Source organism: Miniopterus schreibersii, assembly GCF_964146895.1.
Source record: "Miniopterus schreibersii genome assembly, chromosome: 14".
NCBI classification, from domain to species: Eukaryota; Metazoa; Chordata; class Mammalia; order Chiroptera; family Miniopteridae; genus Miniopterus; species Miniopterus schreibersii.
In genome coordinates this window covers 50,073,438-50,145,222 of record NC_138114.1, presented here as the reverse complement: position 1 = coordinate 50,145,222, position 71,785 = coordinate 50,073,438, and the positions used below count along the sequence as shown (strand labels likewise).

At 42.8% G+C, this 71,785-nt stretch overlaps 1 protein-coding gene across 2 annotated transcripts; it reads left to right on the top strand.

Moving 5' to 3' along the window:
* Positions 1-26,334: 26,334 nt before the first annotated feature.
* CACUL1 (CDK2 associated cullin domain 1) lies at positions 26,335-66,155 on the top strand. 2 transcript variants are annotated; one of them, XM_081158441.1, is made up of 10 exons: positions 26,511-26,956; positions 32,267-32,326; positions 38,248-38,374; positions 39,273-39,375; positions 47,078-47,173; positions 49,241-49,343; positions 52,469-52,558; positions 55,501-55,639; positions 61,271-61,314; positions 61,715-66,155. In XM_081158441.1, exons 1-10 carry the CDS (start codon positions 26,599-26,601, stop codon positions 61,753-61,755), a joined length of 1,161 nt encoding a protein of 386 aa, XP_081014567.1. In that variant the 5' UTR covers positions 26,511-26,598; the 3' UTR covers positions 61,756-66,155. The 2 variants fall into 2 exon arrangements, with proteins under 2 accessions (XP_081014568.1, XP_081014567.1); XM_081158442.1 differs by lacking the exon at positions 32,267-32,326 and having other exon boundaries at positions 26,335-26,956.
* The last annotated feature ends 5,630 nt before the right edge of the window (positions 66,156-71,785 follow it).

Sequence of the window (71,785 nt, the reverse complement as noted above, 5' to 3'; positions counted from 1 at the left end):
CCTGGCCTGTTGTTCCCATGGCTTTTTGAACCATTACAGTGACTAGGAGGGGCCAGGAGATGGCTCTCCTCCCTGTTGGAACTGCCCATGAAGTTTTGGACAATTCACATTGTTTTTCCCCTTAATATTCTATGGACTGTTTCACTCATGTATTAGCTGAGTTGCTGTCACATAGTGAATGAATAGAAGCTATAAATGACCCAATCCTTCCCCATGGGTTTGCAGCCTCGCCCCTCTGTGGCCCAGCCCCTGGTGTGAGGACATCAAATGCTTCCAAGGGCAGCTTAACATTTCCTTGCCTTTTCCCATCCAGGCATCTGTGTCTCCCCGGGAGTTTGGATGGAAGTCCTCACAATCCGCCAGGCTTCTGTCAGAAGGGCATGGTGACTCACTTGCTTTGACAGTGTAATATTTCTAGTTAAAAATATTGCAGAAGCTAAAAAAACACAAAAATCCCAGCAAGGCCTGGCAACTTGGTGCGTCTCCAAATGAACATTCACTCCCACTATCTTCCTTCCACCAGAACCCCAGCTGCTCAGGTGCGGGGTGCAACGTGCTCATGGGAGGTCTCCCGGAGCCCAGATCTCTCCCCTTTGCCAACAGCTACTTCAGGGCTGGGCACATGAGCCACAACTGCCAGGGCTTTTTTTTTTTTTTTTTACATTTTCAAGTGGTTAAATTTTAAATATTTATACAAGTACCTACAATATCCTCAATCTTGCTTCTTGGCCTGCAAAGCCTAAACTGTTTGCTCTCTGGGTTTTTACAAAGTTCGCTGGCCCCTGGTGTGGTCTGTTTTCAGAGCTGAGTCGTGGGGTTATCTGGCTGCCAGTGGAGAGGCCTGGCTTTGGCCTTGGCCCTGGGGAGCATGGGATGCTGGGCTTCTAGGCCTCGGGTTTAGTGTGCTGACACATCCTCTGGGTTTTCACAGAGGGGGCCTTCGAGGTCTGAGAGAGGATGTCAAGCTCCAAGAACAAGCCCCCCTACCCCCCGCCCACAATATTCCCAGGGCCATTGGTGGCCGCTCCTGCTGGGGGCAGGTGTGTTCCTTCGAGCCAAGAAGCATCTTACTGATAAAAACTAATGAGCTGCATTTAACAACAACAGGACCCTGCCATGCGGCTTCCTCCTGGGGCTGCCCATCTGTGGGCCCGGGAGGCCACTGGAACCCTCCCCCATCATTGAATCAGGAGTGAGTCGAGGTCCCTGGAGCCAAGGCCAGCACACAGGCCAGCAAATCTCTGTGCTTAGCCTGTGCCAGCTCCTGGCCACCCTCCAGGCTCTCAGCGACACCACCAGATGGTGGCTAACGAAGGGGGAAAAGCTCCCGGGAAGGCCTGGGCATGGAGCAGTGGGGGGAGGCCAGCCAAACACAAGGCACCCTGACCATGGCCTGGGGAGGGCTCCAGGTGTGGCCAGTCTTTGCTTGGGCCAATCAGCTTTCATTCCTAACCCCTTGCAGGCTTTCTTTCCTCTCCTTGTCGCTGTCCCCAGGGACTTGCCAGCTGGATGCTTTTCCATTGCAAAGACAAACAAAGGCAAGGTGTTGGTAGGTATGGACAGCCCACAGGCCTGGGCCAGGGTGTCCAGGAGTGCAGCCGCTCTGTGGCCTCTTACTCGCAGATGCCCCAGCAGACCCTGCTCTGCCGTTTTCCTGGGGTGAAGGATTGAGGGGTGTCACATGTCTGGGAGCTCTGCGGTTCATCCTGTACTCCCTGGGCCACAGGCTGGGCTGTTCCGGTGAAACGGTTGACCTAACTTGTCAAGGCTGTGACTGTCATCCTCTGACTGTTCCAGAGCGGCCAGTTCACAAACAAGTCCAGTCCCCTCCTAGGCTACCCCCAGCCCTGTGTGGCGAGAGGAGCAGTTGGATGAGGCCAGATGAGAGATCTGGGCTGCTCAGGGCAGACCCAGCTCCACATAAAGGAAAAAAGTCCTGTTATAAAAAAATCCCAGCCGACTCCAGGATGCCTGCCGTCCTGGGGAGCGCGTGGCTTTCTTCCCACTGTGAGAGGAAGCGAGTGTGTCCATTCCCGTGGGAGGAGAGGGGAGGGAAGCCGTGTGCATGGTGTCTGTTCTGAGCACCTGGGCATGCAAAGGGGTTCTAGCTGTTGGGGACAGCCGAGGTACTCTGCACAGTAAAGCCTGGGTCTTTTAGAAGTTTCAAAGGAGCCAGTAATGAGGGAGAAGCCTGAGTAGTCGGGTAGGAGGTGGCACCCAGGCTGTTGACATGGTTGCGTTTTTTTGAGAGCAGGCACATCAGGGATTTAATTTTAAACCAGTTTTGTGGATCCATCTGTCCTCTGTGTTTCCAAATCTCCAGTGCAAAGTCAGGGTCAGGGTCGGGCGGGTGCCCTGTGGTTGGGCAAAGACCACGTGAGCACAGAGGACCAGCCACAGAGGGCAGAGCAGGAAACAGGAATTCAGGGGAGGGATCAAGCAGGGGTGGCCGCTGCAACCTAACGTCATGGGGAGGACTGGGGCTGGGATGTGCCAGGAGCTGTGAAGAAATGTGGAGGTGGATCTGTTATCACCCTGCTGTACAGATGGGGAAACTGAGGCACCAAGAGATTATTGCATTTGCCCAAAGTTCTAGGCTGGTGAAGGCTGGAACTGGGATGTGAACCACATCAGTTTGGTGGAAGAATCCCATGTGGAGGGGACATTAAAGCAGCGTCAGAGGTCTGATACCTGTCAGGATGATCGATCCACACCTGCAGGAGGGGGGAGGGGAGGAAGCAGGGGTCAGCCAGAGGGGGAAGCTAAGCGGTGGTGCAGGCTCAGCCCAGCCCAGCCCCCGGAGAGTTCTGAGATGGGATGACCCTTGAGGGCTGTTCCATTTGGGGTGAGAAGGCCAGGCCTTCACGCCCCTGTGTTTTCTGTAGGGGAGAAGGTGTGACCTTGGGTGAGGCAGCTGAGCCGGCTGTCCCTGGAGGATGCTGACAGCTGAGGTCTCTCCTTTGTTCTTACAGAAGGTAGCATGACTGGGGCAGGTTGGGTGAGGGGCCAGTGGTGGCACAAGTCTGAGAGGTCGCAGGGACCGGGTCACGCAGGGCCTCAGAGGCCAAGAAGGTCGCTTTTCTCGAGTGAGAGGGAAGCCCTGGTGAGTTTGGAGCAGAGGAAGACACAGTTTGACTTTAAACAGGGACTTGTTCTCGCTGCTCCATGGAGAACAGCAGTGAGGGGTCCAGGGAGGCCGGCCAAGAGGCTCGGGAGCAGTACAGATGGTTGGAAGAGGTAGGAGGTGATTATATGTTGAAGGTTGGGGTCCAGAGGAATTACTGACAGGTTGGCTATGACGTGTGAGAGGAAGGGTGGGGTCTAGGTCCAAGGTTTGGCCTGAAGCATCAGAAGGATGGACTTGGCCATTACGAGATGGAGCGAACCGTGGAGAAGGGAGCTTGGGTGGGGGTGGAACCTTCAGAAGATTCCTTAACTTCCCAGGACTCCATGTCTCCGTGTGGGATCTTTGGGGCCATGCTCAGCTGCACTGCCACAGCCCTGGCCTCCAGGGGCTCTGGGAGCTCCTGGGGGGCAGGACTGAGTCTGCTTTTATATTTGTAGTAACTGCTGGTGGGAGGGGTTTGGGAAAAGACCCTTTGTGGCAGGTGAACTCTCAGGCTACTCAGTGCTTTCTTTTCTCTACACATCAATCCTCCCTTGCTCCACACCTTCTGGGGAAAGAAAACAGGGAGATATAGGCTCCTACTAAGAAGGGAAAATGGAGAGTTCAGGGCTTCCCTCCCCCCACCCCCCACCATGCATTCTGGGAGTAGCCTGCACACACCCCCCCCCCCCACAGTGAGGGACAGAAGCCCGAAATGCCCCTGGAGAGCAGATTCCCATCTGAGCAAGCTGAATATCTGAAGTGCCTGTTGCCATGGCAAAGAGCCATTTGTGGAGAGCCAAGCAGATCACTGCAGAACCCCACCCCACCGGTTACCTTGTGACCCAGCACAGTGAATGGGCTGCGTTTTGAAGATGAAGATGCTGAGCCTCTAACCCGAACCTGAGCTCAGTGTTTGGCCTCCCCTTTGATGGGCACCAGCCCGTGTTTCTGCTTCACCCCTGGAAATGGCTCCCCTTCGCCCCTGTGTTCTGGAGGAAGAAAGCGCAGTGTCCTTCGGATGTTCACAACCGCTGGCCTTAGAAAAGAGCCGTTACTCTCCTTGCCCATGAGCCTGGGCCCTTGTGTTCGAGCCGCCACTGAATGCCAATCCTGATCTAGTTTTCCTTCTGGGCCTTGCATGTCCCTACATCAAATACTTAGAACACCTCAAGGGCCGGGGACTGAGGCTGGGTTGTAGTTTTGTTGGGTCAACCAGCAGGCCTCCCTTTATGGGCTGCTGGGTGGATAGAGTGAGGTATGGTGGGTAATCAAGGGGCCAGCACAGGGCCTGGCCTGGGGGGGGGGCACAATGCACGCTTACTCCTGTTCCTATCTTTACTCCCCCAGCATACCCTTCTCTGCCCTCTCTTTCCCCCAAAAGTACTTTAGATGCTTGAAAGAAAGCGCAGGGGGCTTCCTGGCGGTGGTGTTCCTAATCCCCAAAAGGATGGATCTATTTTCCAATAAAATAAATGCCCCTGTTTCTAGAGTATCTGCTGCATGCTGCACAATCTGTACGTTGTCTCGCTTGGTTCTTATTGCGGCCCTTTGAGGGGTCATTGATGAGGCGATTCAGATGACACTCAGAGAAATCAAGTAACTTACCCGAGATCCCACAGGCTGTTTGAACCCGGGCAGCCTGACCCCAGAGCTTGGGCACGTCAGCCAGTGCTGTGCCTTGCTTCCCGCCTGTGTCGTGTTGCACTGGCCCCCTCCGGGTCTCCCGGGCGCCCCCCCCTCCTGCCCCGGCCCCCTGAGCCTCGGCTCCTTTCCCGCCTGTGTCCTGTTGCACTGGCCCCCTCGGGGCCCTCCCGGGCGCCCCCCCTCCTGCCCGGGCCCCCCCCCCAAGCCTCGGCTCGCTTCCCGCTCCTCTGCCCTCTCTAAGGCCCTGACCGCCCTGCCCAGCCCGCTGAGTGAATATGGAAAGAGAAGGGGAGGAAGGGGACCAGCCAAGTGTGAGGCTGACCGGGGGCCAGAACCCTGCTGGTTGCCAGGCCCGTGGGAAGGGGGCCGGGCCAGGTCCCGGGAAGGGGCTGCGGTGAGCGCCCCGGGGCCGGGCCTGTAGCCCTGGCCCGTGTGAACTCATGTACCGTGACCGGCTCTCCCCACAAACAGCCACGGGAGAGACGGAGGGACGAGGGAGGCCACTCTCGGTGGCTCTGCTGTCTGGCTCCCTCCTGTGATGCCACAGTGCCAGGGGAAGCTGGGGCGCCTGTCCCCCATCCAGCGGCTTCATTCCACCCAGTGCCTGCCTGCTGGCCGCCCGCACAGCGAGGTGACTGCCATCACCCGGGCAGGTGTGTGACGCAGAGGCACAGGCCAGGGCTGACAAGGCACGGTGGCAGTGCTGACAGGCTGGGAGCTGGTTAGGGACTCTGGGAGGGTGGACGCCCTGGCCCGGGCCCCCTGGCGGGATGCAGTTGCCACCAGGCCTCCTGGCCTTGCCCTCTGCGTGTCATCCCTGGGAGTGAGCCCCCTCTGCCCCTCAGGTCTGCCGGGCTGCTGGTGCAGGGGCACCGTGGGCTGTCCTGCAGGCCCCCATGGACGTGGGGGGAGGCTCCCCAGTCCTGGGTGATACTGTGCTGGCTCTTGCCTTCTGTCTTTAACCTGATGCTATCATTGTGGCTTCCACCCTGGGTGTTATGGGGGGGAGAGGAGGGGAAGAGGGGTCATTGATTCCTGTGGGAACTAGAGTGATCAACTGTTTCAGTTTGCCTGGGACCAAGGGGGCTCCCAGGAGGTGGGACTTTGGGTTTTAGAACTGAGGAAGTCCCTGGCAAGCTGAGATGGCTGGTTGCCCTGTGTGGAAGGCTGGGCTGGCTGTCCTGGAAGAGCAGTGCCTGCCTCCACAGCTCCCCTGAGCTCTCTGGAAATGCGGCTTTGCTGTCACCCTGTCATGTGAACCTGGTGCAGCCCCTGGGGGATAAGGGCTCCTCTTCATTTACTCGGCACCCAGAGGCCCTCTGGTGAATTCTATGTTCCAAGAACTGGTGCACTGGGAACCTTGGCAATGCCCTGAGAACGAGGTGGCCCCATTTCACTGGCACCAGCCCATCCCCAGGGTGGGGGCCCAGAGCCTGCTCCTGAAGGCTGAAGGTCCAAACCAGAGCAGCAGGTGCATTGTCAAGTCCAAGGGTGGGGGCGGGGGTGAAAAGTGAGGGGCTCAGGGACTCATGAGAGCACGAGACAAAGCCAGACCAGCAGGTGGGAAAATTCAGAAGCAAAGCTGTGATCTTGGCCCTGTGGACCATGGGAGGGTGAGCTTTGTCAGACACAGAGATGGACAGGCAGACAACCCTGGCCAGACATCACAAGTCACACCGCACACGGAGTAGTGGCTGGGCCTTACAGAATGCACACAGACGATGGCGAATGTCAGCTGAGCCAGTGCTGCGCTAGGCGGTGAGCTGGGTGCGGAGGGAATTCTGTGACTACGAGCTTCATGATGCAGAGAATCTGCTCGTCTCCTTTATTCCTACTGTCCCAGCACCGAATAATACTGGGCATTGTTCTAAGACATTTTAAAAACAGCTTTATTGAGATATAATTCACGTACCATATAATTTGCTGATTCGCTGACTTTTAGCATATTCAGAGTTGTGCAACCACCATCACAATTGGTTTTAGAACATTTTCATTACTCCCAAAGAAAACCCTGGACCTATTACAGTCACCCTTCTTCCCCTCAATCCCCCAAAGGCCCAGACAACTGCTAATCTACCTTCTTTCTCTATAGATTTCCCTTTCCAGATATTTCATATAAATGAAAGTGCAGTACGTGGTCTTTTCATGACTGGCTCCTGAGCATAATGTTCTCAAGGCTCATCCTTATTGTAGCGTTTGTCAGTACCTCACTCCCTTTGATTGCTGAATAATCTGTTGTATGGATGGACCACATTTTATTTATCCATTCATCAGGTGATGGACATTTGGGCTGTTTCTACTTTTGGGCTGTTATGAACATTTGTGTGCAAGTGTTGTGGGGATATTTGTTCTCAGAAATTTATATATATCATTTAATCTTCAAATGATGAGGTAAGTAATATTATCCCTAAGGCTCAGAGATGCTAATTAACTTGCCCAAGATCACACAACTTGAAGCAGTGGAGCTGAGAGAGGAACCCAGGCAGCCTTGCCCTGGAGCCCATGCCATAACCACTCTGCTATATTACCTGGAAGAATGCCTGGCACATTCCATGAGTATTAATGGAACCAGTGGCTGAATTAGACAGCGGCCCTGCTTGCAAGACATTCATAATGTGGCTGCCTTCTCGCAGACTTCTGCTCTCTAATTAATCTCTGCGGTCCTCCTGGGGTTGGAAACGGAAGGGAGCCCTCCCTAGAACCTGATCATGCTGGCACTCTGATCTCAGACTTCCAGCCTCCAGAGCTGTGAGAAATAAATTTCTGTTGTTTAAGCCCCCCAGTCTGTGGTATTCTATTATGGCAGCCCGAGCTAACTTACACAAAGACATGTGATCAAAGACATTTGGGGACCACTGAAGTACATAATACGTGGTTCCCATATATTCCTTCTCTAATTCTTTATTATCAAATTATTTTTCCTATAGAAAGTTTCTATGGCTCAATAGGGTTGATTGTGGCAGTGATGGCCCCTCACCCCTTGTTCTTGTGTCTCTTGTTCCATGCCCTTGGGTAGTCTACACCCATACAGACTCTGGCTTTGGCCTTGTGACTTGCTTTGGCCAATGGAATGATAGCTAATGTGTTATGGGCAGAGGCTCGGAAAGTGCTTGTGAGCTGGAGCTTGCTTTCTCTTCCTGTGGGGCCTTCTGGCACTTAGTGAACCAGCCCATCATAGCTCGTGGGTTTGAGAGACCATGGGGAGAGTAGCTGCAGAGATCCTGGCTGAGGCCCAGGACCTGTGCATGGGGCTGTCCTGGCCCACCCAGCGCTGACCTAGCTGGCTCAGATAACCCACAGAGTCAGGAGAAAGGAGAAACATTTATCACTGGAAGTCACTAAGTTTTGGGGTGGTTTGTTACATGGCAAAAGCTAACTGCTGCAATGGAGTGGGGAGGTCATACGGTCTTTCACCCAGTTTAGACATGTTGCATCTAATGGGTGGTCACTTTCAACAGACGAGATGACTTTCAACAGTCCTTCCAGCTTTGTGTATGTCTTTGTATTTCTAGAGTCTAGACCAGGACCTCACACATATTAGATGCTCAAAGACTTCTGTTGCGTGAAGAAGATGGGTCATAGCAACACACATGGAACATGTCCTAACTGTGTTTACAGGATTCTTTTACTTGCTCTTTCCCCAAAACTTGAGGTAGGTACTATGATTACCAACCATGTCCATCAAAGACTTAGGTAACCAAGGCTTAGGGAGGTTAAGTGACCTGCCCAAGACCAGGCAGTTGGAAACAGCTAAGGAGTATATCTCCCATATGCCTGCCTTGGTACCCACTTAGATATATTCAGTACACCAATTCTAGATGGCGTATTTTTTTATACTGAATGAAATTCTAAGGACACAAGCTAGAAACAGACTTTGCAGAGTCCCTCGGTAGCTTACCTTGTCCTCAGTGCGCACATCTGGCCCCTCCAGGCACACAGTGGTGGATGGGGTCTGATCACTTAACTCCGAGAACCCAGTCTCTTGTGTTGGTGGCAGCTGTGGGCCCTGCCTGATTGTGAAGAGGTCACCAATGGAGGTCCTCGGGAGTAAAAGATACACAGCTCAGGAGCTGGTGGCTTCCAGCACCACTACCTGGGAGGGGAGCCAGGGTCCCCCTCCAGCTCGGGCTCAGTGGGAACCAACTGATGCCAATTGCCTTCTCTGGGACCCAGGTGGTGCCCATTATGTAAAGGGACAATGCCAGCTCAGTGGAGGGTCTGTGCCAGGCAGGGTCTGCAGCGATAGCTTTCCCTGCTGGCAGTCTGTGTGAGGCTTTCTGTCTGTCCGTCCTTCCTTCCTTGGTCCTTAGATGGACAGAAGCAATACAGATTGGATTGCCCTGGTAGGCGCTGTACACCAGCTGCGTGGGGAGGGGTCGTTTGGGCTTGGTTAAGAGCATGCTCCCCTATGACAGGAGCAGTTCTGGCAGCTTCCAGGAGGGGCGTGTGCTCAGATATTCACATGAGTTATTCTTTTAGTCTCTAGAGGGGATGATTTCCCAGTTTCCAGTGCTCCCACACTCTGTTATTCCCTGGTACAGTAACTGCTCACTGTGATTATTTGGTTTGCTTATTTACTAGCTTTTCTTATCACCTCTCCATCACTGGACTTCAAGCCCTGTGAAGGTCAAGGCCTTTCTGTCTTTATCTCTGTGGCATCTCCAGCATAATGTCATGTAGGTCGTAGGTGTACAATAAAAATCCATTTGGTGAACCCCTCCAGACAGACATTATTATTCCTCTTCAAGCAAACAGGAACCTGAAGTTCAGAAATGTTGGATGACCTGCTCAAGGCTACACAGCTAGTGAATTTTAGAAACCAAATTCTTACCCAGGTTCAACTGACTTTGAAGCCTCTGAGGCTTCTCTAAAGCATGAGGCAGGTACCACCTGTGGCAGGAGAGAGAATTTTAGGAGTGCACAAACACATTGAAAGAATATCACATTGTAAAGCAAAGGTTATTTCCTTTCCACTCATCTTTCAATCCTGATTATTGCAAGAAAATAATTTTTCCAAACAGGAGCAGGCCTCAAGCCTAGCGCTCAACTATGAGCATGAGGTTTGGCTCCAAGAGGCAGAAGGCTTGACAAGATTGGTTGAACAAAATAAGGCATGTCCCCCTCTCTCTCTCATGTAATGAACCAGAGGCAAATACCCTGGGGTTAGAAAGGCAGTTCTATGATTGTCAGGAACCCAGACTCCTTCTAACTTGTTGCTCTAGCACCAATATCATGTAGAGTCTACTTTATAACCCAAGATGGTTACTGCAGCTCCAGCCGCCAACTCCATCATGTTCGTCCCCCCAGTCATCGGAAGGGAAGATCCTGCCTCTTTCTTTATGGGCTGCTTCCTGGAGGTCAGTTGATATTCCCTCAGCCACTACAGAAGTAAAGAAGGAAGGTGGCGATGGAGGAACTAGTGATTTTATCTTTATTGTTCTGATAGGAGCCTGGTGTTCCCAAGGTCCATGGGCTTGGGCTCGTTGCCCTTTGGCAGAGCCTCCAAGCCTGGACGCTTTGATCTGAAGATCAAGAAGTGGTTGATTGTTGGACAGGCTGTAAAGTGGGACTTGCCCTCTGGCCCCAGGCTGCCTGGGACAAGGAGTCCCTCTGTACTGCGTGAGGGAGGTCTGCGAGGGCAATTTCTCTTCTTCCCCAAGGTGTGTGTGGGGGAAGGAGGAGTAGCTCCTTTGTGCTGTTCCTCTCATTGTGCCACGGAGCCCAGTGACAGGAAAGATTGCAAGACTGGAGGGAGGGGTTAGGTGGCCACAGGAGGGAAGCGTGGCTCTCATCCGCAACAGACAGTGCTCAGGCCCTAGACGTGCTGATCTCCAGATGAGCCTCAGGGAGCCAGAGAGAAGAGGGCTAGAGAGAAATGGCAGGGCTAGGCAGGCACCTGTCTACCCACGTGTGCATTGAACACCCACGTGTGTGACTTTCTCAGGCCTCCAGGGGACATGGTAGGAGGTGGCTGCCTCCAGGCAAAAGGACCTGTAAATGTGGCTGCCAGTGGGGACAGCTTAGGTGTGCAGAGAGTGAAACCGGTTCATTCACTCAGAGTACTGGCGAGTGGAGGCCCCTGTGGGACCAGGGAACTCATGCCTGCACCCACAAGGCACCAGCTTCTAGAAGCCTCCCCCAGTAAGGATTAGCCAGGCAAGCGGCACCTACCAACCCAGAGAGGACTGCCATGTGGCAGCTACCCTGGGAGACCTCTGCCCTCTCCTTGGAATTGCTGACTCCCAGCCCCCAACCCCAGACAAGCTGGAGAAGGGGAGGGTTTTCTCAAAGGCAGACCAAGCTCCCCTTCACTCCCAGGTGCAGGTGGGGTAGGAGGTGGAAAGCAGGCTTCCTGTCCCCTCTTAAGTCCTCAGAGCCCCAAGCCCCGCTGTGATGGGGAGGGGAGACCTTGGAATCAGATACGAGATTAGAGCTCCAAAGCAGGCCGGGCTGTTTTAATAAGGAGAGGGACCCCAGAGCCCTGGAACCCACCCAGGACCTTGCTAAGGGATGGGAAAGGGAGACTGGACAGAGGCCGGTTCCTTCTTTTACTCACCACACGCACTTACCATCTCCTGGGTGCTGGGCACTGCCAGGGGCATCCAGGAGCCGGGGAGACAGGCGAGGAAAATGAACACACTCCAGAGGCGGGTACTAGAAAGTGCTACGAGGGACCAGGAAGCAGAGGGAGGGAGACAGACGCCAATACTCCGAGGGGGTCTTGAGCAAGGGCTTAAATGAGCAAGAGGGGGACTCTTGTGACTGCAGGAGGATGCTTGCTTTAGGCCAAGGTTGGCATTTTCTCCTGAATTCCTCCTGGAGGTGGCCTAGGCAGGCTGGTGGGGTCTTCTTGAGGGTGTGAAAGCCAGCCGATTATTAGAACTCAGATTCCCAAGCCCAACCCTGGGATTCTGATCCGGCTGCATGGGGGAGAGGCCAGGGACCTCTCCCAAAGCTCCTCATCTGATCCTGCTCCCCCGAAGGTCTGAGAACCAGACTTCCTCACTGCTCACATCTGCTACTCCCCAAGCCCTGGTGCGCCAAGGAGGGAGCTAGACCCATAAGAATTGAGAGCTCTCACTGTGTATCAGGAACCCTACTAAGAGCTTTGCTTGCATTATTTTTAAGAATATATGTAATATTTGCAAGGACACTGAGGTAGATACTATTATTCTACCCATTTTGTAGATGAGGATACTGAGGCTCCGAGATATTAAATCACTTGCTTGAGATCACAAAATGACGTGGGGGAGCCAGGTTCTGTCCCGGGCACGAAACCGTGGCCCTGCCTTGTCTCTGCAGAGATGAGATCAACACTTACTCAAAAGGGAGCCAGCAGCACAAGGCAATAATTCCAAGTGGCAGACGGGGGTGGACCATGCACAACCTTAGATTTCAGAGGCGACAAAGAAGCTGGTGAGGATGGATATTCAGGAATAAGGCTGGGCTGTCTCCCGTGGGGATGCAAGCCTGGGACAGAAGCAGCAAGCAGAAGACGGCAGTCTGCGGTGCAGAGCACCGCACAGTTGTCCAGAGAGAAGCAGAGAGCAGAGACCATGTGGGCCCTGGATGGGGAGGTGGCGATAGTACTTGCTGTGGCTCCTTATGGTGATCTGGACCTTCATCCCAGCACAGAGGGAGATAAATGGAGGCAGGGGGCCAGAGTTGGCCTGGAAACAAATGTCAAAAACAGCAACACTAGAGGTTTCGTGTTCAACACGCCAAAAATAGTAACTCAGAGCAAAATTGAAATAGAAAAGTTCTCCACCTGCATCTTTGCCCCCATTGACTGGCACTCAGGGACCTGTGTCCCCTCTGCCCCTCCCCCCTTGCTATACCTCTGATCTTTTGCGCGAGCTTGGATGTACTTTTTTTCTGTCTCCAATGTCCACGAACTCTCAGTAGCATTATAAGAGACGCTCCTTTTGCTTAAGCTGTATGAGTGGTTTCTGATCCCTGCAGTGAACATATCCCTGTCTAGAATAGAAACAATGAATCTGGCTTCTGATATAGGCCAGCTGAGATGTGAGGTGCATTATACGGGTTGAACTCTGCTAGGAAGCTGGAAATGAAAAGATGGAACTTGAGCGATGTATTAGTTAAGATAATGCCAGCTGCTGTGACAGATACACCCTGAAACTTGAGTGGCTTAACACAATAGAAGTTTATTTCTTATTTATACCATGGTGTGTGGGTGTGCCTGGTCGGGCAGCCTTCATCCAGGGACCCAGATCCTTCCATCCTGTGGCTCCTCCCTCCCGTACAACCTCGGAGTCCCTCATGCTCAGCCACAAGTGGGCTGACACTGTGGGAAAGCCCTCCTGCCCAGACGTGACAAAGATTTCTTCCACTTACTTGCCATTGGCGAGAACAAGTTTGTCACCCAAATGCAAGGGGGATGATGCTGTGGAAAACAATATGATGGTTCCTCAAAAAATTAAACACAGAATTACCAGCAGTTTCGCTCTCATGTGTATACCCAAAAGAACTGAAATGTTCAAACAAATATTTGTACACAAATGTTCATAGCAGCATTATTTCCATTAGCCAAAAAGTGGAAACAGCCCAAATGTCCATCAACAGATGAATGGATAAAAATTGTGGTATATCCATACAATGGAATATTATGTGGTCATAAAAAGGAATGAAGTACTGCCCTGGCTGGTATGGCTCAGTTGGTTGGGCATCACCCTATGCACCCTATGCTGGGTTCGATTCCCAGGCAGGGCACCTGCCCAGGTTGGGGGTTTGATCCCCCGAAGGGGGTGTGCAGGAGGCAGCTGATGGATGTTTCTCTCTCTTTCTTACTCTCTTCCCCTTCTTCTCTCTCTAAAAACAAATAATATAGAAAAAACGGAATGAAGTGCTGGTATATGTTACAACGCAGATAAACCTGGAAAACATTATACAAAGTGAAAGAAGCCAAGCACAAAAGGCCACATATGGAATGATTCCTTTTATAAGAAATATCCAGAATAGGTAAATTTCTAGAGACAGGAAGCAGGTTGGTGGTTGCCAGAGGCTAAGGAGTGGAATGGGTAGTAATTGCTTAATAGGTACAGCGTTTTCTTTTGGGTAATGAAAATGTTTTGGAACTTGATACAGAGGATGGCTGGTTGTGAATGTATGAAATGCCACTGAGTGGTATACTTTAAAATGTGAATTTTATCTCAATTTAAAAAAATGCAAGTAGGCCGAGAAATGTGGTCTTAGCTAGTGACAACCTCACACTCCAGCAGGGGGTCATAAATCCCTAGTGACAACCTCACACTCCAGCAGGGGGTCATAAATCCCTGGTGACAAGCTAAATAGCTGTGTGCACCTTTCCTCCATCCCTCGAAGAATACACTCATCTCCTCCACACCGGAGATGCTCCAAAGACCTCTCAGGTCACTGTACCCAGCTCAAAGCTGAGGAGATGCGGTCTCCTCTTGAGTTTGGGTGTGGCTTCTCTTGCTTCGGTGGCATATAAACCAAAAGGACAAGTTATCTAAATTCCCCCACCTCCAAACTCAAAACGCAGAGGCCGAGCAGAAACAGCGTGAGTACGATGCCTGCTTGTATTCAGAAAGAGGAAGGACAGCTGAGCCTCTGCCGGGCGGCACTGAGGGGGCCGGACCATGGGTGGGGAGTTCCTTCATTAGACCCCACTCTAATTTCCAGAAGGAGGTCCCTGTCCATTGCTCTTTATGGCCCTGGCTCCACCTCTGGGAGATTTCTCCGTGGCCATCATCTCCTGGGCTGCCTCTAAAGTGAATGTTGGAAAGTTTGCCCTCCTTAGAGGCTGTGTACCTTGTACAAGCCGGCTTCCTGCCTGTGCAATCCTGGGGCCCCACGGCTTGTTGAATGCTTGAACAGTGAAAATCTTTGCTAGTTAGTGGTCGTCATCTCGTTGGCAATAAAACGCCCTAAAATTGTAGTAGGTTTCTTAGTAGGCACAGAAAAAAAATGCATTGTGTATGATTTTAGTTATATGATGTTCAGGAACAGGTTAAGATGAATCAAGGAGGACACTCTGTGTTTCACTGGATTCCTACAGACAAGGAGGCAGAGACTCAGAGGGGCTAAGTGACTTGCCTAAAGTCACACAGCCAGTTTGAGCAGAGGCAGGACTAAAACCCAAGCCTCTAAATTCAGAGCCCGGGGAGCTACCTTTCATACTTGGCTCTCACTGGGAGCAAACTGACACAACAGTTCCCACATGCAGCTTTTAGTGCTTTTAATTAGCATATATGAAATATGCTGCCAATCTAATTTAATTATAATTAGGTAACCAGAAGGCTGATTATGTTGTAAATTTAGATTAAAGAGCTGTTGTTTTCAATTAGGTTTGATTGTAGAGTGCTTTGACACTTTTTCTAGCCTCCAGGAAAGTTCATTATATAACTTTCCACTTATTTCCTTGCATTTTGCCCACAGGTCTGGGTGTTAGCAACTAAAGTTCTCAGGGCACCCCCAGTCTGGTGCAGATTTGGACCTCATGTGCTTCCCATTGCTGGCAAGGGCCACCAGATGCTGCTGGGCTGTTGTATCAGGGCGCTTTCAGCTGCATGTAACAGAGGACACAACTGAAAAAGGCTGGAACCTTGAAGGGACTTCGAGCCCTACACAATAAGAAATATGGAGGTAAGGCAGTTCCAGGGTTGGCTGACTTCCTTGCAAAACTTCCTTGAGGACCCAGGTTCATTTCGTCTTCCGGCTCTACCATCTTGAGCATGCTGGCTTCTGACCTCATGCTTTTGACTAAGAGGATGTAGGATGGATGTCGCAGCCCCAAGTTTTCCCATGTCCCCAGAAGACGTCCATGGAGCCTCCAGTTGGCTTCTCATGACTCCTTGGCCAGGCTTGCAGCACAGCCCATTTTAAGTCAAATATTGTTCCTAAGGAATCTCCACTGGCTTAGGAAAATCTAGGCTCATTCTGCAGTCTTTCCTAGAGCCCATGGTTGCCTGATGCCTGCCAGCAACTTAATAGAGGCTGTGGGGACAAGGAGTGGCCCTTGGGTAGGCTCACAACAGTCCATACCTGGAGCCAGTGTGGACACATCCTAGGCAGATCGGGCTGAACTCAGACTGGTCTGCAATATCATGAGCAAAGGAACTCGGCCGCAAATAATTGCTTCTCGACTGTCCATCAGATAGCTGCCATCTCTGTATTCCTGAGGGCTAAGTTTGAGCATCGTTTGTAGGCGCTGCTGGCAGCAGAAGGCACAGTTAAGCAGGGGAAAAGCAGGGAAAAGCGAGGGTCCTTTAGAATATGATGAAGGCAAGCTGGCTGGAAGGTGAGAGAGAAGAGCGTATGGCTGTGGGAGTGGCCAAGCCCCAGTGTCTCTGGAGAATATTGAGAGAGCTGCCTTGGAAAGAAGGAGAGAAGGGGACAGGCCCTCGGCATCTCAGGGCTCTCCCAACAGTCCCCTGACATGAGTATTCTCGGACCCAAACTCTAGTGTTGTCTGCCCCAGGCTGCCTCTAGAAGTGACCCTCCTCTTGCTGGCGGGCCACCTGAGACTCCCTCTGCCCTCTGCTGCCATGTGTGACCCACTTCTGGACAATGGGTTTGGTGCACATGTGGACCTGGGATCAGATTCCCTGTGCTCACATCCCAGTGCCTCTCGCCCCTGACCGTGGGAATCTCCTTAAGCTCTTTTAGCCTCAGCTTTCTCTGTATAAAAACTAACTCGTAGGGTTCTTGTGAGGGTTAAATGAGATCATCTATAGAAAATGCTTAGCATAGCTTTACCACAGCGTTAACAAGCAATGAATATTTTCTATTTTATCACTATTATTTACTAATAGTAATCTTATTATTACTAATATTATTATTATTATTGATGGTGTTCTGGGACACATGGAAAAGCTGGCTAAGGCTGTGGCTGTCACAACCTCCAGACTCCTTGGTTTTAAGGGTGGTTCTGAGTCCTGCCCTGGCTGGTGTGGCTCAGTTGGTTGAGCGGCATCCCATGCCCCAGAGATCACAGGTTTGACCCCTGCTCAGGGCATATACTGGGTTCCGGCTCGATGCCCAGTAGGGGGTGTGCAGGAGGCAGCCGATCGATGCTCCTCCCTCATCAATGTTTCTCTCTCGCTCCCTCTCCCTCTCCCTTCCTCTTTCTCTAAAATCAGTAAAAACATATACACACACACACACATATATATATGTGTATTTTTTTTTTTTTAAAGGGTAGTTCTGAGTCCAGAGAAAAGGCAGCACGAGCTAGATGGGAAAAGCTCCTGGTAAGGGCCTCGCATACAGTAAATGCAAGGCGGTGGGTAGCTGCCTCCCTGCCCTAGAATTATTAACCAGCTCAGTGGCCTTCCCATTCTCTCCCCTGTCGCCTTGGGGACGTTGTCTTTCAGGAGGTTTCCATTTTGAGTCTCTGCATAGGCACGCTCTGCCTCCTTGCAAAACAGATTCCTCAGAAAGCTAAAATTATTATAAAATCCTTGATCACAACTGTTTTCATCGACAGCCCTTGACAGTATTTTGTTGCCTTTTGAACTTAATTTCTTTTCTTTTGCAATTAAACACATGAGTAACTGACTAAAGTCCAGTGAACGGATGGCTGATAGAGATTACGGTCTCTGCAGCACTTTTAATGGTTTCCATCTGTGTCTAAATGGGATTAACTTTATAGCTTTTTAAAATCACTGGTATTAGTTCATCCAGTTTTCCATTTTCTACTCATTTTTACAAAACAATAAGGCAAAAACAGGCTATTTTCCTAAACATATACTGTAGTCCAGATAATCAAAGGGAGCTGCCAAAATTGACCTGTTGGCTGGCAAGAGGCACCCCTGTGCCAAAGCTAAAATGTTTGGGTTTAGAGTATGAAAGGCAGTTTGGGGTATAATGTATGAAAATGTCGATTGTGGGAACTCCCTTCTATTTGCTAGATGGGCTGCTGCCTGATTCATGAATCATTCAATAAAGCCAATTAGATCTTAAAAAAAAAAAAAAAAAGGGGGAGAGAAAATGTAGATTGTGTGTGAAACATGGTGTTGGTTTCTGCCCCTTCTTAAATATGACAAGATAGATACCAACTCCTACCAGGTGTTTGGTGTGGCCTTTGAAAGGCTCTGGCCTCTGCGCAGGGCTAATCCATTGAGAGTGTTGGCCCTGAGATCCTGAAACATCTTGGCCCAGCCACCTGGAGTGCCACTGAGAATATCCTGGATTGACTGGCCATGACGGACCAGGTGTTTTATGCTCACTGCTGCCAACCACGGACATGCCCACGGCACCTGGCAGTGCTGGCTGATGGCAGAGGGCCAACCCTGAATTTCAGTCCCAAGAAGGGCTGCACTTTCAGGCCACAGCTGTGTCAGGCCCAGGTGTTCCCTTCCCCTAAAACTCCATTGGGATGGGATGTACTGGATCGTTCCATGCTGTTTCATCACCCAAAGTGCAAACCATTACTTTTAATAAACTGATTCTCATCTCCAAACTTCTCTCTAATCTCCCCTGGCACAATCCTTTACCCCTTTCTTTCTCTACAATCCCTTTCACTGCACCTTCTAGAACACTTGCTTTGTGATCAGCACATTCTTATATGTATTGTCTCTTCAAATATTCCTTCCAAGTGTTTGCCTTAACCCAAACTTAGCTATCTTCCTGTGCCTCTTGAGGGGACACATTTCTTATCATGTATTCCTACAACGGGGAGGTGGCCTTGGTGTCCCCTTCGTTCTGTTCCATTTCTTCCTCACACCATTGGATTTTCCACCCCACCTCCTCAGCGTGACCGGCTCCTGGCTGAACTACCTTCTCACTTGCATTTCTGGATAACCTTTATCTTCACGTCAACTCCTGCCACCATTCCCATGAGAGACTTCAACACCCACGTGAATGGCCCTTCAGTCCTCTCAACTCTTATGTCCCTGGTCTTCTCACCAGGCCCAGTTCTCATAATTTGCAGCAAGATACAAAGGGAGGTTTATCTGTATGTCCAAATATTTAAATGCTATACTTCCAGCCAACAAGCTATTAAATAACACATATCCTCCTTCATTTCCTTGATAAATATACCTGCATATGATGACAAGAAATATGTAAAGTGAGAACTGAATTTAACTGTTTTTGTGTGTCTGAGTGCTCTTTCCATGAGCTTATTATTAGGATAAGTAAGAAAATAAAGCCATATATAATTCATAAATTATACTTATTCCATTAAAGTTAATTCTTTTAGATTCATTGAAGTAAATTACTAATTATGCTGTTATAATCAAGACTTTCACATAATCTGTGTTCTTTTGAGAGTCATGGTTTATTAGAGAAACTTCTGGGGAATTGTGGTTCTTAGGGTGTCTTTCATTAATTTCAAAATGGAGAAACTACCCTGGCCGGGTGGCTCAGTTGGTTGGAGAGTCATCCCGTACACCAAAAGGTTGTGGGTTCGATCCCCAGTTGGGGTGCGTACCCTCAATATTTCTCTCTCGCATCAATGTTTCTCTCTCTCTAAACATATCCTCGGGTGAGGGTTAAAAAAAAGGGAGAAACTGTGTTTGGCTGAGGTTGAAGCAACTGGAATTGACAATTAAGTTCTTAAAGCAATACTTAGATTGGAAATGAACCATGAATTTAATATATCACATTCATATGATCATGATATATCATGAGTTTAATATATCATGTTTAATGTATAACATTTTGATGGGGTTAGGTTGCATGTGATCGATTATTGTCACAGGAATTAGTATAAAATATTTTTATTTTGTTATCTAAATTGATATCACCAATATCATGAGTTTCACTGCTCTTAAAAGCAATATCAAGATCCGTACAGTATTTTAAATTATTTTCCTTTCAAATTCTTCAATGCTGGTATATAATAAGAAAATTGAGAACAGCAGCATGCTTTTAATTTGTTTTCTTTTTCTCCAGAGTACATTTTGATCTATACTGGCCAAAAATAGTCTCTATAGAAATTAGTTTTGAGAAATTTTGTATGAGTCTTCTTCATAGTCATGCAAACATTTTCGTTTCCTTAAAAATTTTCTTTAAATATTAAAAAAAATAATGCTTTAAAAAGTGAAGTAGACAAACTTAACTCTATATGATTTTCTTTTGGAAGCAACAGTTCATACCAAGAAGCTGTGGATAGTGCAAATATAAAAGTAGTTCCATTTTCCACGAAAGGCTACAATTCACTGTATCTGAGGGTCTTCTAATGTTTCACTTAACTCTTCAAGGGCATTCATCTATCTTGTTTAAGTGAAATCAAATTGCTTCAACACCGAGAGTGGCTCCAAGGCCATGAATTAGAACATGCAAATGGACACTTGGCACAACTGGGAAATGAGACTTATTAAATGCAAGAATCTATTGCATTAATGCCACGTGGAAAGGACTTAGAAGTTAATTAATTTGTTAAGTGTTTGTTTGTTTGCTTGTTTTGTGTGCGTGTGTGCCCCTTAAACACCTTCTCAGGCAAGAACCCATCAGCCACGATGGCATCTTCGGCGGGCACTCTGTCTTTGCTGCTCAGATCCTCCCTGCGCTCTTGACTGAAGAATTGCCGTAGCTCTCAAATTGGCCTCTCTTTTAGCTCTTTCTTTCCTGCAGGTCACTTTCCTTGGGCGATTAGTGGCCTCATGAGTTGTAAGTCACATCTTCCTTACGTCTTTTCCATTCCACAGAACACTGGCTGTTTCCCACTCCTCCCTTTCCCCCTCCTTCACTCCTTCCAGCCCAGTCTCCTTGCCTTTCCTTCAGTCCCTCGATGATGTCAGATGCCTCCTGCCATGTTTCTTCTGCCTGGAAAGGAAATTCCATGAGGGGCTAAGATCCTTTCCCCTGCTGACTCCTGAACCCCAGCACAGGGCCCGCACCCAGAGTCCTCGTGAGTGACTGCGTGAAGGGACATGCCTGCCACAGGGCCCTGGCAGGAGCAGCTTTAGTTCTACGGCTCCTTCAGCCTAAAGTCGTTTCCCTCAGCTCCTAACATCATCAGACTTATGGAGAAAACCCGGCATCGTTATCTCTGTTCCCCAGCTAGGGTGGAATTAAGGATGCGAATGATAAGATGTAGAGGAAGGAACAAAATCCAACCCGGAGAGACATCCGAATAGACGGCACTCCCCCGAGTGGCTGCGCGTCTTCACTGTAAGCGGGGATCTCCGTTCAGCTATTGAGACCCGAGTGACTTACATGTTTCTAATCCTCTTACCTTCCGATCCAGATCGTTCCAGTAGCTTTTCGTTTAGACGTTCAGTTGCTTTCTGCATTCACAAGTCATTTCTCTGTCAGTTGCCGGATTGGTACCATTGTGATCGCCTGGGGATTAAAACAACCCTCATTCTTCTTTATTCTGATCTAGTTCAGCTCTGTCAAAGCTACATTTTTAAGTTTTCCATGCCAAGGCCTTCATGAAATTAACAGTAAATTAAAAATGAAATAGCAATTAAAATCGCTCTATGTCTGAATACGTGTCTATCACACTCTCCTCTGATTTAATTAGTTCTTACCTATTAGAAGAGGCACGTACAGATTTTGGATTTTTCATAAAATTTTTCTTCTCTTTCCTCTTCTTGCTCTCCTCTGAGCAATTTCACTTTACTAAGGATTGTGTGAGATAGTAAAGGAGAGAGGAAAATAATTATATGGGGGCCCTGGTCGGTTTGGCTCAGTGGTTAGGGTGTCGGCCCATGGACTGAAAGGTCGGGGGTTCGATCCCGGCCAAGGGCATGGACCTTGGTTGCAGGCTCGACCCTGGCCCTGGTCGGGGCCCATGTGGGAAGCAACCAATCAGTGCATCTCTCTCATCGATGTTTCTCTCTCTTCCACTCTCTCTTTGAAAAGCAATGGAGAAAAAATATCCTTGGGTGAAGATTTAAAAATAAAAATTATGTGGTATCCGGTAGGAGAGGTGAAAAAATGTAAAAATAGCAACAATAAACCTCACTTTTTGTTAAGGATAAATGTATCTCATAGTGCAGGTTATGTTTTAAGAGTTGATGAAAGAAAAAAGGACTGTCGACGTGAAATAAGATGTAAGGTAGATTTCAGTTAGTCGTGCATGCATTCATTTAAAAACATTGAACAATTGCAATGAAATGTTCTGTGGGAAAGGTTGACATTAAGGCATTTAAAGCCATCCAAAGACTAATTCTTAGTGACAAAATTCTCTGTGCCCACCCCTGCCCCAAGTTTTAGCTATTTTTAGAGAATGAACCCCATATATATTTTGTAATTAAATAAACACAGGTTCTGCCTTTCTTGATTCTAATCAGTACAATAGATACTTTTGCATAAATATATTGATTAGGGAGGTATTTCTGAGGGGGAGGGAGTGGAGAGGTGGAATGAGGTTGTATAACGGATAGGCTCCAACGGATTAGGTGCCTGGGCTTATAATGGACATTGCTGCCCACCCAGAACTCATTTAAGCCTCCCAACTTAACCCCAGCTTTTGTCCTTGTATCTTCCCTTCTCAGCCATTACTTAGGAAAAGCTGATCCTACTCTGAACTGCAGGGGTAGGCCTTACTGGAATAAATCCAAATTCTTGCCAGTAAATGGCTCTGGGACGCAGGTCTAAGCATTGGTTTAGGAACGGGCCAACGAGACATCGAGAGGAAGTTTACTGAGAGCTTTTGGGAAAGAACTTGCTTGCTTGTGACAGAGAGCTACCAGAAGTCATGGTAGTCAATGTTGGTTTTTTTTTTAAACTATAAGGTTTGGAACATTTTTCTGATTATAAAACTAATACATGCTCATGGGCCCTCATCCTGACACTGTCGTCTCTATGAGGCCTGGGGCTATGCAGCCACTTTGCTGGCAGCCTGAGGACAATGCCCGCAAAAGGGGAGCTCAGGACAGAGAACCCCGCAGAGAACAGAGTTGGACCCTGACTGAGCTACCCCTTCCCTCCGCCCTTCTAGATCTTACTGTGAGTCAATGAATAATCTTGACTTCAAAGCAATTCTTACTTGAGATTTCTGTTTCTGGAAGCCAAAACAAACATTTTAATGCGTAGAATTCCAATTTATGCTTCCTTAATGTTGTGGGGGTTTTTAAACTATAAGGTCTGGAACATTTTTCTGATTCTAAAACTAATACATGCTCATTGTAGAGAACATAGAAAACATTGATAGATACCAAGCACCATTAAACCCACTCGGAATCCCATTATCCTTGGATACCTGCTATTAATGTTTTGATTTAATTTTTTCTTTACATATACAAACTTACATATATGTTTTACATATCTATTTATCCTGTGTTAGAGAAACTCACAGCTTAGTGGGAAACAGGAAACAAACAAACCAAAAGCCAAACAGATTAATATCTGTGACTATGGACAGTTGTAGTAATTATTAACCATGTTATAACTGTCCACTGTTGTTGAGTCAATGATAGCTGGTAATGTTATTCCCCGTCTCCACGCGCCCGCACAAGCCATCAAAGATTTTCAATAATAACTATTAAAATATGTTTTTAAGTGTAACATAATAAAGTCTCATAATGTCCATAAAATCAACCAATTATCAATATATTCACTTGATTTCCCTTCAGTAGGTGGTGTTTTTCTTATTTATGGCAAGTCAGTGGCTGCTTTGGCCCAATCATCATTAGATTTTTCCATTGTGGGGGAGGAAGAAACTTTCCTCTACCCTTCAGTGTTCTTTCGACTCATCTAATAATGAAATATACATGAGGCAGATTAAAAAGAGAAAATAACCAGATTTAATTACATATGTACATATGAGAGAGTCAGAGATGTTACATGATTGAGAGGTTCAGGGACAGAAGGTTAAAATGAGCTGAGGATGAAGTAGGATGCCATGTGGCTTCAGAGGGAGCAAGGTCAGGTGCAGGATGAGAGCGGATGTTCAGTAATTAGTCATTTGCCCTGCCCCGTAGATAAGTCATAGAAAATAATTTCTGATTAGTAACTGATTATGGGCAAGGCCCCTAATTTTAATTCTCCTAGGTAGTTGGGAGTGGGGGTGGGCAGTAGTTTCTCTTGAGCCTGCAGGATCTCAACTGCTTTAGCTCAAACTAATCCACATACCACAAAGGCACATCTTGGGGTGACTAGTTCTGAACCCCAACACTATAGTGCTGTATCTAACCAATTATAGCAAAAATGAATGTCTTATATTGATCATTTTGGCAGTACACATGTCAAGGGTTCAGAGTTCCCCAGTATGCTGGGGAAAAAAATCCCTGGAGTAGGGCCTTACTAAAAAAGAATGGAAGTTATATTGCTATGATAGCACCAATCCCTTCAGTTCTAAACATCTTCTAATTTCCATTATGATTTTCTGACCCATGAGTTGATTGGAAGAGTAGAAATATGGGAGTTCACTGGCTATCTTTTGGCTGCTGATTTCTAATTTAACTACATAGTGGTCAGAGAATGTAGTTGCTATGATACCAATCCTCAGTCATGCAGAGAGACTTGCTTTATGACCCAGTATGTTCAATTTTTGTAAATATTTCACATATTCTTTAAAGGAATGTATGTATCTGCAGTTATTGAGTGTAATGTCCTACATGTATTAATCAAATCAAGCTTGGTAATTGTGTTGTTATTCAAATATTCTAAGCCCCTTAAGGACTTTTTTTGGTCTCCTTGATCTATGTATTAGTTTTCTGTGGCTGCTGTAACAAATTACCACAAAAGGGTGGCTTTGAACAACAGAAATGTGTTTTCTGACAATTCTGGAAGCTAGAAGTCTGAAATCAAGGTATCAGCAGGGTTGCCTTGTCTCTGGAGTATCGAGGGAAGAATCCATTCTTTGTTTCTCCCAGCTTTTAGTGGCTGTCAGCATTTGGGTGTGTGTGTGTGTCTGCATCACTCCAGTCGCTGCCTCTGTGGTCACATTGCCTCCTTTCCTCTGTCTCCACTTCTGTCTCAGATCTCCCTCCGCCTCTTATGAGGACACTTGCCATTGGATTTAGAATCCACCTGCATAATCCAGAATGATCTTCTCAAAATCTTTAATACATCTGCAAAGACCCTGTTTCCAAATAGAGTAACATGCACAGGGGCCAGGGATTAGGACATGAACACACCTTACGGGGAGTTACTGTTAAGCCATTGCAATGTGTTAGAGAGACGTCGTGTCAAACTCATCTGCTCTGCTGGTAGATTTCTTTCTTCCGTACTTGCCGATTTTTGCTTTATGTGTTTTGTGACCATGTTATTATTAGAGGTGCATTTATGACTTTTATCTTCCTTGAGTATTGAACCTTTTATTATGTAAACATCTCTATCTCCAGTCACACACACCCGTCCACCTACCTAGAAAGTCTATTGATGACAACCTCAGTTGTGAGTCTGAAAAAGACTAATTCTTCCTTCCCCTATCCCTTTTTGTTGTTGCTGGGCATAGAACTGCACATTTCCCCCCTCAGCAGCATTTCATGCAATTGCCTTCTACTTAAAAAATTTCCCCTTATTTTGTATTCCCAAGATGTCCAGGCCCAGAGAATTAAAAATACGTGCTGATTCAAAAAGAATGTCTTTAATTAATGCAAGGGAGCACTGTCTGAAGTGAAATCATTCTAAGTTATTGGTAAAAACGTTCCATTAGGCATAGCGCAGAATAAACTGGGAAAATATATAGAAAGAAGCTGAAAAAAATGTGGGCACTCAAGTACATCAGACAATTTCTTCGTGGCTGAAGTGGTGCTTCACCCTAATGACATAGTCGTGGAAATAAAGATTCGATATCTACTCGCTTCAAGGTAATAAAGGTGTTTTTTTCTGGACACTCCTTAGCACCAGCAGCTAGAACGAGCCACACAAGAGACAGCTACCACATATATCCTGGACTCCTGCTGCTGCTGCAGCTTGGGCGTGCAGAGGAATAAAACAATTTAATAGTTACAGTCCTTCTGCCTCGCCCTCGCGCTCACTCGGCCTCAGGCTCGCCTGGCTCGCGCACCAGCGCCCGAATTCCGTGCTGGAAGTTTGCTAACATTCCCGGCCTCCGTGCACCGAGTTAGGAACTCCAAAAAAAAAAAAAAAAATAAAAAATAAATCCATGACTAGTTCCAAAGCATTAACTGTTGCACCCGCTCTGCTCAGTTTCAGTTTTTATTCTCGGTTTCTCGGGTTCGAGCGCTGCGGGCTGCGGCTCCCGAGCAGCCCCAGAAAGGGGTGTCCAGGGAGCTCCCCCACGTTCTCAGCGAGCGCCTCGAGGACTGCAGAGGCGCCCCAGCTCCGTGCTCAAGCCGGGGCGCGGCGGGGAGGCTCCGGGCGGCGGGAGGCCCGGGAGACCAGGCGCGCGCAGGAAACGGCACCGAGAGGGCGGCGGCGGCCCCGGGGCCCGCGGGCCGCCGTTTGCGCTCAGCTTTAGGAGCCGCCCCGGCCCCCCGGTCGTCAGGGCAACCAGACTGCGACCGCGCGTGCGCAGTCACACTCCCTCATTATGAGCGGCCGCGCCGGGGGCGGGGCCGACGACGGCTCACCCCGACCCCTCGCCCCGCGGTTCTCAGAGCCGGGCCAGTCCCGAAGCGCGGGGCTGACTCACAGCTCCCGCCCCTTTTCGCTTCTCTTTCTCGCACCACGTGCTCCCCTGGCCACGCCTCCCGCCGCCCTCTCCAACTGCCTGTTGGAAGTTGCTGTAAAATGTCGTGAGGGGCGTTGCCGCTTTACGTTGCTTCTCCCAGACGAGCGCCTGGGAGCGCCCACCGCCGTCAGCCCTGCCTCCGAGAGTCAGCCCCGCGGAGAGTGAGAGACCCGGCGCCCCGCTGCCGTCCCCGCCGCGCCCGGCCCGGCTCGGCCCGGCCCGGCCCCCGGCGATGTGACCTCGAGGCGGCTGCGGTGCCCCCTGGCCCGGGGTTGAGACGGGCGGCAGGTGCCTGTGAGGCGGGCGGGTGCTGGGGGCCGGCAGGATGGAGGAAAGCATGGAAGAGGAGGAGGGGGGCAGCTACGAGGCGATGATGGACGACCAGAACCACAACAACTGGGAGGCTGCGGTGGACGGCTTCCGGCAGCCCCCGCCTCCCCCCTCGGCGATCCCAGCCCCTGCCCGAGAGCCCCCGGGGGGACCGCTGCTCGCGGGGCCGGCGGTGTCGGTGGACAGGAAGGGCCCCAAGGAGGGGCTCCCGTTGGGGCCGCCGCCGCCGCCGGAGGCCAATGGGGTGATCATGATGGTGAAGAGCTGCGACGCGGCCGCCGCCGTGGCCAAGGCGGTCCCCGCCCCCACCCCCAGCTCCACCATCAACATCAACACCTCCACCTCCAAGTTCTGTGAGTCCGGCCGTTCCCCAGCAGTCCTGGCTTTCCTCCTCCCCGCCCGGACGCCGACCCCCACCCCCCTTTCGGAGCAGCCCCGCTTCCTTTGTTTCAGGCCTGGGTCCCCCCTCCCCTCCCCTCTCTTCCCCGCCTCCTCCCCCCGCTGGGTGTCTGCGGCCAGCGCCGGAGCGGCCCCGGCTTCTTGTTACCTGGCCCCGAGCGGAGCCGGTGCGCGCACGGCCCCGAGGTCCCCTGCGGACGCGATCTTATCACAGCTGGCTGTCACTCCGCATCGGGAAGGGCTTTTCTTCTCCGGGCCCCCCTGAAAGTTTCACCCCCAAACGCGAGAGGAAACATAAGGCAGCTGGAGTTCCCATAGGAAGAGGCCTTCAGTCTTTTTTTTTTGCAGCCAGAGAGAAAAATCTGGCAACTTCTGTTTTTGTGTGCTCTTAGCCAGTCTGCGTTAAACAAGTCGGGAATTGGCAAGTTGACCTATATCTGCGCTGGTTCTCTCGCTCCTCCAGGGAACACCTGCATCCTAATAGGAAAATGTATGAGTTGGAGCGGTGACATCCGTTTTGAAGCTAGTAATCTGTAAAATTATTTTCAAAGCCTACAGTGATAAGAGTAAGCCATTCAGCATGTGCCCAAATCCAAAATTCTGTTGGGTGTTGAGCTTTTTATTTTTGTGATTTGCCTTAACGCTCAATTGCAGGCAGAAAAATTTAAGACCAAAACCTGTTTTGTAATCAGAAACTGCCCCCAAACAGGATGTATGCTTTCAGAGCAAGGGAAAAAAAAGCTATGCTTTTGCTTTGAGTGGGTTTTTTTTTTTTGTTTTTTTTTTTTTTTAGGGGTGAAAATTGACCATCACAGACAGATTTTTGTCTTCTATTAATAACTGCAAATTTTGAATGACATCTGGTAAAGCAACTGGAGATTTCATTTCTAGTTACTAATTTTATCAAACTGCACCAGTAATTGTCCATTTAGCATTCCAGAAGACGTTTGCCTTGATTCAGATATATAATCACTGCCTTACACATTTTTGTGTGTGTGGGGGAACAGCACATAACCTTACTTATTTGCCTTCCTGATACTGCTTTAATCAAAGACATTCATGTGTGGGTATGGTTGGTAAGAATTGTATTTGATTTTTTCCTATGTTACACATGCATGAGAATAATACTTATATTGTATAGATTGTATGTTGAAGTCTGTGTGGTGAAAGTAGACCTTGCCCAGAGTGGTAGGGTGACTTATGTAAAGGCTGAAGGAAGCTTGCTTTAGTGCTTAAACAGAGTTCATTTGCAGAGTTCAAAAAACAACTTAAAAAAGCAGAAATCAGTAAAATTAAGGAACAAAAGATTTGCCAAACTAAAAGATTGTTATTTGAAGATTAGTAAGCTAGACAGACCTCTTTCTAATAAGATTCATCAAGGAAAAAAGATGCAAATTAAGTAAAAAATGGGAAGTAACTACAAACATGAGATTTAAAAAGTAATTTTATGAATTTCTATAGGTTAATAAGTTTGAAAGCCTAGATGAAATGTGTAAATACTTAGAAAACGATAAACTGTGAAAGTTGGTATCAGAAGAAAAAGATAACTTGAACTGCCTAATAAATATTTAATAACCTGAAATGGTAGAGATGCCTCCCCTTTCAAAAACTCTGGACCCAAATAATCTTATAAGTAAGTTGCATTGAGTTTTTAGATACGACTTAAATCCTTTTTACAAGTATTTCTGGGAAATAGGAAAAAAAGAGAGAGAGATGCCAAGTTCATTTTATGAGGTTAGTGAAATCTTGATTCTAAAACTAGATAAGGATAATATGAGAAAATTATAAATGTTTCACTTATTAGCAAAGATATGAAAATCCTACACAATATACTACTAGCTCATGAGATCCAACAGTGTGTTAAAAGAATTATGATCTGTAGAGTTTGTTTTAGGTATGTAAGCATAGTTTAACACTTATTTATCTATTAATGTAATTTATCTCATTAATAGACCCAAAGAGAAAAATCATGATTATCTTGATGCCACAAAATTATTTAATAAGATCCAGCTCAAAAACAAGATAACGGTATAAAGGTCACTACCAAAAAGCTACAACAAATAATAATACCTAATGGAGAAATTTTGGATACATTCACCTTAAGATTGGTAATAAGATAAGGGTGCACCCATCACTATTACTGTTTAACATGATAAGAAAGATCCTGGCTAACACTATAAACGGCAAAGAAAAGTATAAGGATAGGAAGGGAAATAATAAAAGTCATTATTTGCAGATAATATCACTTACCTAGAGAAACCATTAGAATCAAGAAAGAAACTATTAGAACTAGTAAGAGTTTAGCGGGGTTGCTGGATTAAAGATCAGCCTACAGAAGTTAATAGCATTTACTACACTAGCAAGCAAGGGTAAATATTGTATAAAATAATAGCAACAAAACTATAAAGTCGCAAGGAATTAACCCAAGAATACATAAAACTTTCAAGGAGAAACTTTAAAACTTTAATAAGGAACTAGAAGAGGACCTAAATAAATAGAAAAACACTTCATGTTCTTGGGATAAGGTTATTTATTATAAGAATGTCAGTTTTCTCCATTTTAATAGATAAATTTAAAGTGTGGTCAAAATTCTAGTTGGTTTGTCTGACAGACTCAGTCACCTAAAAATCTGAAATTTATATGGCAGGCAGGATATGTGAATAGCAAAATCAGTCCTAAAGATGTGCTTTAATGGGGCTTGCCTTATCAGAAGTTACAATACCGTTTCAAGGCTGTAGCAGTAAAAGCTAGTGTAAGTGCAAGAACAAAAAAATTAGACCGGGGGAACAAATTACAGAGCAGAGATTCACCTGTATATGTTCAGAACTTAAAAGTGGCATCATAAGTCACTGGAGAAAGGAGTCATGCTGTGGGGGAGAATGGCTCACTATACGAAGAACAAACAAACGTAACACTTTGGATAAATTAAAGATCTTGAAAGGAAAAACTGTAAAATTGATAGAGGACAAGTCTGAAGAAGGTCTTTTACCTAAGGACAGAGAAGGACTTCTTAACCTTCACAAACTTATGAAAGTGAAAAGGTAATGACTTTGATTATATAAGAATTAAGGATTTTCATTCAGCAAGACATATGAAAGAATGGGAGAACATATTAGCAGTGCCTAAAGTTAACAAGGGAATCGATAAAAAGAGGGCAGTGATACCTGTGGAAAAATGGGCAAAGACTATTAAGTAGATTACAGAATAGGAAATCCTAACAAGCATAGAAAGAGATGTTTGAAATTATTAAGTAATCAGATACACAAACTAAAACAGTAATGCAATGTCTTTTTTCACCTATTAGGTTGGCAAAAATGGGAAAGCTGCATAGTACCAAGTGTGGGTGGAGATGCCGGGATAGAGGATTTGCTGGTAGGACTACCAGTGTAGTGGACCTGTTAGGTGTTGAGATGGCCAAAGTCTCTGTGGACTAGATAATGAAACACAGCTGGAGTGCTGGTGTAACGGTGAGCTGTGATGGTGAAAGTGTACTTCTGGACTGTTAGATGAAAACGGCTTCAGGTGGTCTGCTTTGGAATTGATTTAAAAAAACAACTGTTGTTATCTTGATGGATGCATAGTAGGTGAAAATCAGCTGTGCTGATTTGTTCCTGTAAGGAGACCATATCTGGAACAGCAACTACAGTTGTAGTCACCACTTGACTTGATTTACTATAATCTACATTCTCCAGTACCTGTCTGCTCTGCACTGGTCACATAGGCTAGTGAAGTCAGAATGCCATAACAATCACCATCCCTGTATTTTTCAAGTCTTTGAAAGATTGTTCCTCTGCATTTTCCTCAGGGATGTACTTTAGGTTTATTATTTTGGTAGGAAGGGGCACACCTAGGGGACTTACTTGGCTCTTCCTACACTGATAGCCCTTACTGCATAGTTCAGGGGGTGGTTAACTGTGCATTCAGGGGGAAATTACAGGATGGGCCCATGGATCTGCTGGGCCCACTATGAGTTGGATTGAGGCCAAAACATTTATCAGTGTGTCATCCACAGCTGATCTGACTGGTTTATCACAGTGACATTCTGGTCCCTAAGGGTTACTATCAGCTTACAGGCAGTGTTGAGTAACTTGAAAAGTCTGAGTGAATTTGTTGATAAATAGCTGCGTATTCTATTGGAAAAGGCTAGGAGGAAAGACTATAAGTAGGTTCTTGATGCAAATTTTTTTGTTTTGTTAATACTCACCCGAGGGTATTTTTTGCATTGATTTTTTTAGAGGGTGGAAAGGAGGGAGGGAGAGGGAGGGAGGGAGGAAGGGGGAGAGAAAGAGAGAGAGAGAGAAAGAGAGAGAAAAAACACTGATGTGAGAGAGACACATTGATTGATTGCCTCCCCCACTCACCCCAGTTGGACCTGGGAATTGAACCTGCAACCCAGGTACGTGCCCTTGAGCAGGAATTGAACAGGTGACCCTTTGGTGCGCGGGCCGACGCCCCAACCTGTTAGACACGGACCACTGTTTGTTTGAAGAACTGGAATCTGGCGCTCGCCCTGCACGCTGTACTTGTTCCCTTTACTCAGCCCCAGGGACTTCTCCAGCAGTGTCAACTCAGCGGCCGCCACCATCTTTCAGCCCTTGATGCAATTTTATAGGGTCTTTCCTCAATGGAACCCATTTTCCTTTGCTCCAGGGGCTCCATATTTGTAAACAGGCCCAGTCTGGGTATTAAGTGAGGTGCCATATTCTTTTTTTGGGATATAACACAAGTAATTTATGTACTCATCTGTTGATAATCATTTGGGTGTCTCCAGTTTGGGTTATTATTACTAAAGCTTCTGTTAACAGTCATGTAGAAGGTTTTGTGTGCACATAGGTTTTCATATAAATACCTACAAATAGAATTGCTTGGTCATATTTTAACTGTATGGTTAACTTTAGAGAAACTGCTAAACTTTTTCTAAGTGGCTGAACCATTTACATTCTCCCAAACAATTAGAAGAGTTCCAGTTGCTTCACATACCTTTTGATACTTTTACTGGCTAAGCTTCACATCAGGGTATTGTGTCTTTTTAATTTTAGCCTTTCTACAGGGTGAATAGGGGTATCTCATTGTGATTTTATTTTGCATTTCCCTCTTACATGTGCTATTGGCTTTTTCAACCCTGTGCCTATAAGAATTAAGAGGTTATTTTGTGGCAGTCACGGATGCTCTTTGGTCATTAAGCTAATAATTTCCTTAAAGCTTTCACTTGTTGTCAGAATTAGCCCACTCCGTAGTCCTTGTGTTTTTCATTTCCATCATAGTTGCCAAAGCAGTCCTCCAGATTTTTTTCTTCAAGAAAAACTTGATCCACGTACCTCCAGGTGATAATTTAAATAACTCTTTGCTGCTACATGCCATGTACTGTTAGTATTAAATTGTCTGTTGGTGGTAATGTCATTATTGCCTTGAACTCCGGTATGACTGGAAGACCACAACCAGCTTTCTAATTTTTGAGAGTCTGTGTCCTGTAACTGCTCTGGTACCAAATACTTCATTACAGTTCAGTGCAAGAAACCACTCTAGATATCAAAGCAAGAAGAGTTCTAGTACTGGAAACCAGGTGCTTTAGAAATTGTTGGGCCTGGCCGGGCGTGGCTCAGCGGTTGAGCATTGACCTAGGATCCAGGAGATCGAGGTTCGATTCCTGGTCAAAGCACATGCCCGGGCTGCGGGCTCAGTTCCCAATGACTCATCATTGATGTTTCTGTCTGTCTCTCCCTCCCTCTCCTTTCCTCTCTCTGAAATAAAGATATATTAAAAAAAAAAATGTTGGAAAGGTTAGAGGTGTAGAAATCAGTGAGGCTGCTCCACTAAAGCTGCATCCCAGAGGGCAGGCACCTGCAGCCCTTACAGCATCATCCCGGCTGCCCCCCTCACACCTGAAGTTGGTGACCAGACTCTGGAACTTGGAGTTTAGCTGCTACAAACCCTCACAGTTCTACTCTTACTTGCCAGAACTACCACCAGCAGCAATAGTATATCCTTTGCCTCACTCTGGCCTTCCAAATCTCACTCAGATGTAATTGGCAGAATCTAATTTGGGAAGTGTAATCATTTAACTTTGCATTTTACATTAGCTTTCTATGATAATCACCACCAAATCTCAGGAGCTTACAGAACAACAAAGGTTTATTTCTTGCTCATGTTAATTTAGTGACTGACAGTTGACTGTGGCTCTTCACAAGTCATTCTGAAGAGAAGCTCTTTTCTGGGTCCTGTCTTTCTTGGCAGAAGCAAAGAGAAGAGTGGACAGAAACACAATGTGTTTTATAGCTTCTCAGGTGTAGTATATGTCATGTCTGCTCATAGTCCAAATATATTAAACAGAATAGAATGATTTCCTTTCTGAATGTTTGTTGGGAGATGGGGGCAGGTGGGACTAGGATATGAGGATAAAAGGCAATGAATAGATGGATTGGGGGGGAATGAGAAGGAAGGAAGGGATCTTGCCTTCATGATACTGTGCCACGAACTCAGGAGAATTATTAACCCAGTGCATCAAAAGTTTCTCTTCTCCAGATGAACAAAGCTTCACAGTGTTTTAAATTGAACTCAGTGAAATTGTTTTTTAAATTTCTGGTTCAAAAATGTGTTAAAAGTTGACTTGAATTGAATGAAATTAACTGATTTTTTATGAAATCATAAATAAATTTGCCCTTGATCAGGTCCTGTCTGTCAGTTTTCAGATTGGTAGGTCGTTTTACAAGTGGATCAGTTAATGTATTTCAGGTCTTAAAATATGCACTGTTTGGAGCACCTGTAGTGGTGATTTGGTATCTTTTTGCCTTTTAGGTTAGTGGAATTGTGCTGCAGCAAGCATCACTATGATATTGATGGATTGGCTGAATTCTGAGTCTCATCTTGCCATTTTTTGATATATATTATTCAAAGTGGCATTGATGAAACTGTAAGAGAAAGGCATTTAATGTTTATGTAAGGTCCAGTCCCAAATCCCTAAAGAAAGTGAACGCTGTTTACTTCCTCTTTAAACTGTAACTGTAAGTTGTAGACCATTTAAATCACATTGTAATCTGTTAAGTGTTATATAAAAAATATTGTTGCTATCCTTCTGTAATATGTCTTGGCAGGGGAAGCTGGCCATTCATCATTTTTCTAACATTTTTGCGGATGTTTGGCTGTTAACCTCTAGATAGAGTTGCAGAGATCTGTAATTTGTAGTTGAAGGTGTGCTGACTAGACACCTGAATGGCGTTTTATTCAACAAATACTTATCTGTATGTCAAGATAATAGTTTAGCCTCTGGTGATGAACAAGATACCATTTAGTGGTCATTATGATTAAATGGTAAAGCTATGTATGCACATGGCAGCTTAGAGGAAACAGAATGTTTACAAAAATGAATAGAAGCTTGTCAGAATTGAGGAGGACTTGAGACATTCTTGCAGAGGGGGCAGGCTGTGCTTAAGACCCAGAGTTGAAATTATTGTTGGAACATAGGGTTTGAGGCACATAGGGAGTGGAACAGTTAAACCTGGATAGATTGAGAGGCCTAGAGTGAAGGGCATGCATTCCAGGTTAGGGGTGACTTTCTCCGGTAGGGGCCACTGGAAGGCCTTAAGGGAGTCAACTTGTGAAATTTGTCTTAGTGTGTTAGTTTAGGTGGGAAAGGAGAGAGAATGGAGGCCTAAAGACTAGTAGGGGTTGTATTATTATAGTCTAGACAGAGATGAAGGCTTGAACAAATACAGCATTGGAAGAGAGGTTGTTTCAGATTTTGGAGATATTTGGGGACTAGCATCTACAAAATTCGGGGGTGAAGGAGGGAGGGTAACGACTCAAGATCAGTGATGACTCAAGATCAGTGACGGGGAGCTGGCACTGCCTTTGACCTGAAGGTGGGAGGAGTGTAGGTAGGGTGTGTGTGAGAGTGTGTGTGTGTGTGTGTGTGTGTGTGTGTGTCTGTGTCTTTTTTAAAGGTGTCTAGGGACCATTCAGGTAGAGAGGTCTAGTAGGCAATTGGTCAGTCTGAGCTTTCTCATTCCTGTGCCTTAGAATATTGGAAATACTGAGATGAAAATTTAATTTCACTAGATTTGTTTTTCCATTTCTGAGGGTTTAAGATTCAGCAAACTCTTTGGCCTTAAAATAAAACTTTGCTCTTAAGTTTGTAATTTGAAAATTCAAACTGAAAAGATACATAATGAAAATCAGTGTCTCCCTCCCCCGCCCCTTCCCATTCCTAGACCTGTCAGTCACTTTTAATGCATTTAGCTGTTTCTTTTGATATTTATCCAGACATTTCAATGTGTTAATATTGTTATTCCTTAATTTATCACTTTTATATTACCCACTGACTTTCCATTAAGGTGAGATTTAGTTCTCATATCTCTACACACTTCATCTCTTCACTTCTCTTAATACCACAATTTTTGGTATTAAATATGTAAACCATATTTACATTATGGCTATGTAAATATTCACTCAGGGGCCAGGAATATACTCAGGTTACATTTTCTTTCACATAGAAAGAACTTTAGTTGCCTTGTTTATACTTGCATAATTTTTGTTAAACTTACCTTACAGACTTCACAACAGCCTTATTGGATTGCCCATATACCTGCCACTGGTGTTTTCACAATGCTTAGTTAGCCAGTATTTCCTTTTTGTCTGCTTGTGAAGCTGTTAGTCTGCCTGCTCCTATTTACTCCTTAGGGTCTCTGCACAGTTGCCACTCAGGGACTTTCCAAGCAGTTACTTGATGTCTTCCGTTTTATTGGTGTGTTGCACATGTGTGTGGTGTATTTAGAACATACCGTCTAGTAGCCTCCTGAGAAACTGCGTGTGGATAATAGTTTGTATATATAAAAGTGCTGCTTTCACACTTGATTGACAGTTTGGGTGTTGAATTCTTAACTGAAAAGTTTTCCTTGGACTTCTCAGTGTTGCCTCATTTGCTGTAAGCTGCAGTGTTCAAATGGGGAATTCAGGTGCCGTTATAATTTTCGTTCTTTTGTATGTGACTTTTTTTCTTGAACGTTTCTGGGATATTTCTTATATTTGTCAATGTTTTTCTCCCTTTACATTTTCTCTAGTTCCCCTTTTTTCTGGAATTATTGTTAGTTACATGTTGATTTCCGTTTGATTCTCCAATCTGTTAACTAGTGTTTGCTCTGTTCTGGGAGGGTTCCTGGATGCATTCTTTCTTCCATTAGATTTTAACAGGGGCTGGTTTTAATTTTAAGAGCATTTGGATGCTTTTTCATGGGGTTGATTTTCATTTTTACCTTACCTCTCTGAGGATAGTAATTACAGGGTTTTAAAAAAGTTTCTTTTATTTTCTTAATTATCTTTGTTTTTATCTTGTCAGCTTTTGTTGTTTTGATCTCTCAAGTCTGAGACTTCAGAAATCTTGGTGATCTTAATCTCGGTTCAGTGGAAAAGGCTAATTGGTAGTTCTGTGTTTGGGAGGGGCCTTTCCAAGTGTAAGTGCGGGCTGCTGGTCAGTCTAATTAGACACAGAGCTTCTATTTTGTGGAGGGAGTGCCAGATATTAGCATGTGAGTGTCTTTTCTTTGGGACTGTTCACTTTCCCTGGGGACGGATCTTCCACTTGGGGGAGGGTGATGGGGGTGGGTCGATGGAGTAGGGAAAGAAGTACACTTCCCTGGCTGACGGCATTCTAGAATTAATGGGAAGAGCAGGCTTAGGTATAGGAGCATTTCTGATGTTGACTACTACTTAAAATCCACCAGCCCTGTGCTTCTCACACACACACACACACACACTCTCTCTCTCTCTCTCTCTCTCTCTCTCTCTCTCTCTCTCTCTCTCTCACACTCACACACTCACACTCACACTCCTACACCTACCATGAATCTGTGTCTTAATGTTCAAAGCTTTTATCTTTCAGTTTTTGTGCAGAATAACACTTCTCTTTTTCACTCTTTAGACTTCCAGCCATTCTTCACCTCCCACCCCACCAGCTCTCTGCCTCTAATCCATGCTCATTGTATCCTGTCCTCAAGTCCTGAACTTCTCAGAGGCCTGCAGGGCACGGATTAGCGCATTGTGGTGTTTCCACCCCAGCACACTTGCCTTATGCTGCTACTTCAAAGTTAAACTTCCTGGTTTTAGTGCTATGGAAAGATTAGCTTGTTTTTAAATCTTGCAGTAAATCACAGAATTTTAAACCTATGGCAGACCTGCATGCAGTTAGTGTGGTTTACACATATGTAATCTCAGTTGAGCAGATGCTTTCTCTTTAAATATTGTGAAATTCTGTATTAGTTGGAGTTGGAGCAATAATGGATGAGAAACTTCTTGAACCTGAGTGATAAGATTTAGAAATCATTAATGTGATAGAAACTAGGTAAAGGCTTTGTTTTTCCTGGTGCCTCTGCCAGTAATTAGCCATGAACTCTTGGAGAAGTCAGCCCTTCTCTTCTGTTTCTGGAAAAACAATAAAATACTGGATCTAGTAGTGGTAAGTTCCTATCTCCTGAGGTGGTGGAGGTTTGTAAAACATGAGGTGTCTTAGAGGCTTTGGGTAGTTCTTAACATTAGCTTCATTTCATTGTTGTGAAATAGCTGTCACCTTGGATTTCAGAGTTTTTAGGACCAGCTGGAATAACTGCTTTATTAAACCTGGAGTGAAGGAGTAAGCCAGCTAGTGGGAATGAGGTAAGCCTTCAGTGTAAGGCTTCCGTTCACCCATGTTTTTTTCTGTGGGGCTTATCCAAAGTGTAAGATAGCACAAGCCTCAGTCAGAGCTGTAGTAACATCTAGGAGATACTTGTGCAGTAAACCTCTGCAGGTTTCTAGTAACCTCTTTTGTTACTGCAGTATTTGGACTTTAGTTTTCATAGTCATGTTTAGATTGATTTTGCCAGGGGTGTCCCAGAGCCTTATTGTGGTTCACAGATAGGCCATCTTTTTACATCATTGACAATGCGTAGTTGTAGGTCAGAGCCTGTTTGAGAAGCTCCACTGATAACAGAAGCTTACAGAAACCAGGAAGGGAAATCAGTGATTTTGCTTGTTTTGTTTTTATTTTTAAAGATGGACAGATGCGTAGTAATTCCTTTTAAAATCATAATTAATGGCTGCTTAAAATCCCTGATCAGGCTGCTTTTTTTTAAAATTGGAAATGGGATAATAATGGAATTGTATTTAGGTGATAGTCAATGTGAAGTCTAAAAGGAATTTGAGTGGGGGTACAAAATTGCTATAGTTTCTGTTTACATGTGACAACAGTAATATTTATTTTACTTTTTACTTTTAGTAATGAATGTTATAACTATTGAAGATTATAAGAGCACATACTGGCCAAAATTGGATGGTGCCATAGATCAGCTTTTAACCCAGAGTCCTGGTGACTATATCCCCATATCCTATGAACAGATATACAGGTAAGTCAAGATTTAATTTGCCTGGGTTTGAGAGGGTGTGTAGAGGCTCATGGCAACTTGAATTATGACAGTATGTATGTGTATAATTTATAATACATAAAATGAGGCTCTGTAAGTTATTTATATGTTACACACTTGTGGATTGGAGGTTTGACTTATACTTTTTGCTTCAGAATTGGTTTTCAAATCAAGATAGAGTTAACCCCACTTGATGACTTCCTCCCACCTCAGCCTGCCACCCCTGCCGTATATAATGCAGAAACTATGGAGGTCAGCAGAGAAGGCAGAAATACATATTTTTAGTCTCACAGGGAGGTCCTACCTTAATCTGTTGATGTTTATTGACACACACTTCTAACACTCTGGTTATTTTGTTTCGTAGCTCCTGGTAAATGGAAACAGCAAATTAGTGAGGAACTGGGGTGGGGTATGAGATCAGCCCAGGCACAAGAGGAGGAAGTGACAACTGAGTTGTTCCACACAAGTGAAGCACAAAGAGGTTACGCTGCAAATGTTTTTGGGAGTTAGGAACTTTCTACCCATTGTCACTCTCTCTTCCTTATTTTGACATTTGTGAAAATGGAGAGAAGCTGGTTTATAAGTAGTTACCATAGTCAGACTCTCAGATTATCACCAAATATTAGATTATGTAGTGCTGATAAAATATTCAGTAGAGTGTTCAAAAAGATTATATGTTGCTAGTGGTAATACCTCTCCCATCTGAACACTGATTGCAGCAGTGTAAATTTTTATTAAAAAGTTGTGATTGGTCACTGTTTTTAGGCCTGGATTGATTGATTGATTGATCAGTGGTTGTATATCCAGAGTATGCTTTAACCTTGGGCTGAATTACATGCTTCATCATTAACTTGGTTCTTCTGTGTTTCCCCCTCCACAGTTGTGTGTATAAATGTGTATGCCAGCAGCACTCAGAGCAGATGTATAGTGATCTGATTAAAAAGATAACTAATCACTTAGAGAGAGTCTCAAAGGAGCTGCAGGTAAAGATCTGATTGTATTTGCTTTTTGCTTCCTTGGGGTTTTCTGACTGGTTGGAATTAGCTTGTATAATATACCTTTGGAGGCTTGTTAATTTGAGTATGATATAAATTTATAAATATTTTCTAGAGGGATATTTACCAAATCAGCTAATCTTTGTAATAGATTATTATTTAAAAATTTTGACATAAATTGTGGAAATTTTGAGATTGAATATATTTCATACTTTAACTGATGCATTTATTACCATATGAATGTTTCTTTTATTTAAAATCTTTTTTTTTCTGTTAACTTTAGTATTTGGTGGCATTTATAATATAAATGTGTATATGTGTTGTTTTTTTTCTGAAACTTTAAAAAAATTACCTTTGAAGAGTGGTTTGCCTACCACTTTTTAAATTTGCTAATATAAACAACTGAAATCAGCACATTGTTGATAAACTCTCTATAGACGAACATTATCCCAGCTGTAAAATCTGGGTCAGGTTGCAGAAAATATTCTGTTTAAGGAAACACTTGGCCTCTGATCCCCACCCCACTCCTCTCTGCCTCAGTCAAGTTTCCAGTGCTTGAAGGTCAAGTACTATTTTTATGCCAGGGCCAGATCACATTTTAGTTCTGGTTAGAAGTAACATGATGTATAGGAAGTCACTCAGCAGTAAATTACCAGGGTCCACACCCAGTAGGGAAGTTCTCAAATACCCACAGTTTCTAGAAGGTGCTAGGTGTGCTTTGGGTTGTATAGTGTTCCTTCCTTATCTGTGTGCTGAGGTGCCTTAGTCTTGTTTAACCCAAACTCTTGTTGCATTACGTAGCTTTTTTTAAAAATTTTTATTAAATTACAGTCAGAGCATTGTTTATCATGGTCAAATATATACTTTTCCTGTTGTTAGTGTAAAATGTTTTCTTCATCTTTTTGCCACTAAAAACAAGATCTTTATTCATTTAACAGATATATTTAGTGCCTAGGCATTGTATATAAATTGCAGATGAAACCCAAGATCTGTGCATTTATAGCTTTGAATGATTTAACTAATTTTTTTTTTTTTGCTTTAAATCATATTTTTTCAGTTACAGTTGACATACAGTATTATATTAGTTTCAGGTATACAACCCAGGAATTAAACATCATATAACCTAAGAAGTGATCACCTTGATAAATCTAGTACCCATCTCAGTCTTACGGGAACTCCCTTGTGGATAATTAACTGCTTTTCTCTTGCTGCTTTGAAGATTCTCTTTGTCTTTAACTTTTGGATATTAATTATGATGTGTCTTGGTGTGGGCCTCTTTGGGTTCATTTTGTTTGGGACTCTCTGTGCTTCCTGGACTTGTATGTGTATTTCTTTGACCAGGTTAAAGGAGTTTTTGTCCTTTTTCACATAGATTTTCAATTCCTTGCTCTTTTATTGTTTTTATTGATTTTAGACAGAGAGGAAGGGAGGGGGAGAGAGAGAAACATCAGTCACCTGCCTCATGCACATCCCCTACCAGGGATCAAGTCTGCAACCTTGTCCTATGCCCTGACTTCCCGTTGATGTCTTGGTGCATGGGACAACTCAACCAACTAAGCCACAGAGGCCAGGGAACATTCACCTTTTTAAAGTGTACAACTTAGTGGTTTTTAATATAGCCACAAAGTTGTGCAACTATCACCACTAATTTCAGTCACCCCAGAATAACACCCGGTGCTCATTGGCAGTTACTCCCTAGTCTTTCCTCCTCCCAGCTGCTGGCAACCACTGATCTACTTTCTATCTCTGGATTTGCCTATTCTGGACATTTCGTAGGAAAGGAATTAGATAATATGTGGCATTTTGTGTCTGCTTAATTAACTTAACATAAATGTTTTCAGGGTTCTTTCATGTTTATGGCATGATTAATGCTTCATTCCTTTTTATGGCTCAATAACATTCCATTGTATAGTTATACCATATGTTGTTTATCCAAGGTTTGTTATTTTAAGTCACTAAGATTTTGGGGGTGGTTTTTTGACCGACACCATAAGTATTTGAATTGACAATATTTAAAATATCTTGTTTTACCCCACTACCATTTGGATTATTGACTTTGATGAATATAAATAAAATTCTTTACTCTTAAAACTATCTTAAATGACACGTCCACATTTTGATTATTTTTGTGTACATCTGAATTTGGAATTTACTAGAGCAGTTGTGAGACATTTTCTCCCCATGTAATGTTGATAAATTTATTGTATATGTTAATGAATTTTATTGAATTGAGAGTATATTTTTACTTTTACCCAATAAAAATATTCTGATGTTTTGCTCTGGTAGCTTTATAGTTAGGAATCCACTAGCAACAGTTTCTTTGTCAGTGGTTTGGAACTTAACACTGTACATTACCCCCAATAAACAGTGTTCAAAGAGAGATTTGGTTCCCAGGCCAGGATAGTAACATTAAAGCGTTAGGAATAGTACCAGTCATACTAACCTGAGCTCAGGGTCCTGAGGAGGAAAGAGCACGAAGACAGGTGGGAAAGGAAAATGGTGCAATTTTTATTCTCAAATAGGGCTGACTTTACAATAGTTTAAATGGGCATTTGTCAACTATTTTAATTAAAAAGAAGTTAATTACATTTAAACCTTTCATTTAAATAAAATTAGAGTATTTTTGATGTCTTTAAGCTAAACCCATCTTGATTGAATTAAATATAATTTGACTCAAACCAGTTTATTATTTATTATTATTATGGAAATTAATAGAAAATAAACCATAATCAGTCAACATTACTTACCTCTGATTCACTCTTGAGAGACACCTCCAAATTACCAACAAACTGAGCCAGATTCTCTTGGTGTTTAAAATTAGAGCAAGGGTTGCTTTGCTATTTGTGTTTTGTCCGGTGGGTGGCAGCATAACTCAACTTGTCTTATGTGGTCATTTGAAATTTTATATTTTTTAAAGGCTATAATATCTATAGCTGTTGAATATAAAGGATTTTAAAAAACCCAAAACTTTCATTCTCCCAAATATGGTATTTACTCCTTGGTAGAGTGAGGGAGAGTTTAGATAGTAAGAAAGTTGCCTATTAATCTTTTTTAAGCAAAATAAACATTGTTGCCAGCTCTTGCCGTGCATATTCTACTGAAATTTTTTCTGAATAAGTTATTTGGAGATGTATTTATTAATCCAAGCTAGAACTTAAAGCAGTTGTCATAGCAAAGCTGTTCTTGCCTCAGAGAATTTGTCAGTGAGAAACCCTGTAAGTTTACTATCTTTTGGAGGAAGGGGATGGTGTTTTCTCCTCATAGGGCTTAACATGATGCCAGGTCCCAGAGAGATCTACAAAAAGTCCTTACTACTTGATGAAAAACATGTGTTAGCGTTGCAGCTGAGGCTCCTAGAACCAGCAAGCATCCTGAGCTCCGGGCAGGGAATTCGTGAGGAGAGGAGAGTGAAGTCACTTAAATAAAGGACAGTTCTTTGCAGTTGTTTATTGTCACAGTGAACACGGTACGGTTAGGAGTTGTACTCTTTTTAAAATAAACTTTGTTTTGAGACAGTTAGGTTCTTAAGTTGGAAAAGATAAGAAAAAAAGTTTTCTTTAAAAAATAAGCAAATAGGGTTAAGTGGTAGATTTGCTGTGTTGAGATGAGGTGTGTGGGCAGGTGAGACTGATACTCTGGTAAGTTTCTGCATTCTAAGTGGATTGGCACTTCACTTCCATTTTAATAACTCTGGAATCACTGAATTAGGTAACAGTAAGAAATCGTTAAATTTAGAAGAAAAATTCACCTGTAGTCTTAACACTGTTAAAATGTTAGTGTATCATCTTTTACTGATTTTAGTGTAGTTAGCAGCTAAATTGTCACTATTGTCATGCAGTAAATGCCTTGTGTTGCATGGTAATTACTGCTCAACCTTTCCTTGAATTCTGTGGACTCCTTCCCAGGAGCTCCTCTTTCCTTTGAAGTGGTCTACGGTAGACATTTCTAAATGCTTAACAGCTGCCGGGGCAGCTGTTTAAAGAATCCCCTGAAGTTCTCATTAAAAATATACCCTTCTGGAAAGTTTCTGAGTCAGGACTTTGCAGTGTGGCAAAGGAGTCTGTATCATTTACAAGTTCTTAAGGTGATTTGCAAAGCTGAGAGCTGCATTCTTTGAGATTGACTGGGCTATGAATCCCGGAGCTGGTCTCTCTCAAGCAAGGAGTGGTGTCATCTTATTTTAAATGTAAGATTGTGTTGTTGCTGAAGCCACTGAGCATGTTTGCACCACTGAAGTGCTAATCTGGATTAGAAATATCCAGGCAAACCTGGGGAATATAAACAGCAGAACACAGTTTAAGTATCTAATGACGAGGGACTAATGCAATAGACAGTGGTGTGTCCAGACAGTTATTAAAATTATGCTGTAGAAATATATTTGACCTGGGAGATGTTGATGATTGTAGTTGAGTGATAAAAGCAGATTACAAAATAATGGAATTCTGTATTTGTTACATACACAGACATAAAAACAGAAGAAAATGTTAATAATAGTTATTTACCAATGTTGGTAGTGGTTATTTTTCTATAATTGCATTTTTAATTTTTAAAAATTTAGTGAACATGTATTACTTCTGTAAAAATAGATGTTAATGCTCTTGTAGTGTTTGCTAGATCCTTCTCTCCCTCCCTTTTTTCTTCCCTATTGCATTTTAACATGGAAAAGTCATTCTTTTATTTAAAAGAACACAATGTTTTTGTGAACAGAAAAGCACATATTCTTAATTTTTCATGTTTTCATTTTGGTGGGATGGAGATGAGAGTGTAGGCGGAGGAGGGATGTAAATATGAAATTGTGGAACTTGTTTGTGTTTTATATCTGCAGTGTCCAGTTTGGTAGCCACTAGCCGTACTTAACTATTGAAATGAAAATGAAATAGAATTCAGTTTCTTAGTTCTATTAAGTACATTTCAAGTGCTCAGTAGCCATATGTAGCTAGTGTCTACCATATTGGACATTTCCCTCATCACAGAAGATCCCGTTGGGCAGAACTGGCCTAGATCATAGTAGGTTTGTCTTTTGGGTAGTAACATTATTTAAACAAATCATGCTGTTCTGAAATTAATATACATTTAATTAGAGTGATTGACCAAACTTCCTTATCTAGTTTTCAAAGTTAAGGATAAGAAGCTTTGTTCTCTCTCCTCCCGTGAAGATTTGATGTGTGTATCACATCTGACCCTCCCTTCCTTGTCTGGCAGCACTAAGGGGTGTTTAGCAGATTGGTCTTCAAAACTAGGTGCCAAAATTATTTCGTTTTTATCTAATGAAACATAAGGTTATCATCTAGTTCTACCATTTTAACTTTAAAATTTTTCTTTAAAACTGTCAACAAAATAACATCTGTATGAAGTTATTGATTGCAACATTATTTGTGGTAGCAAAAGATTAGGAACAAGTAATCCATGTGGGTACTGATTAAACATGCAAATATTATGCAGTATGTACAGGACAGGTTTTATTTTTGTTAATCCTCACCTGAGGGTATTTTTTCCATTGATTTTTAGAGAGAGTGGAAAGGGGGGGAGAGACATCGGTGTGAGAGAGAGACATCGATTGGTTCCCTCTAGCTCCCCTCTCCACCCCGCCCCCAGTCGGGGCTGGGGATCGAGCCTGCATCTGAGGCATCTGAGGCACGTGCCCTTGACCGGAACCTGACCGGGGACCTTCAGTCCGCAGGCCAAAGCTCTGACCACTGAGCCACACTGCCCGGGGCTCATCTGAATTTTAAACCAGATGAATACATTACTCACTAAAAAAAAAGAAATGAAAACATCCTTCCTTCCAGCTGTATTATAAATTTCAGGGAGTTTAGGTCTGTTATAAAAAGTGGGAGCAGGTTTGGAGTAACAGTTACTTTCTGACGGCTTGCTCTTTCTTGTGTGAGGAGAAAATGAAGCTGGCTTGTTTCAGGGGTGAAAATTTCATTCAGAGTCCAAGCCAAACACTCATGTTGAAATAGTGCAGATCACATAGGCAGCAATTTTCCCAGTGGGGCCCAGAGTATACTGAATTTAAGTTTTAAGCATGAACAGTTTGATTAGTTTTTAAAAATAGTTTTTTTCTAGGTTCCTAGTACGGAGATTGGATTTATTTTAGAAGATTGTTACAATTTAGAGTCCTGTCATTTAAAAGGTTTTGAATAAGTGCTGCATGAAATGTGGAAGTAAAAAGCTCAGTAAATGCTCTGACATTTGATTCAGTAGAAAAAGTGCTTTTTATTACTCATAACCTTTGAGGCTCTGGGAATTCTTGAAAAGAATAGCTAAGGAATTCAGTTTTATTTATTCTGTCTGCTGTTAAGTATGCCTTTTGATCAGTGTTCGCACTTTTAACTTTGAGATGGATAAAGTGTTGTTTCATGAAAAGGGAAAATTATTTTAATGCAAAAACTCTTCAGATTTTTTTTTCATATAATACTTCTAAAATTTATTTCTTTGAATACTGAAATACCATTTCCAGAGTTCTTTGAAGCACTTTAGAGAAAGATAATACATGTGTTTCTGTCCATTAGTTATAGTTAAAAGTTTTTCCTTAATGTGGGACCATTTCCCTCAATTTTTCTAGTTAATAAGGAATGCTTTTAATAACATTAATGGGTTTTTATAAAGTATTAGACAAATGGGTAGTTAATTCAGAAAGTTTACTTACTAGTTGCATATACGTATATAATATTTGACAATTTTCAAAGCCCTTACACATTATTTTCTTTGAATCTAAACTCATCTCAGAAATAGCACAATTAGCATTTTTCCTATTTTATGTGTGGAAATTGAAATTTAGAGGACTAAATGAATTGCATAATGCCATATAGCCTTGTTCAATAGCAAAATAATTTAGATCTAAACAAGGCTAGGTTAGGGTTAGATTTCAACAAGTTTAGATTTAAGCAAGACTCTGTCTTGCAAGACATGCCTTTATATATACCTACTATGTTCCAGGCTCTGTGGTCAGCACTGAAGCTGCAAAGACAAGATGTAGATCTTGCCCTGCAGGGACCTGAAGTTTAGGGACAGAGACCACCCAGTGGGAGAAGTGAATAGTGTCATAGTGCCCAGTTGAGAGGCCATATATCCCAGATATTTATGAGGAAGTGACGAATCTTGAAGGACAAACAGAAGTTAGCCAGGTGAAGCTGGTTGGGGGGCGTTAAAGACTTCAGGTAGAAGATACGGTCAGGGAGGCCTGAAAGCACATCATACTTGGGTAACTGCTACCAGTTCCACATGTTGTGCTGGGCTGTGCGTGAGGAGCGGGTATGAACACAGAGGTAAACAGTGTGCCCTCATTTGGAAATTTGAACTTTGTTCTAAAGGTTTCAAGGTGCTGAAAGAGGAATGTAAGTAGGCGGAACGACTCAGATTGACCAGAGTTTGAGACTTAGCTCCTCTGCTTATTAGCTATGGGACTGTAGTCAAGTGACTAAATATTTTGAGCCCCAGTTGCTTCATAGGTAAAAGTGGAGATAACATTCAATTTGCAGGCATTTAGGGGGACTAAGAAAAATAACTTAAAAAACACTAGTGTATTGCAAACGGGTAAGTACTCCATGTGGAGGCCGAATTAGAAGTAAGGAGAGTTCCCTACACGAATTCTAAGCTTGTAGAAAGAGCCATTTGCATTTTAGACTGACAGAAGGTCTTTAAGCCTGGTTTCCCGGAATTACTACATTTATGTTCTTTCTCACAGGCCAGCCCTCCAGATCTCTATATTGAAAGATTTAATATAGCTCTTGGACAGTATATGGGAGCATTGCAGAGCATTGTGCCTCTTTTCATTTATATGGTAAGTTAGAGCTTGGTTTACTGGTCTAAGCATCAAGAGCGAAGCATGTTCTGTTTTTCTTTTGCTATATGTTATGGTGGAAATGGAAATTAATCTATTTTAGGAATGTTTGAAAGTGTTGCCATAGAAGAATTATTTACCCTTTTTCTGTTTTAAAATTCCATAAATAATATTGCTATATACACAATTAGGCATGAATATCAGCAGTCATCCATTGAGCATTTATTTTATTTCTGCCATATGGAAGATATTGTGCTTGGAAAATAAAGATGTATAAGAAAGATTTCTTGTCCTCAGAAAAAAGAGAATTAAGACGTGTATCTAAAAATGTGAAGTATGATAAATGCCAAGTAAGTCATTTCATAAAAAAATGGAACGATAAAATTTACTTGCGTTCTGATGATTTCTTCCACTTGGAGAATTATGCCTTGAGTATAATTTGTGGTCTGTTGACTTTGTTGATTAGTCCCTCTTCCCTTTAAATATATCAAGTTGCAGAATCTTAATGTTAGCGTTCCTGTCAAATGGAGGGGCTCATTATCGCAATGGAGTGAAGTCATTATCCCATTTCCTCTTTGTTTATTAGATTAGGGAATGGGGTGTATAGGTTGATCCTATATTCTATAGCGTAGAGATTGCTGTATGTGTCATACCCTTCAAAATTATTTATTTATGCTCCATAAGATATACTTTACTGAAAAAAAAACACCAAAACAACTAGGAAAAAGCCATACAAAACAGAACACTGGGAGAAATTTCCATTATCACCAGGGGCCATTATTTAAGTAATTTATGGAAGATACTTACAGTTGAAAAATACGCAGTTAAAAATAATGACGTGTTATGTTATTTTAGAGAAAAATCGTTCCCAAGAGACATTAGGTGGAAAAGTAAGATGCAGAGCAGGGTATAATATTTCTCCATTAGCAAGTGTTTTCTTCTTTATTAGGGAAAAAAGCATATCCACATATATGCAGGCAACCTTTTAGGAAGAATGTGCAGAAGTTTTCCCAGTGTAGGGTGGGACCTTTTGGAATGGGACAGAAGGTCTGCCGTGGGACAGTTCTTTTTATTGTATAACCTTTTGCATGGTTTTAATTCTTAACCATGTACATGTTATTTTTATAATTTTTTAAAGAGAAAAAAAAAGTTGTGTTAAGAATTAAGAGAATCAGCAACTTGTTAACATTCCTCTTTGCGTTTTCCATTCCTGTACATTGAGTTAACATTTAAATATGAACAAATTCAATTGTTTTGACTAATCAGTAATTCTAATCAGGATGCTTCTGGCTGCTAGAAACAGAAGACTAGATTCAAAGTGATTTAAGTAAATAAGGGAAAGCATTAGCTCTTATAATAAAATCCAGATATAAGGCATTCTCCAGTTTGGCTGAATCTGTGGTTTAACAGTGTTGCCAAGGACTCAGGTTTTTTTTTGTCTCTGCTGTGTACAACATCTGTTTCATCTGTTCTCCTCACAATGGTGAGATGACTGTAAGATACTTTTCATTCAAGCCTAGCTTTCTCTCAGTCTCATTGGGCTACCTTGGGTAACGCGTCTCCCTTTGAACCAGACTATCTCTTAGGGAATACCATAAGCTGAATGACTTACACTAAGCATTGGAGTGGAGTGTATGTTGGGACCCAACCAGTGCACGTTCGCTACCTGCTTTCAGCCTAGATCATGGATAAATGGGAACTTTTGTTAGTGATACCCGGTGTTGCCTTTAGATGATCTGGTATTTTTAAAGGGCATATTAAGTGCCTCACACAGTGGGTTCTGTGTGTCTGTCCATCATCCCTCTGTAGGTCATGCCAGGTATCTCCCCCTTGTTCTTTTGGAGGTGTATGGTTCATAGCATTTTATCTTTATGTACTTTTAACCTTATGCCAGAAAGACATGTAAATAGGATAGGGCTTTCTTTTGTTGCTTGGTGTTGGGTTTTTATGTTTTGATTGATGCTTTTATGAATTGTTTCCTAAAATAATTTATTTTTAGTGTTTCAGTTTTAGACTAATCATTTCCTCTAATTGATTCACTGAAGAATAATTTATTTTCCTTTTCAGAATAAGTTTTACATCGAAACGAAGCTTAACAGAGACTTAAAAGATGACCTTATAAAGCTGTTTACGGAACATGTTGCAGAAAAGCACATTTACAGCCTAATGCGTGAGTAATTCACCTTACTGGGGTGAGATAACACTAGCAGTGATATGCATATTTTTTGATCAGCGAGCACTGGCACATAAACCCCAATGTTGACATCTGAATCATACAGCAGAAAGTATTGAAGCCCAGATCTATAGAGGGGGGCATGAGGAATTGAAAGTGTGACTTGGAGGTCACCTAGTGAGCTGGGAGCTGCTTAGCCACGTTACTGGACAGTGCGTGATACTTGCTGCCTTTCCCCTCCTTCTGACAATGGGAGAAATAGTAAATAAGGGGTTTGCCCCTAACTTTGTTACTGGTAACTCTAGGAGGAGCCCAGTGTGATATCTTTGAAGTAGTAGCACAGAATCCTCTCTGATTTTTACTCTTTAATGCAAAAACACTTCTCCTCTGGCTCTGGCATTTATTAACTGTATCTTAGGGCAGTTTCTTACCCTCTCATCCTGTGTTTTCTCTTCTGTGAATTGGGATTTGTAAAATGTTTAACGTGGTTATTATGTAGATTAGTAAGTAAGCAGAGCATAGTGCCAAATTCAGTTTTTCCTTTCCCCGCATTCCCAGGCCCCTGCCCCCTTACAGTAGGCGGCATCTTACACCTTTCCTAAAAGAATATACCTCGCCAAGTGAAATTTAGGAGTCCCCTACAACCTAATGTGTCAGCAGTCTTTAAAAGCTCATATTTTATGCAGTAAATCATCAAGTCATGTTTTAGAATTTGGCACGTTTTGGATTTGCAGTAATTTTTGCTTTTCTAATAGTTATAGTTTCTACCACAATGAACTTTTACTGGAATTTACAAAAGAATTGTTGTAAGCTTGACCACAAACTCTTTCATTTTTGAGTGTAAATAAAGGGAAGGAATATTAAACATTGAGCCAGTTTATTTTAGAAAGGCAGGGTTTTCAGGTAATACTGTAGATGAAGATAATATATTTCATTATGTCCTCGAGATTCCAGAATCATACTGGAGATCTAGAATCTTGGGAGTATGGCCTTTTTAAAAAAAGGCTTTCCATATGCTTACAGATATCTTTAAACATGATCTTGTGAGATATCCCAACTATTAATTATAACTACTTAAGTATTATCTCTGATGTCGACATTGTCTTTGTTTTCATTGTAAAAGAAAATACAGCATTTTGGAGTTTTTCCTGTTAAAATTCTTTAGACCAGTGCTGTCATTTGGTAGAAAAGCATATTTACTATGTAAATATGTTTTTATATTTGTCAGTAATTTGGAAATCAATTTTATTGGGCGTATGCAAAGAAAATATTCAGAGAGAATGTGGTAGTCCAGATTTAGTGAGAGGAAACATAAACGGATTACTTCTTCCTTTTGTTTATTATAGAATCAGATTTTTAATAAACATTACACTTAAAGGTGGATATATCTTTTCTTTTTCAAGTAAACTGAAAAGGCCCTTAAGCTTTTGTAAGTTGGATAAAACTGAACTTATGAGATATTTGTTAAGCAGTTACCAGGCACTGTGACTATTTTGTTACTGCCAGTTTGTACTTCATAGTCTCTTCCCCCTTTTCACCCAGTCTCCCCCAGCTACCCTCCCATCTGGCAACCTTCAGTTGGACTTATTGGAGGTCAAGACTATTGGTCAAAAGTAGGGAGAGGGATTAATAGAGTATGGGTTTCGAGTACTCGTTAATATTAGAGAGAACCTTGAGTTAGAAGAGACTCTCTTAGGACCTAAAATTTAGAATTTCAGTTTTAAACATTATATTTTTAAAGTATTTTCTGGAGTGCTCAAATTAGCTTTTGTCTCCTTAAAATTTCTCTATGGTACTTAAAATTGTAACTATCTACTGATGATAAAATCCAAAGGATAAACTTGAACAATCCACTTTCAGCTTTCATATAAATTCAAGTGTAACTCACAGTGTATGTTTGAAACTGTAAAGTCATTGTTGGCCAAGTGAGATGGCGTTTCCATTTTTAAAAAGACACCGACAGAAGAAAACAGCCTGTCCAATTTGACAAGCCTAGCATACAGTAAAATTATGCCAAATTTTATGGAGTATTTTGGTTAGTAAATTGCAGGTCTTTGAGAGAGAAATTAAAAATGAGCTGTTTTGCCTGGCCAGGCGTGGCTCAGCGGTTGACCTTCGACCTAGGATCCAGGAGATCGGGGTTCGATTCCCAGTCAGGGCACATGCCCGGGTTGCGGGCTAGGCAGCCAGTCAATGACTCTCTCATCATTGATGTTTCTCTCCTTCTCTCTCTCCCCGTCCTTTCCTCTCTCTGAAATCAATAAAGATATGTTTAAAAAGAAAGAAAAAAAAATAACTGTTTTGAGTCAATAGTATCTGTTGTACCCACTAAATAATGGAATTTATTTGTATTTGTTAATGATGTTATCTAGAGAAATTATTTCTACCCATTTAAAAATGTTCTAATAAAGTTTTTGTTCAGCAGTAGATAACCTAAAAGAAAGCTGGCTCTTTTGTCAGGTTCAGTCAAGGTCCTGCAGTTACCAGAGTCATGGGAGTGAGAAGGGTGAGCGTGCATGGTCTCCTTGCTGTTATCTTGAGTAAGAGAAAAAACACATACAGCTGTAGCATTTGGGAAAGTCACATTGACTCAGAAAGTCAGCCTGACTCTGATTGCAGCTACTGAAATTACCAATAACATGTCTTTCAGAGAAATCCCAAGTGCCTCAAATATAGTGATTTGGGGGAGAGAGAAATGGTTGAGAGAATTAGAGAACATTTTACCCCCCAAACGTAAATCTTTTGAATCATGAGCATAATGGGAAGCACTTTTGGCTTACTAAGTACCATGAATACCATTGCTTTTAGAAAGCTTTCCTTGTTTTCAGAGCCGCCGTGAACTGAGTAGTTTCCATTAGTATGTCCGAAGCCTGTACGTATTTACTGAGTAGTTTCCATTAGTATGTCCGAAGCCTGTACGTATTTACTTGCTGGATTGAACTTCTGTTGCACTGGATTTAAAGGCAGTCTTCAGTGAATCAATTCTTAGTTTGTCCTCTTGGGATGCTTTTTTCTTGCACTTGTTTACCCTTCTATCTTTGGGAGAAATAGTGATAGAAAGAAAAACCTTGACAGTAAATGTTGCATCATTTTTATGTCCCATTTTTTCTTCTTTTTTTCAGCTTTACTTTTAGAAGCCCAGTCAACACCATTTCAGGTCACACCTTCAACTATGGCAAATATCGTGAAAGGCCTGTATACTCTCAGACCAGGTAAATTTTACATCATTTCTTTGGGGTTGGACTTGTTTGTGGTGGTTCCAGCCCTACCCTACACAGAGTGTTTCTCTGTGTGTTTTCTGAGCCCTAATGGTATTTGGGTTTGTTATGGCAAAAAAAACTGAGTAGATACTCACTGTGAAATGTAAGCTCAGTACTCAGGTGGAATTCTCTCTATTCTAGTGCAAACCAACTTGTTTAGGAAAGACAAAAAAGTTTGTAGGAGACACTTCTGATAAAATTGACTCACGTGTCTGGCATTAATCTTTGTCTTTTTTTGTTACGGAGTCTCCTTCACTTCTGCCCACACTGCGGGTGCTGTGCACAGGCGCACACATTCATGACGCATTCACGATGCCATCTTCTTAGGCTTGTTAAGTAACTTGCTAGCAGTCCGTTGGGGGTCTTAGAACGTATCCCCCTCGGGAAAGGGGGACTACTTTAATTATATTTTTGTGAAATTCTTTTGTCACTTGAAGATGGAGTGAAATAAAACCTGATCTAAATTGCTTAACACAATACCTGATAATATAATAAGCTTACTAACATTAAGGTATTACTGTACACTTGGGTCCAGTGGTTATTTTATTTTAATTGGTGGCTTGATTGTTTGCTAAATTTAAAAGATCCGTCAGAATTTAGCTTGCTAAAAATGGAAATTTGGTGAAAACTGTACTAGGAGTAGAGTGTGATGTAAATGCTTCTTTCTCAGGCTACTTCAAACAGTGGCTTCAGTATTCAGATTTAGTGTTACTTAAATTTGGTCCGGTCTCGCTCTATTCTTCATAAATTTTAAACAAATTATCTGTATAAAGTAATTATTTATATAAAGTAGCAAAACATTTTATTTCATGTGTCCAGTAAGCTGATGTTTTTCTTTTTGTAGTTTCTCAGAATTTTGAATTTCATTTTACTAAATGTGATGAAATGGCTCATGGATTTTTCTTTTAGTGCTAGGTTATGAATGATTTATTTTATTTTGGAAGGCATCCAAGTGTAGTTTGACAAATTTCTAAATTCTGCCTCCCAAGTAGGCAGCTTTATCATAAAATCTCTGCCTTTTATCATAAGTAACGAATTGCAGACTAAAAGTAATCAGGGGAGAAACACTCAGAGATACGTGTTCATCTAAATGCTGTTGTTCTAAGGTTGAGTTCTTATGTAGGATTCGTGCTATTTGTGAAGAGTCTGTATTTGCGAATTGTCCTTTTGCAAAGGCAAACCTTTTGTAACCATTGGCATTTTCTGAGATACTATTAAACCTATTTTGACATTTACACGTCTCACCCATTGTGTTCCTGGTTTATTAAAGCAGTTTTATTCACCTGAAAGATTAAGGTTAAAATATTTTAAAACTTGAATTTTAAATGTAAAAGTTTCTTTTATTGCAGTGGATCTCACGTGCTGATCTTTGTATAGTGAATGCATCTGAATCAGCTAAGAAGGTTTTCTAAACTCTAGATTCCTGGGCCCTAATCCTTGGAGATCCTGATGACTTATCATTTTAAGTGTGTTTTCATTTGGTGTTTAGAAACTCAGCTTAAAAATAGTTGCCCTTCATTTAATACACTTGTTTTTGTTTCTTTATCTTTATTTTAATCACTGCTTGGAGTTCCATAAAATGGCAGGTCTGTTTGGCGGCTCACACTGATTGGTTATGGTTCCCGGAGCACTGTTTCGAGACTCTTTCTACACCCTGTTTGAGCTGAGCGAGGTGGAGGGATGCGATTGAGGGCATTTTGCCATGAGTTTGTTCAGGGCTGAGTGAGTTGGCCCTTGTGTCATTTTCAGTCCTTATTTTTTTTTGCCATTTCTAACTTGGCTGTTCTCCTGTTGATTTTTTTTTTTTTTAACTTACCAATGACCCAGCATTGCACAGCATTAGTGTAAACTTTTTCAAATTTATAATTATATTTACTTAAGATTACAATTTTTAAATTGAGCTTACTGGAATAAATAGAGCATTGACATTTTATGGTTTTTGATATACACAGCTAAGATGTTTTCAAAGAGTGAAAATTTGAAAGGGCCAGATTAATAGACTCCAAAAGGGGGTAGCAGTGCTCACAGGTAGGGCCACCAGCAAGGAAGGCGGATGCTGGTTTCCTCACACCCCTGCTACAGGTGGGCATTAGTTACAGTTAGAGTTCAGTGAGCAGGGGGAGGAGATTGTGTTTATTTTAGCTTGAGTTTGCATAAATATTAACAAGGCTTTTATTCTATTATCTTTCATTTATCTGGTCTTAGTGATTTGTAAAAATGCTTTATAATAAAGATACTAATTCACCTTTGATGCAAATATTTCCTTAGACTTCTCTTTGCCTATTTATTTTACTTCTGAATGTTTTTCTTCAGATTATTCCCTTGACCATTTATCTTTTTAAAATAACCATTTAATTCTTTTCTTTTATGGCTATATATATTTAATTTGCTGTCATTTAGCGTGGGTCAAAATAGGGTTTTATTCAAAAGTACTTACTAGTTATCTCCAGCCTACTTGTTAAATGTTTACTTTCCCCTCCATTTTTGTGGTACTTTTTTTATACGTCTACTTGTTACTGCCCGTACAATTCGGTTTTTGGCCCAGTGTATCATTTTAACTAGTGCTTTATAGGGCTAGTATTTCCCCCAAGCTTCTTCCCTCCAAGTTGCCTCCCACTCAGGATTCTTCAGTTATCTCATTCATGGTTTCCCTCATATTTAGAATTTTTGATAAGGCCCATTTAAAAATCTCTAGAGATTTTCATTAACTTTTGTTATATCGGTAAAATGTAAAAACACCTGCTTGCTTTACACTGTAAATTCTTTTTAGAAAGGAAATTTAACCTCTTGTATGTTCTTTATCAGAGCAGAATTGCACTAAAGTTTGGTTTAATATATATTTAATTTAACTTGTCTATATGATTTTCTTAAAGAATCTTTTCCTTCCCTCACAGAGTGGGTTCAGATGGCTCCAACTCTATTTTCTAAATTTATTCCAAACATTCTCCCTCCGGCGGTGGAATCTGAACTTTCTGAATACGCTGCTCAAGATCAGAAACTTCAGAGAGAACTTATACAGAATGGTTTTATGAGGCAAGTTTTATTTTCTTTTGTGACAAAATATGTCCAGTTGGTGGAAAGGAAGGCACCTGTCTCCTCAGTAGGCATAGTTGTGACCACAGTAGTAGGCTGATCATTGACTCACTTGTCTCGCTGGGACTGGGGATAGACATTCACTTCCATAGATTCTGATGCCAAATTAAGTCTCAGGATATTGGTCTTGACCAAGATCACTGGTACCAAGTCTGTAGTTTCAGCACAGGTTAAGAAGTAAAGTAGCTGACTTGTTGGCCCATGGGTTGGCATTTCCGCCCATTTTGTCCTGGTGGCACCTCTGTTCATATGGCAGTGGGGGCACTGAGTAATCAATCCACTGGTCACTTGCCCCGCTCACCATCAGGTCACACTGGAAAGGCTCAGTGATGCTCAGTGGATAGATAGGCCTGACTTTCTTGTAGCAGGTGAGGGAGGGAAAGCCAGTGGGAAATGGGAGCACACAGACAGCTAGTTCTTCTCTGATGTCCAGTGGTCACGAGTTTTCCTGACATTAATTGTAATGTTCCTAATAGCAGTATTATTTTTATACACAGAATGAGGCCATTTCATGCCATAGTAGTTTTACTTATTCATTTTTGAAGAACTAATATATTTGTGTGGTTCAAAAATGAAAATGATATACATTGAAAATAAAAAATATACACTGAGAAGTTTTTTCCTCACCTGTCTTTCCATTTATCTACTCCCACCCCGTTAGGTAATCAATTTTTAAGTTTCTTGTGATTCCTTTCAGTGTTTTTCTTAATATATAGATACAAGCAAATACAATGTATGTTCTTATCTTTATTCAACTCTTACACATTCTGTCGTGTAGATCTACTACACCTTGTTTAGCCAGTCCCCAGTAGATGGCAACTGGATTATTTCCAGTCTTTTGCTGTTACCCAGAATGCTGCAGTCAATAGCCTTGTCCGTGCGTAATTCTATACCTGTTGCAGGTATATCTGGAGAGTAAATTCCCTTAAGTGGGATTGCTGGGTCAAGAGTAAATGCAGTTGTAATTTTGATTAATATTGCCAAATTGCCCTCCATAGGGGATTGTGTCATTTTGCATGTGCCCAGCAGAGTTTGAATGTACCTGTTCTCCCTGGCCTTCCATGTAGAGTATGTTGTTAAACCTTTGTATTTTGCCACTCTAGCAGGTGAAAAATAATTACTCAGAGTTGGTTTAATTTGCATTTCTTGTTATGAGTGAGGCAGAGCCTATTTTCACGTTAGTATATTTCTTTTTCTGTAAACTGCCTGTTCATGTCCTGGACTCATTTTTCTATTGGTGGTTAGTGTGTTTTTTTTTTAATTTTAGTTTCTAGGTGCTCTTGCTGTAGTATAGAGATTGATTCTTTGCCTGAGAGAAGACAGTTATTTTTTTTTCAGTTTGTTTTTTGACTTTATTTTTGGTGTTGGTTTTTCTTTTTAATTTTAAGTCATGTAGAAGTTTTTATTTTTGTATAACTTTGTCAGGTGTTTTTCTGGCTTTTTAATTTGAATTATAGTTAAAAGTGTTTCCTTAAAACTTTTTAAAATACATGTAGAATAATCTGATTATACTTTTTATGTTTTTCCCCTTATAAACGTAGGAGAAAAATCACCATAAATTTGAAGTCTTTTATGCTTTTATTCATGTTTTATTTGAATGTTTGCTTTTAATTTTAGAGATGAACTTATTGGTGTCTTTAAAAAACAAACAGCCTTCTGAAAACTTTTTATTTCTATGATGCAGTTGAGGAAGTTAGCTCTTGTGGATTTCTCTGAACACCTTGAATTCACCTTTCCGAGCAGTGTGGGCAACTTTTTAAACACTTCCAGAGACATTTCCTAACCCTAATTTTGGAATTGGAATAAGACAGCAGGGTGCAGGACTGCTTGGTGCTGTATAGTAGCTCTTACGTAAAATTTGCTTGGGGCGAGTGACTCCATAAATAGCTTCATGTAACAACATTGCCCTTGTACATGGACTAACATGGCACTGTTCTGCCAAGGCCAACACATTCAGGGAAGTGCCTTGGATTTGGGTATAAATTAGATTTTTTGTTTCTCTTAGTGGAATTCTTTCATATGCCTTCTGCCTGAAATTTAAAACGTTAGTATTCCAAGAGGTGATAACATTAAAATGTTTTATTTTACAAACTGAATTGGGCATTTCTAGAGTTAAGTTGGTAGTTTTTTATACATTTACTGTGAGGATTAAGGTCTGCCTCGTGATTCTGATAAGTGCTTAGCACAGAGAAGGCCCTTCCCAAGCTGACATTCTTGGACTCGCCGCACTGCTGAGCTGGTCCATCCTGAGCAGAAAGGATGTGCAGCACCATCCACGTAGCCGCTGGGAGAAAGTCTGCCTGTGCTTCCGGCTCTCGTTCCACATTCTGCCCTGCCAGCTTTGATGCTTCCTTGATCAGTATTTGGCTAGAATTGTTTTAGAAGAAATGGTGTCCACTGATGCAAAAATAAAAATAAAAATTGAGAATATGGTACAGGCTGTCTAACAAGAATTCTGTTACTGGCCGTTCTGATATGAGCAGTCATTTTATGGTTTATGCCTAACCAACCACATGATTCCTGTTCCGCTTTGCAAACTATTTTTTCATTTAAGATTATGTTCCACTTACATGATGTACGGAGTCCTGAGTAGGCAGTTCACAGCTTTAATGTGGATGGCACAGAGTAAGTCTTTGAAGTATTTTGAAATCGTGTGAATGTTGTCAAATATATTCTCTTTTGCATTTAATGGATACATCCTCATTTGAGCTGGAGTTTATGCGAAATATCTTCAGGTGCATGGAAATACAATGTGGACTTGTTTCAAAGCTAGAATTAACATATAAGCTAAGAGTGACATTTTCCTTTTTCTGTTACCTGCATAATTGAATTGCTTATTGTCAGGGAAGGCAGGTTGGAGTTCAGTGTTGTCAGATTGCATTATGGAAGATGAGCTCATCTGGAAACTTCTAGCGTGCATGCCCTGAGATGGAACATCTCATTCCAACCAGCCTGGGGTCCTCTTCAAAGCGAGTACCAGATAGATTTTAAGGGCAAATGAAATGTTCTTTCTGAGGAATTGGTGCCTGGGTTTCTGAAACCAAATAGAACCTTGTAGGGCGGGGGTATTGTTGGTCTTTTAGCTGAGAGGGTTACTGTAGATCGGGGCTTTTCCCTTTAGTAGCAGGGGTCTGGTTTGGAGCCTAGCTTACAGCTTTCCCTGCTGCATTCATTGGGTGATCTTTGGCAGCCTTCGCGTACGCCATGTTCACGGCTGCTTCCTGTCTCCTGTCCTCACATCTGTTTTTCTCCTGTTATTTTTTGCATCTTCAGTTATTTGGCATTTGGGGGTTGGGAATGAAGGTTATCTGTACAAGTTGAGGCTCCAGATCTAAAATCCTACATTTTCCTTTTGATCAGTGTTAACTTGTTTCAGAATATTTGGTGAATGCTGCTGTGATGATATCCTGTAAATAGTGATCATGTAAGATGCTCAGCTGGCTTTGCGTAGGTGCAGTGTTCACAGTAGAGATGTTCAAAAAGTGGCCTTAGAACTTCTGTTTCGAGTTCTTTAACTGCCTGAGGCTAGTTCATGCTAAAAGTTGAGCATGTTTTTCTCTTAAGTGCCCTGCCAAGAACAAGTCCTTTCAAGGCCATTTGCTGTGTTTTCTCTCTGCGTCTTTAAGACTCCTCTCACCCAGCCCAGCAAGAGGCTTCTTTCCTCATCTTGAGCAAAACCAGAGAAATGAAGTGGGAAATTTTGGTCATCTGGAAGATTATTCAAAAGCAGAAAATAATTATTTGACCTAGCATTTTAATCATCTGTAGAGGCCGTTTATGAGCTTATTCACTAATTTGTTAATTTAGCAAATACTTATTTTCTACTATGTGCTCGATACTGTTCTAGGTACTGGGGAAACAAGGCAGCAAAGTTCCTGTTTTTGTGGAGCTTGTGCTTGAGTGTAGGGAGAGAAATAATAAACATGTAAACAGTTTATTTCAAATAATAATAAGTGTTCTGAGGAAATGAAACTGTGAGTGGGATAGAGAACGGGTGACCAGGGCATTTTGAGGGGCTATTCCTGCTAACTTGGTAATGTCGTGCCTCCCGAGGAGAGGGCCTCCAGCTAGGGAGTTGGTGATCAGGAGATAGCCATTGGCCGACTAAGTGAAGAATATTGCAGGCAGGGTTTAGTACGTACAGAAGTGCTAATGTGTCCAAGAGACAGAAAGAAAGCCAGAGTGGCTTGGGTGTAGTGACCAGAGGTAGATAGGATGGAAAGGTAGATGGAGCCGCATCTCACAGGACCAGGGAAATGAATTTGAATTGATTTGTGGTTGTAGTGGAAACCCAGTGAAAGGCTTTAATCAGAGGCATGAAATAATCTTATTTATGCTTTTACATAAGATCTCTCTGGCTCTTGTCTGGACTAATAGTAAGACTCTTGCAGTTGTGTAGGGGGGGATGATAGTATCTTGAATTGAGGTTTTTGCTGTGGAGTGGGTGAGGGGTGGTTTATTTTGGATTTTGTTTGGGGGTAAATGCTCCAGAGTGAGGGAAAGAGAGGAATCAAGGGTGAGCTAGGGCTCTGGCCTGAGGAATTGGGTGGATATTCATTTATTGAGTGAGACTGGGGAAGGAGTGGGGGTGGCGTGGAGTCAGCGGTATTCCTTCTGGCCATGGTACATTGGTGGTATGTATAAATTATCCAGGTGGCGGTGGTCATGGGGCAGTGGATCTGTGTCTGAAATGCAAGGGAGGAAAATATCAGAGCAGGAGATAGAAGTCTGGGACCCACTGGCATGTGAATTTGAATTGATTTTTAACTGTAATGGAAATCCACGAAACCCACTCAAGTATTTCAAGTTACAGGACTGGTGTGATCACTATTCTAGACAAAGGAGACTGACTATACAAGGGAGAGAAAGGCGACCGAGGACAGAGTTTTGGCCAGAGGAACAGGCTAGTGATTTGGGCGTTACTAATGGTTCGGGCATTTTAGTCACTTGTCTGAATTTTTGTCTGGGAAACTAGACACACAAAAATAGCATGTATGGGTAGCATAGGACCTAATCAGACCTGTTCTCTCACCTCTAAAGTGGAACCAGGACTTCTTTGGTGTTTGAAGGTAAACTGGTTAATGTAGGGAAAGATTTGTGTTCTTCTGCAAGAAGCGTGTTCACGTTCATTCTAAGGAGAGCCTGAGACTTTCAGAGCTTGAGCAGTTTTTAGCTTCTTAGGGTAAGATTTTAAGTTACGCTTTGTAGTTCATACTTGGAGTTTGCCCTGGTGCAAGGTCACTAGGCATGTTGGCAGCAGAGCCTAGGGCAGTCTTCAAAGATAGGTAGTCTGAGCTGTTTCTAGAACCTAGCGTAAACCGTCTTCATGGATAACCCCTCCTTCATTTAATAGCTTTCTATATTTAAAAGAACACCTTTTAGCTAAGAATATCAGTTTGTAAATGACTCAGTTACTGTGCAATTTAATGTCTGTTTTACAATTTAAGGCTGGTGGGTTAGAATGGAAATGTCTGCTGCACTTCCATCATCAGCTGTGTGGTTCGTTTCTCCTGTTGGTATGTGGAGGTGTCAGTCAGCTCTGTTGACCCACTCTTCCTTTTTAATCCGCAGAGGTGACCAGTCCCGGAAGAGAGCTGGAGATGAGTTGGCTTATAGTAAGTAATAAGGTTCCTTACCGTCTGTGGGGGTTGTGGCGTAGATAGCCACTGGCAGTGACCGTGCAGCAAATATGATGATCCCCACAGTGTTCTTGATGGTGGGCTCATCGGTCACTGTGTGTGATCGAGGACAGACTGTTCTGTGAGTTGCGGCCGATCTAAGGTCCAGTGGGTGGTGGTGGCTCTCAGGCAGTTGTCAGGATGCTGCCAGTGACTCAGTCTCAGTTCCTGATGACCTAGCCCCCTTTCACCTTTCGCTCCACTCAAAATCACTTTTAAAAAAATCTCCTTTTTGGCGATTGGGAGAGGGGTAGGAATATGTGTTAAATAGGTTCCTACCATGATCCAGTGCCATCTGCTATTCATACTGTTTCCTGTTCTGATGATTTTTTTTCAGACAGCTCCTCAGCATGTGCGAGTTCCAGAGGGTACAGATAGTGAATGTGTTGAATGTACTTTCCTTCCTGCCACAAGGACACACTGGAGCTGCAGAGACTGTATTCCGAGCACAGTGGGTCCTGCACTCAGGCGCTGTCACAAAGCTGTTCTCGGAAGAGGATGTCGGACTTCTTACTTTGATTTGTAATTTTAAAAAACAAAAAACTAACAAAAAAACTGTCAGTTGCTGCTAGACTTGGGGATGATTTTGAAATGGGACAATCTTTTAATGAATCTCTCTATAGATTCCGTGAGTAACAGGCATCTTGAAAGGTGACCATTGCTAAGTGAAATCGGGCAGCCCAAACCAGCAGCTTCCTCCAAAAATATAAGAGCAGGAGAATTTTTTTAAACACTGTTTTATTCATTTGTGGACTTGGCGCTCGGCATATTGGTTTCACACATCAAGATACCTTTTGCTTTAAAATCAAGCAGATCATTACAATACAGTATTTTTCACCCATCACCAAAACAAGCCCCTCAAAAAGAGTTGGTCTTTGTTTAGCATTAGAAGGTCTTGTGAAAGGAAAATGCTAACTCTGCTTTTGCTCTACCTTTCCCCCCATTAGTTCACAACCTTTTTCTACTCTGTGCCTTGAGCTTTGTGCACTTTGCAACTCTGTGACCATGTCAAACTCACAAATGCCTCCTGAAAAAGCTTATGGTATCATGGACTAACCCGCCAAGATGTCACAAGATGTCAGGCGTGGCTTTGAAGCAGGAATCTGAATGAGTGGGAGAACAGAACCTTGTTGCACATTCATGGTCAGCTTCCCCCCGCCTCACTATGGCACATTCATGTTAATGTTGGGGACCAACTCTTGTAGAACATTTCCATTCCCTCTATCACTTACATGACTCACCAGCTGCTGTAGTACTGGCATCACGCTAGTTCAGGCGTCGCCAGGACTCCAGCAATAAAACTCCCCTCGTAATGTTGAGAATCATCCAACAGTGAAAGCTGGCTCCTGTGATGCTCTAGGAAGCAGATATGGTTTTTAAATCCAAGTATAATCAGTGGTGTAGGATTCCTGATCCGTTTCATTTTAAATGGGTAAGATAAGTACTTTTGAAAAAAGGCTGCAGTCTGCATCTTTAGACATCGTATTGGAGTTAGAAGTAGCACTGCTGATTTGAGGCCCCCGTCCAACTGTGGCAAAGCTGTGTTTGGTTTTTCTACACCCACAGTGCTAGTTAGTTCCTGGTTAGACTCTGAGGCTTATTCTAGTTGTTCTTGAAAGGCAAAGAAAACTAGAAAGATGTGGCAAACGAAAAATTTTTTTGTCAATTCTGCTTGAGTCTAAATTGAGTATTGTGCTCAAGCCTACTCGGCTATGTGGGACTGATATTTACCTCTTCAGAGAACTTGGAGCGGAAAAGGAAGACATTAGAGATAGTCACACTTCTGATTTGCAGGTTTTTCATAAGAGTTGCCTCTGCCAATTCAGTTGTCCTTTTTTGGGGAGTGGAGGAGTGGGAGAGTTAGAAGTGTGATCTTGGGAGCAAGTCAGTCATCTACCAGAAGTCCTCTGTTTGTAAAATTATTCAGAGAAGTAAAAGTAAAGGTTGTCAGATTTATTTTTTTAAATACTTACCAACCAGAGTTGATAGATTTTGTGGAGGACTTGAGTTAGACTCTTTAACTCTGTGAGTATCTTGGATTGTATTGATAAACACTGAATTACTGTAAGAATATATACAGACTCTTACTATGCCCTGTATAGTTTGATTTGCTGCACCAGTAACATTCTAGTATCAAGGAAAATTCCATTTTACCGTGAAGGCCAAATTTTACTTTTCTCAACGGAATGCTTGCTGCAGGCTTATAAATAGCACCTGCAACTAAAGTCTCTCCTGAGTAGTTTTAATAATATTTCTGCAAGGAATAAAATTGGAATTTTTAAAATCCAAATATAAAATGTGGGTGAGTTCTTCAGTAATTTAATAATTACCCAGATGCTTTTTCTGTGAGAGACCATTGTCTGGCCAACAGCAGAACTTTCCTTATGAAAGCATTGTATTATGATGTGAATTGGCATTAAAACCTTTGGATGTCTTTGCATTATTAAGTTAATGGAGAAATATTTTATATTGTCTTCTTTTTATTATAATATATGTGTAAACAAAAAGTGGGCAGAGTAAAGTCTGCGAAATTTAGTTTCTCTAAAGTTTTGTGCGGTGACTGCAGCCAGCTCTGGGCCAGGCCTGGTCCTGCAAAGCCATGAGGGGAGGCCGTAGGGGGAATCTGCATGTCCTGGTGCCCGTGACTGTTGCCCCTCATTTTCACCACCGAGGTACGTTACAGTGTGAAGGACCCGCTTCTTTATCTCAAGCCAGAGTCGACCTTGCTTATTCCGTTGGGATTCTTACCTAGTTTGCAACATAAGAAAGGTTTGTCATCCATTTTGCTTTGACGAAACACTGTTTGCCAGAAAGTACTTTCTTATGTTTACCTGTATTCTTGCCAGTACAGTATGTAGCTTTTCCACCCCAGTTAAATACTGGCTTCTGTGGGGCCCGTGTCAGGAAACCGTGCATGCAGGTCGATTGTCTCGTTAGTCAGCACACGCAGCTGATTTGGCTAAATCGACTGTGTACGTGCAGCCTGAATCTAGACCCTCCGAAAGGAAGCCAGTCCAATCACGTCAGAGTCATGGCACGTGAAAGTATAAACAGATAATGGTTTTGAGAGACGGTACTTATTTTAAATTTTGGCTTGGATTTTCAGTGACAGTGTCATCTTACGCCCTCTGTTTTCACAACTGCACCCTAGCCTAGCAAATGCTTTGTTTCCTGTGGGGTGGAAAGGAAACCCTGATATAGTTCTTTGTAGAATTAGTGAGGACACCACCAACCTGGTTGCAGGAGCTGTGCGTTATTACATTGTACATTTTGTTCTGTCCCTTTTACAAGGACAGTTCCCTTTCCTTTATTTGGGGTACAGGATGGAAACTGATCTGTAAGAGATTGCAGAAGAATGGATGCCCAAGGCCGTTAACCCTGCATGCGCGTCCCCTACGCCGCAGGCCTGTAAAGCTGCTGGCCCCCTCGCTACATGTTTCCCGTTGGGCTGCAGATTTGCACACAGATTCCTCAGGGAGAGAGTGCACGTGTCACCTCGCAATGTTCTGGACTGACCAGGGATTCGGGCGTCCTTCCGCACAGAGAACTTCGGAGCAGCGGTCTGAGCGCACATGCTGGCAGAGGTCATGGTGACCTAGCGGACACGATGGTTTCTGCAGGTATGCCGTGAGCAGGAGCACTTGTATCACAGCCTTTAAAAGCCCCTTGACTCTCCTAGAGGAACCTTCAAGATTTGTCGTCTTATTGAGGCTGGTTGTGTTTTCTTCTGTGTTTTTTCTGTTTTATCACAATTATTTTCATGATTATCATGCAAGAGTTATTTCCCTTAAGCCAAAAGTCAGTTGTTTAATCAGCTATTATTAAAATAACTGAACATTGTTTTAGGAATATACACTAATCTGAGACATTAAAAAACTTTACAACTAAAACCCAACACAAAGTAACCTACGTTAGCTATCCAGTCACTGTGTAGATGTTCTGTTTTTTTTGGTTTTTGTTTTTTTTAATGGTGTCTCATTGAGCTTCAGAGTATTATGTTTACTTTCCTCAAGGTCTAGACCTCTTAAGGGGACTTTGAAATTTAAGATCAGAATGTGAGTTCCTTGACTGACACCTATAAGAGGTTTATAGGACCTTTTTGGTTGCGATTACTGTTTTCAATAAGATTGCATAAAATGAAGTTTATGTTTATCAGATGTTAAAATAGAGGTCATAGTAGTTCACTGCGAAATGATTTTCTGATTATTTTACCTTGTTGAAATTTGTCCCAGTTTCTGGCCACCAGAATACAGGGTGGGGCAAAAGTAGGTTTACAGTTGATTGTATGGAAAATACTACAATAATTAATAAATAATACTACAAGAATAAACTGTGTTTCCAGCACTCACAACTGTAAGCCTATTTGTCCCACCCTGTTATGTGAAAAGACCCCTGTTATTTTCCAAGGGAAATGATTCCTCTTCTGTCCCCACTGATTATTAACTAAGTCATTGACACAGGGATTCGGGCGTTCCCTCCTCCACTGCCCACGACCCTGTTTTCACCTCTTTCCACAGCCGAGTGACACAAGTACATACACCGTTTCTGCTTATGTTGATGGAGTGGCTGTGGGAGCGTTAAAGAAAATGCTCATCAGAGGTACATTCTTACAGACCCTAGTAGACATTGTACCCCTGCTGGTTGGAAAGTATCTTCATTTCTGGTCGGATTGGATTGTTTAGGAAATGTTAATGGCTTACAATTCTGGGAAATTTATAGTGTGGCTCGGGTGAATTCTGTGGTTTGGAAAAAAATAAATATTTTGTATTGATTCCCACATGTCATTTTACTGTTGTGACTATGTACTAAATGCAATAAGACTGTGGATATTCTCTTAGAAGGGTATGTTTTGTTAAACAGATGGCAGTTTAATTGCTCTCATTAGGCCTGCTTGTCAATATTAGAGCCATGCAATCCAGGAGAGATTGTTCACATGTGAAGCTGTGGGAGCTGTGGCTGGGAACGGAAAGCTAATGAATGAATGGAAGGTCCAGGCAGACAGGAGGCTTTGCCATCCACCAGCACAGCCAGAGTAAGGGGGAAGCAGTGAAACCTAGTCCCCGGAGGTGCTTGCTTGTTCGAAAGCGCGGTGGAGCGTAGATCAGGGTGTCCTGCGCATCAGCTCCGACAGATCCAAGCAAAGCAAAATGGTAGGTGAAGCTTACTGACCGGGGATTCAAAGCCACCGACTTCGGCTCTGACCTTTAACTCTCGGAGGCTTTGAGTCAGTCCTGTGTTAGGGTGTAAGCTCTCACTCTAAAACATTGTGGTTCATGAAATCAATCCTGTACAGATGTCCTTGGCCTTGCTGTGTTGCTGCCTGGTCCGCTGGGACTTTGTTCCAGTACAGAGCATAATGTTCTGCTCGCAGTGCGTCCATCACGCCTCCTACGTACATGCTAACCGCGCGCAGTGCGTCTGCTCTGCCGTGGCTCATCAGCCCGCACTGTGTCCATCTTCACCTCTGGACCGGTGGTGAGAAACTGTGTGTTTAACTGTGTACATATACAGTACATATACACTGTACAGATATGTGTAGTTCTTCTATTTTAAAACACTGGATACATTGTGGACTTTTAATCAAAACTTCTGACTTGGGTTTTTTTGCATTGATTATACTGTGCTTTTTCAAAAAGAAGCCTTTGTGTTTTCTTGCTATGAAATTAGTTGTTTCCCCTGAGGTTTCTTGAAATCTTACTTTACAGTTTTTGTTTCTCTCACTGTGACTTGGCAAGTGTCCTTTCCCACGGTGTCCTCAGAACTCCGGTTCTCACCCTCCTTGTGTAACCTCAGCTGTGTGGTAGAGGTGCCTACTTTATGGTGAACACACAGCCGGATTCAGTGGCTCCATTTTCTTCTCTGCGTTTAAATCACCTGACATTTTCCTTCAGGTTTTTTCTCTCCCCCCAGTAGGGAGCTGTTAAAGTCCTCTCTCTTCAATTAGCAAATTTTTTTAATTGAGCGTAAAATTTTTCTACTAGAGCCAGTCCTTTAGCATATATTTATGTATGTTATTTTTTCTATTGGCCTATTTCTCAATAATCCAAAATTCTAAAGCATTTGAATTTCAAAAAACATGATAATAGTAGAAAGACTAACATACATAGAATCTGAGAACAAATTTAAGTTTCAACTAGTTATGTATATTCTTGGGTAGGTTATTTTTCTCACCTAGGTTTCTCCATATTAATATTAAGCCCCGTCCCCCAGATTGCTAGTAATAGGACCTCTATGTATGTATGGCAATGGGCTTAATTTTCCAGAAGGATATAACATTTCTAAACTTACTAATTATGCACCTTAGTAACTAATAATATACCTCAAAATATATACATATAAAGAAAAAAATGGCCACAACTACAAGGAAAAATAGAGAAATATACCAACATAACAGGCATTTTTAACACACCTTCCTCATAATTAATAGGTCATGCAGAAGACAAAATTAATGGTCATTAAAAGCATAGAAGATTTAAACAGCACAGCTATTAAATTTGATCTGATGACTATATATATATATGTGTGTGTGTGTCTCCCTTTGCACCCTCCAATAAGAAAATAAGCATTTTTACAAACCAAATCTAACATTGTATTTAAAGTATAACAAATGACCAAATTGGATTTATCTCAGGAATACAAATTGGCTAATATTAGAAAATCAATTAATATGACTCATTTATTAATGGATTAGCATTGTCTATGAAAATCCAAAGAACCTACAAGGCAAATTAGAAGACAAGAGTTTATCAAAGTTGCTAGAACAAAATCAGTATGCAAACGGTAATTACATTTTCATGCACCAGCTACAAGCAATAATGGCTTAAAAAAATTTTAAGCATAATTAAATAAAATTTATAGCAGGAACAAAAATATAAAGCACCTAATTTTAATAAAAGGTATAAGCCTTTTAATGAGAAAATGATTATTTTAAAAAACCACCTTTACTCACCTAAATGTATGGAGAGACTATGGTGGATAAGAAGATGTAGGTTTCAACTGTGTCAACAAATTGGTTAATAAGTTAATGCAATTTCAATAAATCCCAGCGGTTTTCATTGCGGTACTTCACAAGCTGACCCTAAGATATAAGTGGAAGAACAAAAGGCCAAGGATGCCCGAGACATTCCTAAAAACAATGAAGGGGAACTAGCACTACCAGACTGTAAAGCTTAACATCAAACGGTGATTAAAATGTAGAAATGGTACAGAGGTTGCATGTAGGTGAATGGACAGGAGGGTCGCTCGGAGCCTGATCACTCTTGCACAGGAACTTGCTTTTTAAAAGAGCAGCCTCTGCAGGTCAGTGGGGGCAGGATGGGCGTCAGCTCTGCACGGGGACCATTGCCCCCCCCCCCCCCCAGGTTGGACTGGAGAGCGATGGAGGAAAGTTAAAGTTATAAAACCTTACGAGGCAATAGAGCGGCATTTTTTATGACTTTGGGCAAGGTAAGGGTTTTGGAAACAAGAAAGTACAAATCGTTACTTCAAAGATGATGATTGGGCTACACTGATGGTGAGTACTTTGTTGACTAAACATGGTATAGAGTGAAAAAATAAGCCCAAACTGGTGAAAGCACCTGAATGCAAGTCTAACAAAAGCAATTTGGGAGGGAAACGAGCAAGAAACAAGCAGGCGTTTGGTAGACGAGGAAATGGCCCGTAAACGTGAAAAGATGTTCAGCTTCATAAAATGTACACTGAAATGCATATTGAAACCATAAAAAACGTTTCCTAGGCACCAAATCGGCAGCAACTAAAATGTCAGAAAATGCCAACAACTGGGGAGAGTACGCCAACAGGCACTTTCACCGCCGCTGTTGGCGTGTAAGTTGGCACTACCCCTTTGGAAGACAGTATTATCCAGCGAGGTTGGGCGCGGGTAGATCTTCCAGCCCAGGGTTTATGCTGTTAGAGAAACTCGTGTGGGTGCGTACACCCAGGACACAGGTGCAGGGAATGGTCCCAACCCCGTGGTTTGCAGAACCAGAAAGGGCCAGGAGAAAGCCAAGTGCCCGCCTACAGCGGAGCGAGCGCGTGAAGTGTGTGGAGCAGCCTGCGCAGCGGGGAGCTTTGCTCGCGGCAGGGGGGAGTCTCAAGTCCTGCTGAGTTACAGGAGCATGGCAGGAAGATAGCACGGGCACTTTATAAAATGCAAAACCAGGAAAAACTATTGTTTCGGGGGCCATAAATAGCAAAACTAGAGAAAAGAACGTTCAAGATCCTGCTTTCCTTGGAATGAGCGGAGAGGAGCACAGGGGCCGACGAGCACTTAGAAATTGGGAACATTGAGACGTCAGTTCTTCAGTTAATATTGTAAATTCAGTGCAAAGCCAACCCAAATGCTGAGTATTTTAATATAAATTAAAAATCCACGATGTACATCTGAAACTAATGTGATATGTCAATTATACCTCAAAAAATTAGGAAAAAACCTAAATGCTCAACAATAGGGATTTATTTATAGTATACCCGTATAACGGGGGCATTAAAAATGGTCTTGTAGAAGATTGTGGAGCGATGGGAAAATGTAAGTGAAAAGAAAAATATATATGAACCCATCGGATGAATGTTATGAAAGGAATGCACAAAATGGCTTTTTTTAAAAAAAAAGATAATTGTTATTTTCTTTGTGTTTATTTTAAGTATATGTGTGGAAGCATAGACATGAAAGTCGGAAACTCTTCATTGAAAGGGGAATAAAAGAAGCTTGCTGTACCAAAAAGCAAATAATGTTTTTAAAAGTACAATTTTTTACACTGGTGTAAAAATAGACAAGTGAATGGAAAATTGTTTTAAAAATAGACCCAAATACTTCTAAGAGTACATTAAAGGTGGCTTTTTGAGATAATTCTGGCCATGATGGATGATTCAATAAAAGGTGTTAGTCTAACTGGAGAAAATTAAATTGATTTCCCGTTACACTATTCACCAAAGTCAATTAAGTTATTAAAACTAGAATACAATATTGTTAATATCTTCTTGGGGCTGGAGAAGTTTGTTGCAAGGGCACAGACAAGGGCAAGAAACAGCCCGCGTAGACCAGCCGCCCGCCGCGCCCCAGCGTGTGCGCGAACAGAGGCCTTTTTACACGAATGCCCGTGTCCTGTCCTGGTACATTGGAGACAAAAATAGAAAAAAGATAAAGTAAAAGTGTTTCAAAATATTTTTGTGTGTATTTGTGGGTAAAACACGTTTTGCTCTAAAAATTTTTCTTTTTGTGAGAGCCATGTAATTAAAAATGCCTCATTATTTTTGCAACTCCTGGTTTTAACACTTGATAAAAACAGCTTCATGCCTGGTTCCAAGGTAAGTTGATTTTCGTGGCTGTCGTGGCTGAAAAAACTGCTTCATTACCATATATGGATCCAAATGACTGCTTTGCTGAAAAACAACTCATTTTTCAGTTCCATCCACTAGTCTCAAAAAGTGTATTTTGGAATCTTTATAATAAATTTCCATCTTTCTCCCAGCAGCAGCTTCCCTGGCTCGGTGACCGGGAGCGTGCGTGTTGACTGTCGGCAGCAGATGGGCCCAGAACCTGCCGAAGCTCACGGGGCTTCGCTTCCCAACCTTAAGTGCGCACTTAGGGGAATTTGTAGAGGCGGCGATTTGGGCAGCAGTTTCACAGAGCTTGAAGCGTGGCCAGCCATTTTCAAAATGCACTGAACATGAATTTCTTTCAGAAAAATAGCTACTTACTCACTGTTAGGCTCCCATCTCTACCTGGAAGGGTCAGATAAAGTCTGGTGTGTTTTTTTTTACCTCCCAGATTACATGACTTACCACAACCACAAGAAAGGTTGGCACATTGCAAACATTTGTCTTTTTATAAATATATATATATATATATCTTTTAGTTTGACAGTGCTCCTAAGAATGTTGTTGAGATAACCAGCAAACCGCTGTTGGGGTTTAATTTTCCTATCTCATAAATTCTTGTTAAGAGGCCCTTGTGTAGGCTAATAAAATGGTAAGTCCGTGCCTGGGGCGGGGAGGGGCACCAACTACAGTATTCTGAAAGAATGGACCAGGGTGGGCCCTCTGCAGTGTGGAGCTCTCCCAGTGCTTATAGGACACCTCAGGTTTTCTGCCTGCTACCTGACCACGTACGCATGCAGTGTGCATGTATTGGCCAAGCTTCTTTACTCAAGAACAGGTGTAACTCTTGTTTTCTTCCTGCACCTCTGTGGATCTTGTTTGCTCTGGAGACCACTAGCCTAAACGGGGATTCACTATCTTGCAGAAGGTCCAGGGTCGAAAAATACAGCTGTTCATTGACCTCGAGGAGCCAGGTTTCTTCCAGCTTTCTGCTCCGCCAGTGCACGGGAAGATCATGTTTTTGGGGCACATGGAGAGAGAGGTGCTCCCAGTACTGTCAAGAGTGGGTTCTTTGAACAAGGCCAGAGGC

Excerpts from the sequence above, each read along its gene's own strand:
- CACUL1 (XM_081158441.1), top strand. The coding sequence starts at position 26,599 with ATGGAGGAAAGCATGGAAGAGGAGGAGGGGGGCAGCTACGAGGCGATG. Across the intron at positions 47,174-49,240 it reads TGCCTCTTTTCATTTATATG|AATAAGTTTTACATCGAAAC; the intron begins GTAAGTTAGAGC and ends TTTCCTTTTCAG. Across the intron at positions 49,344-52,468 it reads GCACATTTACAGCCTAATGC|CTTTACTTTTAGAAGCCCAG; the intron begins GTGAGTAATTCA and ends TCTTTTTTTCAG.